Raw genomic sequence first — 69,711 nt, forward strand, 5'->3', positions numbered from 1 at the left:
CATCCCAAAGAAAGAGTGCCAAATCCAGAGGTCATACATGGCCACTGCCTCAAGCACCACACTGCAACCGCCTTTGGCGCCTTTGTACAACCCCTGCCAAGCAAATGGGCAATTCTTCCATTTCCAATGCATGAAGTCGATGCTTCCAAGCATCCCAGGAAATCCTCTTGCTGCATTCTGTGCTAGGATCCAAGCAGTGTCCTCCGCATTGGGTGTTCTCAAGTATTGCGGTCCAAACACTGCCACCACTGCCCGACAGAACTTGTAGAAACACTCTATGCTGGTGGACTCGGCCATCCGCCCATAGTCGTCGAGTGAATCACCGGGAGCTCCGTATGCAAGCATCCTCATAGCTGTCATGCACTTTTGGATGGAGGTGAATTCAAGTGTGCCGGTGCAATCCTTCTTGCACTTGAAGTAGCTGTCGAACTCCCGGATGGAATTCACAATCCGGAGGAAAAGCGTTCGGCTCATCCGATAACGGCGCCGAAATGTTTTCTCACCGTGCAATGGAGCATCGGCGAAGTAGTCCGAGTAGAGCATGCAGTAGCCTTCCAGACGATGTCGGTTCTTTGCTTTCACCCACCCAAGCGCCGAGCCACCTCGCCGCGGCTTCTCACTGCTCGCGAGCAGGCCGGCGAGGGCGGCGAGCACCATGAGATGCTCCTGCTCCTGGACGCCGGCTTCGGCTTCCTCATCCAGCAACGCCGCGAGCGCCTCCTCATCTTCGGAGTCCATCGCCGGGCAATTCACCGAACACCTTGTGGGCGAGGTGGGCGCAAACCCGCCGGTGTACAGGCCATGTGCGGCCGGAGCGCCGGAAAAGGTGCCTGGGCGGCGGCGGAGAGGCTGCCTCGGCGAAACCCCTTCTTTTTCCCGGCAGGGGATGGTCTACCTAGCTGCGGCGGACGGTGATCGGCGCCGGGATCGGCAGGGTGGCGGCAGAGCGCGGGGGGTAGGAGGCGAATCTAGGCGGGTGGCTTGACTTTTCGCCTGTCAATGTGGCCCCAGGAACGCTTTTCCCTTGCGCCGGAGCCCCCGAGCGCCCCCCAATGCGCCGGGTTCGGCCTGCAAGCGCCGGGCGCAAAAACGGGCCGGGCCGGCGGATTTCGGCGTCCCGGGGGCGCGACTGGGCCGTTTTTTCGTCGCCGGCGCAAATAAACTGCCTGGGGAGGCCGTTCTGGGGGCACGGTTGGAGATGCTCTAACCACCTGTATCGTCATGTATGGTTTGACCAATCACATGACCCAAATTGTATCTCAGTATATTTATGGTCTTTGATTATTATAAATTTTGGCCTTTTGCTAGAAAAAATGAAAGTTTGGCCGTATCCGAAAAGAAAACCAACTCGCAGCCGCGTGTGGCATAAAACTCGGATTAATTTGCCGCGTGCCATAAAATAAAATCTAGGGTTCATGCCGCAAGAACATTATAATATCCGTGTCTTCTGAATTTCACTGAGCTATTACGTGCGTCAAAAGAAAACAAATCTCATACTATTATTTTCTAATCTAAAGAAAATTTGTGATATCCACGCACAAAACGACGACGTAGAACAGTCCGAGCTTACGCAGCACCGTATGCCGGGCGAGCGCACGAGGCCTTCTCGTCGGCCGCCGACGACACCTCATGGCCTCCCTCCTCGCCTTCTCCTCCTCCGCCTCCGGCCCTCCGCCCAAACCCTCGCCGTCCCACACCGCTCCCCCTCCGCCCCCGGCTTCCTCCTCCGCACGAGCGTCGCGCTTCCGCCTCCTGCTCGCCCGCGCCGCCGCGCGCCGCGACCCCGAGCCGCCGCCGCAGGCCGAGAGCGAGAAGAAGTCGATTGCGGTGAGGACGGGGGAGCTGTTCTTGGGTCTGAGTGCGCTGTTCATCCGCGCGGGGAGGGGGACGGCGCCGGTGGATGAGGTGGAGCGGAGGGAGGGGGTGTTGTGGGAGCAGCGCCCGGAGGACGTGGAGGCGGAGCGGCAGCGGCGGGAGGTGGCGACAGCGAGCCCCGGGTTCAGCTTCTCAGCCGCCGGGCTTCTCTTCCCCTACCACCTCGGCGTCGCGCAGTGCCTCCTCGACAAAGGCTACATCACAGTACGCATCTTTATCCCCCACCTCATCGCCATATCCTCATGTGCATCCATACTTTCTGTACTGTATAGCTCGGACAAATAGTGATTTCAGCCATTGTTGTGCCTAGTGCCTACAAGCAATTGAGCGCCTTTTATGTTAAAAACATAAAATACATGTGGCTTGGCTGTGTCTTGATCTCATGCTACTTTGTACTAGGTGGTGGCAGGGCATGCGTGGTTATGCATGGGAACTAATATACCTGCGTGCTCATCACTTATATGTGAATGTGACTTAATTCCACATTTATATTCGTCTATTGTAGAAACCTTCTTATAGACTATTTCTTTTCCCTTTTTGGCATATGCATTAGGAAAGAACTCCGTTAGCTGGCTCATCAGCTGGTGCCATAATCTGTGCAGTGATTGCATCCGGGAACACAATGCAAGAGGCTCTTCAGGTGACCAAGATTCTAGCTGAAGACTGCCGGAGTAAAGGGACTGCCTTTCGCCTTGGGGTATGTCTTTTGTTTGTTTTTGTATATTACTCCCTCTGTTCCACGACACTTATTTTGGAACGGAGGGAGTATATGTTCAAGTATACTGAGTGCTGTATGGATAAATTGTGGTAAGGTAAGGGAGCAAATGACCTGGAAAAATGCTCGCAGTGAAGTATTTTCCTCTGAATTGATGAGTTGTGTTTTCTTTATGAATTAGAACCCTTGCATTGTTCTGTTTTGTGGTGTTTATCTGTTGAAGTGCAACATTATGAATTGATTATTAAAAAGATTAAGATGCTGCAAAACTGGATCAGTAGCATCAGCAGTGCATGACCATGAGACATGAATTATCATGAATTTTGGTGACTAAAATGGACTATGACAGAACCAATGTGGAGCGTCTGTTTGTTTACTATGTATGCATACACTGCTTTAATCCTTGAGCTCTTGGTTCTGTAAAATTAATCTAGTAAAAAAAATTCAAAACCTACTGAGCTATGAAAATTTAGCTCGTCAAGTTATATTTGTCATATATCATTGGGTGTCAGATGCCAACTCTTGACTCAAGTACCTGAACGTGTAAATTATAGGCAAAACTATGCGAGTCATGGTTTATTTATGACTAATTTTCCAACTGAGTTAGGAATGTGTTGTAGTATTATAGATTATCTCATTTTTCAAATTTTGGTTTGTTTGGTGTTTGCTGTACTTACTCAAGATTAAGTTCATGTTTTCATTTACAAACAAAGTAGTGGCATAAAAGGGTGATGAATAACCTGCCATCTTGTTATACGCCCTTAAATAAGCTGAAGATCAAAGATATTATGTCCAAGCACTAGTTCTTACTTGTATTAGCTGGTGAACTTTTACAGGTTTTCACCATGTAATCCTGTGCCCTTGTGCAGGCTGTACTCAAGGATGTTCTAGAAAAGTTTCTCCCAGATGATCTGCATATCAGGTGCAACGGAAGGATCCGTGGTAAGCTTTATACTATACAAGTGTTGTATCTTCATATTGTCTATGTGCATTTTCTGCTATTTTGATCTCTGGCAACTTAGCTTTTGGTCATTTTCAGAAAACTGATGTTCTTCTCATACAGTTGCTATTACTCAGTTATCCTGGAGACCTAGGGGCTTACTGGTCGACCAGTTTGACTCCAAGGAAGACGTGATTAATGCAATTATTACATCTTCATTTATTCCTGGGTGAGACTCATGCTAACCTTTCCTAACACTGCATTTGTGTATTTACTATTTAGTTATATTTTGCTTAATGAAAAGACGATTTCTCTGTGTTCTTATTTCAGATACTTGGCTCCCAGGCCTGCGACTTTATTCCGTAACAGGCTGTGCGTTGATGGGGGCCTTACATTGTTTATGCCACCCACTTCTGCTTCTGAAACAGTATATCTACAACTTCCTTTTGCTGTTCCTGCAACATTATTCTGATCATAAGCATTATTAGTGTCTTGCATGCTACTCCCTCCGTCCCATAATATAAGAGCGTTTTTGACACTACACTAGTGTAAAAAACGCTCTTATATTATGGGCGGAGAGAGTATATTTTTGGAATTTAGGGTACTTTTAGATACACAATTATCTGGAGCCTTGTCTTTCATTTATTTCTTCTGGGAGGAATTTTCTTCCTTTCTCCCAACAATGAGGACATCTCTCCTTCTGTTTGATGATCTGCCATTGCAAGGATGTTGCTACATGTGTTTGCCTCACAATATTGTTCTTTGCATATTCTTTCTCAAATACACTTGTTTATACTACTCTTTTATACTCATAACCATACTTAACTGAAATACTATCTTTATTTTGTGCCTTCCACACAAGCACTTCTCCGCCTTCATACAAGAGCACGGGCATAAGTTTGCCTGATATTCGTCCTCACTTGCGAGCTGGGGCTTCTGTTTGTACACTCTGTTACTCTGTTTTCAGCACCATTCACTGTCCACTGGTGGAACCAGTCTACTGTAGTACTCGGACCACATTTTGGTTTAACACAATGCTCATCACTGACTGGTATGGCTGTTAATGTAGGTTCGAATCTGTGCTTTCCCAGCTGGCAGACTGGGACTGCAAGGGATTGGTATTAGTCCAGACTGCAATCCGGAGAACAGAGCTACTCCACGACAGGTAGCAGAAATTCGCATGTACCAGTTCTTGCAACTATCCATGGTTTTGTTCTAAAACTTACCCTCGGTGCTCTTGAACGAATTCCAGCTGTTTAACTGGGCTCTGGAACCTGCTGAAGATGAAGTTCTAGACAAATTGTACGAGCTTGGGTACCAGGATGCAGCTGTGTGGGCTGAGCAGAACTCTCCTGAGTCAACTGTGAAGATTGAGCAGCTCGGTACAGATTGAGAAGGCCTGAAGCCCCGGACAAAGTGAGCATCTTGGTCCTTTTTAGTTTTGACGTAGACATCTAGATTTGTCCTTGTTTGGTTGAAATATGTCAATTATTTTGTTTGCTCAGAGGTTAGCAGCCTCTTGTAAATTTGTAATATAAGTGCACCTCTATTTTTGAAATCTACAGCCTCTTGGCTATAGGTTTTATAACTGCGCAATTATAACTACAACCACATGCTAGAGCTTAGTACTCCCTCCGGTTCTTTTTTTTTCTTTGGAAAAACGGTCGCAGTTCAAGTGTAGTAATAATAATACTTATTATATAGTAATAGCTAGGATATGAGCAGATTCCTTCAGAAGCATTTTCACATTATAAAATATTGAAGATTTTATAATTATGTTGTCTAATTTCACTTTGAACTAGATATTATGACATTGGGACACCTTGAACCGGGTTTTATTCATTTCATACCTTGAACCAGATTTTAGGTTCGTAACAGAAATGGTTGGTGAACTAATCTCGGTAGGTTTGAAGTTTCTACAAGAGGGGTAGCATGGCTCACAAAAAAAGGGGCAAGGAGAAGTTTTTTGACAGAATGGATACCTTTATTGACACTTTACCTTTTTCTTCTTCTTTTAAATGAGATCCATTCATGACATATTTTTATAAAAGAAGCCCACCCGAGTGAGGAACCAGAAATTAACTCCCTTTGCCACTTGGCTACAGCCTAGTTCTCATGGCTTAGATGATTTTCAAATTTTGTTATAAAATTCCAAAAGAAAGCTAGCAAGATAGGGGACGAGAAGGGTGATGCAACCAATCTGAGGCAACCTCTGCTCCTATATCAAACAATGCGTCTGGTCGACCTCAGGTTGCCTGATCTTCACAAATTGAAGGAGGGAGAGAAGCAAATGAGAGGAAGAAAAACGAGGATAAACAAATCCAGCAACAACAAACATCAAACATGCTACGACCGGTTTCCTACACATGCCTTGGCCCAAATCCGCACTCATGCAGCTGCCCGAACAATTTGGTGCCTAGCCCAAACGATTTGGGGCTAAGCTTCGATGGACCTTTAGTCTATAGTGTGTGGTCGCTCCTAGTGTCGACGGTCTGGTGGCTTGTCTGGGGTCGTTCAGTCTGTGCCCTAGATGATCCGACAATTTTCCTCAGGCTCTATGGCTACAAATATTAGCGCCTGACGGTCCGGCCAAGGGCCTGTGATGCGTCTAGGGTTGCTCTGGCCAGGCAGGGGATATTCCATTTGTCCTTTTCCTTGCTCCGAGTCCGTGTCTTGGCTATCTATCCTTGCTTGTTCATGTTCCTTGTCTTCAACCCTAAGCATACACAAGGTTCATGTGTTAGGCAGCCCACCATTACCCCTAGGCATATCAAGTGGGTAGTCATTGAGGAAAAGATTCACCTCATGTTGTATTGCGTTGGTTCACGCCCTCGGCATTGCATGGTCCAATTGGCGCTTTCTAGCTTGGCGTAGTGATGTACCTAGTTTATCATACCATCATCGAGAGTGAACAGATTTACACTGGTTGTAATTGAGCTCCTCCAAGTTGATTACTTGAGACATTGTGAGGCTTATGGTGATAGGTGAGTAAAGGGGCTTTCGTCGGATGTTTGGATCAATTAGTTTTATGCATTGGACATGGAAGAATTGTCATGCGGCATGGCACCGACAGTTCACCGACGTTGCCATGATCCAACCATCATACTTTAAGTACTCGAATAAGAGCATCTGCAGATTTGGCATTCTTACTTTGGAATGTCTGGCTCGTACAATGACCTCAATGTCCTGCAAAGATTTCCTCTATTTGCAAGACTAACTATCTGGAAAGCTCCTCCATGCAACATATTTGAAGACAATTTACATGCCTCGGAGGGCAACAATGGATCTCACTTTGCAATGTATCAAAGAAGTCGTTAAGTTTAAGGGAAGGACTAGGTGCAAGCCTCCCAAAAGGCCAATACCCTCGTTTTTGGGGAGTTAAGTTTAGCTAGGGAGAGGGCATAGAGAGTTGGCTGTCTTTGTCACGAGAAAAATTGGGGGTATAGCCTCTAATTTTTATTTCTACTACATTTAACAAGTTTAGTCTGAAGAGACCTTCATAATTACATCATACACAAAGACATATCATCCGGCCTGAAGTGAAGTCTCTATGGAAAAAAAAACTTGCCTTGGGTTCTAAATCCTAATCATGAGGCTCGAGACGGCCCTAGCTTGGAAGATCTTCTTATATGATGTTGCGGCATGTGTTGTCGCAGGGGTATGGGCAATCGATCGCCTTCACTTCGGCCCGGCCAAAGTACCAATCACCGACAGATTTAGCGATCCTCTGTATTTGCAATGACCACAAAATTTACATGAACTGTTAACGAAAGTGTAAAATGTGTAAATGCTAGCTGATGATACTTGATGTGTTCTACACTTCTACCTTGTTCTGAATGGTAGGGGTGCCATTCCAGGTGGCCGGCAGTTCGGACTGGCAGTGGGCGAAACACGAGTTTATGAAGAGCCCGTTGCTCTTGGAACCGGAGAAGCCTCTCACAGATGCCACCATCTGCTCCCTGAAATCTGCATATGTGAACAAAAATTACTTACTCCGGATTCGGGAGTTGTCCAGATCCTCACTTCACTGAAAGGAGTATTGTGTTTTGCCTATAACGCTAGCCGCGCAATGGCTTTGGTTCTAGTTATTCAATCGGTTAGGTTTCAAGTGACGAGTTGAATTGTTCTTTTACCTTGGAGGAAGTTTATCTGAGACGCATTGCAGGCGGAGCGGTTGAACTTGCAGGCTCGCCAGGCGCGGCTGGGGTCAGCTTTGCTTGGGGCCAGGCTTTCCTCGATCTGATTAAATTTCCGTCACATTTGCTAGCTCATTGCGAAAATCAATTACCCAAGATAAATCATCATTCATGTGTAGTGAAAATATCTGATTACCTGCCAGACGTCGTAGGCTGCGTTGAGCAAGAAGATGGGCGTCTTGATGTTGTCGATTATATTCTGAGGGAAGAAGCACTGCGGGCGTGCGTGCAAAGGATCAGTTGAGCGGCATCGACAAAAGAGAATTTTTAGTAACGGATGATCTTTCTTGCACGCAAATGAACAAGTAAATGAAGCACGCACGCACCGAGGTGGCGTCGAGGTGATCGGTGCAGGTCGGCGGAAGGTGCGGAGCCACTCCCTGCATGGCTACAATGTCGCCGTAGTAAGATCTCAAGCTGCGGCCCCCGGAGACATCCACGCTGCACGCAAACCATCCATCAGCTGGGTTGAGACTGTGAGAGCGACGGTGATGTATATATACTTGAGGAGGTAAATAAGTAGACGCACGCGTCGAGGAAGAGGCCTGCGTCGGCGAGGCACTTGACGGTGGTGCTTCGGCCGGCGAAGAAGGCGCCGAACTGGTCGCAGTGCAGTATCGCCGCCAGCCCACCGGCGGAGCAGCCCGTGAGAAGCGCCCGGTCGGCCGACGCCATCCCGATGGAGAGGAGGTGCCGGATGGCTTCCTCCCAGATCCGCTGCCCCCGGAAGTAGAGCCCGGTACCCTGCAAACATACAGAGAAGAAAGATCAGATCATGCGTGAAAATGTAGGATGATGATGATGATGACAGCACGGGTCGATGCATGAGGAGCTGACAAATTGTTGCGTGTAAAGAATCGACACGCACCTTGTCGAAGGCGTCGCCGGCAAAGGAGGCGCTGTCGCAGTAGCGGATCTTCACCCGGTTCCAGTTGTAGAAATCTGCATGGAAAATGCACATGTCGTACGTCGATGGTACTCCATACATTTCGTTCGCCCGAGATTAATGATGCATGAAACCATCTTTGCTTTTGGAGCTGAGAGAGACGGACCAGGATTCTCGGCGGAGCTGGCGCTCATGATGCCGGTGAAGATGATCTGTCTCTCCATGAAGTTGGACGAGCCATGGTGAGTCCTTGTCCGGAACCTGCACGTCCTCGCGTTGTTGCACCACCCGCCTCCCTGCACTTACCATGCAGCATGCATCGATCAGGGAAAATCATACATGCACCACTGTATAAGTGCGCCCGCGAGGCACCTCGAGGTTGACGATCCAGCTCTTGTTCCCTGCCCCGGAGCCCCGGTCCAGGTGGTAAGCGGCCGGCGTCCCATCCATGCACACTGCAATCGTAGATAGCAAATTAGTCTCGGTGTGTTGCACAGGATTTAAAGTAAATCAATACTGTGCTTACAGACGTGAGAAACACAGTTCAATAGCATATACCAATACTACTCAAAATTCTTAGCTAGCTAGGCTTGATTCTGACAGAGTAAATTGCTCAAAACAATCACATTTGTGGCTAGGCTAACGGATCGCCACCGCTTTTGTCAAAACCACAGGGGAAAAAAGTCAACTCCACGGCAAGTGAGTAACGAATAGAACTGACCACTACTTTCCATTTCCAGTGAGAAGGGGAAACGAAAAGATTGGGAGGGGTTTATCAGCCGCGCGGTGGAATGGAAGCAAGAACCATGCCTAGACCAACCTTCCACTTCCTCGACATTTTATTTGGGTCATTGCTACGCGTCGGTCGGGTGATAACTTTTAGTTATCCAACGCCTCCTTGACCATCAGATCAGCACGATCAAATGGCCCGCAGTGCATCCCTCATCTCGCTCATCCTTCCTTCCACAAAAAACAGCTTTGCAACATTGGCCATATTTCAAAAACATCAGCTAAGTTGCAATTCGCCTCGTGCATCCTCCCTTCACAAAAACAACATCACAAATCAACCATGTTTCAAAAACATCAATAGAGTTGCAATTCGGCAAGCTCGCGAAACCCGTGTCTCCGCAACATCAGCGATGTTTTCGAAACCAATGGTGAAGTTGCAATCGGGCGAGCCCGCAACACCCACACCTCTGCAACACCAATGATTTCAGAAACATCGACAACATAGCAATCTGGCGAGCTCACGGACACGTGTCGGCCTCTACAACACACGTGATGTTTTAGAAACACCATGGGTGATCGCTACCGCCTCTCTCTTCCCTTGAAGTAGTGTGCGGGCTAGTTGCAGCGCCATGCCCCGGCCTTGCAACATCGGTTGGCCGCCTCTTGAGCTCACCAGAGGAGCGGTGTGTGAGGACGAGGGAAAATAGAGGACTCGACGCGCTGGTTTGGTTTGCTTCGATGCTGACAATGAGGAGAGGGAAGACAATTCGTGACTTCTCTGGTGGGAAGGGGAACATGATAACGCACTGCGTGTAGGGCCCACGGGGCACTTGGCGTGCAAGGGAGGCGGCGGACACGAGGCTACAATGGGATCGTCGGGTGATTTGAAGCGTTTCTGAATATATTTTTGTCTATTTTCACAAAAGGCCCCACATATGGGAGTAGAGAAAAGTGAGCGAACATACGACCAACACAAAACCTTCAGAGATGGGAATATCCACACTCCAGACGGGCTTGACAGCATGGGCCCGCTGGTATATTCGGCGCCCCGGTCGCTGCTGTAGTGCGGGCCGGGATTCACCGGACGGCGCTCACCAGCCAGCCGCGGCGAGGGAGAGAGAGGGAGGCAGAGAAACGGCCCCGACAGCTGGATCTGAGTGCCCGCCGGAGACGCACTGGAGCGATCTCGAGGCTCGAGCGCAAGAAGCACAAGGGAAAGATGAAGAATGCATGCGTGTATTGTCGTGCCGTGCGCCACTGGATTCCAATTGCTCACAGGCATATGAAACTAACTACCGACCGGCGCCAGAATTTTTGCAGACAACTCTTGATAATCCACAAGACCAAATTGTCCACTCCCCTCTACACATCCGTAAACTTTTGCGCTCTCTAGCTAGCTATCAGCTGAATCGATCAAGCAGGTAAGATACCATTTCCCATAGCACACACCGAAAAAGGAGCAGAAGTCCCCCGCCAAAACTAAAAAAGAGGTGCAGATGAACAAGAAAAAACGAACAGTGGTTCACAGAACCATGCTTGGACTTGGAGTGGACATACCGGCGCCCTTCTCGACGGAGGCGTTGAGGAAGGTGATGGGCACCATCATGTCGGCGACCGCCGCCGCGGAACGTCGATGCGTCCTCCTCCTTCTGCCACCGCCGTTCGCCGCCTGCTCGTCCGCCGCCTGTACGCAGCTGCCGGCGATGAGGAGGACCAGAGCGAGAAGCGCCCACGGCCCGAAGGCACCGATCCTCGTCTTCACCATCGTATCAATGGACTGATGAGTAGAAGAAGCAAGATCGAGCCGATCGATAGGAAAATCCCAGAACGACGTATATTTAACGAGCGCATAGCAAGGGAGTGACGCACCTATATAGCTACACATAAATAACGAGTTAATCGAGCCAGATATATCCTAATCAATGAGGAAATAAAATGCCTCCAAATATGGGCGCGCAGTAGTGCATTGCTCCGCATATCCACATGACACAGACAAATCAACTGTGTTAATGGCATGCATGCGTTACATATTTGCCAGCGAACTATTTGGGGGGTGCAATTTGGGAGCTAACTAAGCAGTAGGAGGGAATCAAACAAGAGTTAGAGCATCTCCACTAGCGCCCCTAAGATGGTCCCCCGGGCCATTTTTTGAGCGCCGGCGGGCAAAAAACGCCTCACTCGGGTCCCAGGATCTCACTTTTCGCCGGATTAGACGAAAAATACAGCTGGCGAGCCCAGCCCACACCCAGGCCATCGGGGGGCATCTGGGAGCACCGGCGCTTTTTGTTAACCAATCTGATTGCCCCATGTCAGCCACCCACCCCCCTCTCTCCTCTCTCTCCTCTCTTTTCTTTTTCCTTCTGCCCACCCCCTCTCTCTCCTCTCATCTGCACGCCGAGCTGCACGCGGAGCTGGTCCGCGCCCGCCTCTGCGTGGCCGGGGCGGCCCGCGCCCACGTCCGCCTGTGCGTGGCGGAGCTCACCCGCGCCCGCCCGCCTGCGGGGACAACGAGTGTAATTTTTTTGACACCCAGGCTAAAATTATCGTCGGCAGCCTCCCAAGCGGCAAAAAAATGCCTTTTGAGAAGCTCAACGGCTGGAGATGCTCTTAAGTCAGGCACGCCACCCTGGCGGGCGAGAGGACATGAGAGAAGGGAACATGCGCGTGTACCGGCAGAATCCATCAGAGAGAGCGTAGAGACAGCGCGCGCATACGGCGACCGAACACGCGACAAAGCGAAAGAGGTAAACGGGCGCACGGCACGCGTGTACGCATCCATTTCTATTGATCGTCGTATATGCGTGTACGTTTTGCGTAGGTGCCGGTTGATTTCGATGGCTCACCGGCATCCGTAAATCGGGTCCGGCCGATTACAGTGTCAGTGTGCACTCGTTGTTACGGTAGTCCAATACCTTTTTCATACGATCAAACTTTGGCCGCGCTCCACTATCAGCCCACTATCATCAGATAACTAACGGAACAACAAAGATAAAGAGCATCAAGTGCAAAATGCAGCAAATTTTATAATCTCAGACGAGGAAAGTAAATCTATAAGAGCAACTTTAGCAGAGTCATCAGATTGGTCCTATCGGCATAATAACTATTAATATGATGATTTTGACCAAAATAAAAAGTCGACATATGGGAGTCGACGGTATAATTTATAGAGCTCGCCGAGAGTGACATTTCCAGGGAAACTGGTTTCTACCGGGTATCTAGCCGACGTCGGATGGTGTTGAGATTCAGATGTACTTCTACCGTAGTCAAACACACTGTTGGTCTCAAGTGTGTACGCGTACATAACGATACATATAGGTGCGACTGTGTACGAGTATAAGACGCCTGCCTGGCCCACACATTCAATTCAGTAGGAGGAAACCACGAGCAGCACAAACCGAGTTCATCATTTGCTTCTCACAGTTCATCAGCTCCAACTCCCATAGCTGTAGCTGTCGGCGTTCTGGGAACGGGGTCCCCAGACTTGCCTGCCTGCGGCCCATAGCGTGGCTAAGCAGCAGGTCGTACGGCCCATCTTCGTCAACAAGGCACCCAAGACCCTCGCGAGGGTCCAAGCCTCGCGAGGCGGACGACGCAAGACCTTCTTTGAAGCGGCCTTGCCAAGCGGGCTCACGAGGAGCGGAGATATCAAGGCGAGGCAAACCTCACGAGGCTCTCGTGACGTGAGCCATGACGAACGGTACCAGGCGGGCGCCGGTGCGCGCAGCGTCCTTATTTCCCTTTTGGTGCTAAGGAGGCCAGCGCAGGCGAAGAGTACCGAGGCATCAGGCAAAGGTTGCCATATTGGTGCGACAAGACCAAGACCAGGAGGACGGCAAGGCGGAGGTCATCGTGGAGCCCAAGACGGCGTCACCCCAGAGCTTTTCGCAGGCGAAGACCGCTTTTGTCAGGATAGCTTGTACTAGCTGTCCCCCTTCAAATTTGCCCGCCGTTGTTGGCTCCCTTCCCGCTCGATATTTGGGAAAAGGACCAGGGCCTATATAAGTAGAGCTAGCCACCACAATAGAGGCAGGTTGAACTGATCGAATCCTCACACCACAAGTTCACAAGCACAAGAACACCTCAACCTCAGGAGGCTGTTCTTCCCTTGTACTGTTCATCATCAGCCCAAGAGGCAATCCACCACCACCACACTGGAGTAGGGTATTACACCACAACGGTGGCCCGAACCAGTATAAACCCCGTGTCTTTCTGTGTTGCAAGTTTGTCGAGTTCATCCGTGAGATCTTAGCGAGTTAGAGCGTAGATCGGTAGGAGGGAGAGACTTCGCGCGCACCCCGGTGTTCGAACCTTAAGGGTTTGCCGGAACCCCACATCCGACATTTGGCGCGCCAGGTAGGGGTGCGCCGTAGTTTCCCTTCCATCAGTTCGTGGCTCCATCGCTCCGTCATTTCCATGGCGGACGCTCGCCGTGCTCGAGCTGAGCGTCGGGCTGCCCTCTCCGCCCGCGTCGCTCAGACGGCTCCCGTAGGCGGGCCACCTCGTCGTTGTCCGTCTCCCGCCGCCAACGCTGCAACCGGCCCGGCGGGGAATGAGCAGCAGGCGTCCTCGCTGCATCCTTCGGTGCGGCAAGACGGCCGCACCGCTACTCCATCGCTTACCCCTGCCGGTTCTTCGTCTCACGCGCACCGCGCTCCCATGGAGGCACGGGCCGCGCTCATCGCGGCGAACGAGCTCCTACGTTGCCACCCCGTCGACGACCTCTACGAGGAGTGGCTCGACCGCGTCGCCGAGCTCGTTCGCGCCGCAGGGGGCTCTCCGGCGCCGTCCCACTCTCTGCCTCCCCCTCAACCAGCCGCGGGCGACGGGGCTCATGGCATGCCTCCACCACCTCAACCCCGAGACGGTGCCTTGGCACCAAGGCGCGCGCCTCCGTGGCGTGATCCACCGTGCCCGGCGCCCGCGCGTGAAGAAAGAAGCTGCCAAGAAATTCCGCGGCCGCGAGAAGCTCCACCGGTGCTCCCCACGCCACCTCATCAAGACCGCGTGCCACCTGCAGTGGCGCAGCGCGGACCTCGCCAAGACCAAGCTCCACCTCAGAAGAGGGCCCCGGCGACCACGGTCGGCTGCCGCACCTTCATCCCCGAACTGCGTAGCGTCGCCTGGCCAGGCAAGTTCAAGCCAGATCTGCCTCCTCGCTACGACGGCACCGCCGACCCCGCGGAGTTCCTGCAGCTCTACGAGCTGAGCATCAAAGCGGCCAACGGCGACGAAAAAGTCATGGCGAACTGGTTTCCCATGGCTCTCAAGGATGGGGCCCGCTCCTGGCTCCTGAACCTGCAACACGGCTCGATCTCCTCCTGGGACGAGATGCGCGACCGCTTCGTCGCCAACTTCCAGGGCACTCGCGACCGCCCACCGGCCGCGGGTGATCTACGCCGCATCAAGCAACAGTCAGGAGAGACCCTCCAGAAGTACATCCAGCGCTTCAACAACACCCGCCTCAAGATCCCCAAGGTCACGGACGAAGCCATCATCTCCGTGTTCTTGGACGGTGTCCGTGACGTCAAGATGAAGGAAAAGCTCGCTATCCACGAGGAGCTTTGCACATCTCAGGAGCTGTTCAACCTGGCGACCAAGTGCGCAAGAGCTGAGGAGGGGCGCCTCTCTCTCCTTGAGCTGCCAGCTGCAGGAGTGGAGGAGAAGAAGGCCAAGGCCAATGACGTGAAGCGCAAAGAGGCAGTGGTGCTCGCAGCGGAGCCCAACACCAAGCGAGGTAGAGATCAGCCCGAGTCATCCAAGAACGGCCGACCGTTCTGCGCCTTCCACAACCTGAACACCCACAACACCAGCGACTGCCAAGAGCTCAGAGCCATACGAAAGGACGCTACGGTCGACGCCCCGAGCGCAATGACCGGGGCTACGGCCGCAGAGGAAGACGTGGAGGCGGACGCTGGGACGACCGTGGCCCGCGCCAGGAGTGGCGCGACCGGCCTCGTGAGGACCGCTGGCAGGACCAACCTCGCGAGGGCGCCTGGAGGGACCCGCCTCATGAGGATCGCCCCCAGGGCAACGCCGGTCTTCCCCCGCTGCCGCCACCAAGAAGGAACGACGACCACCACCAGGACGAGGGGGCTGGGGGCTTTCAGGAGCCGCGTGCGATCGCCTGCATCTTGGGCGGTGCCCAGGCCCCAGCCTCTCAGCGCATCTTCAAACAGTTCGCCCGCGAGGTGAACGCGGTGCTCCCCAAGCTCGAGGCCACACGCCCGCTCAGGTGGTCCCAATGTGCAATCACCTTCAACTCGGCAGACCAGCTCAAGTGCGCAGCCACCGCTGGCGCCCTCCCTATGCTGTGCTCCCCAGTCATCAGCAATGTGCAAGTCACCAAGACTCTCATTGACGGCGGCGCAGGGCTCAACGTCCTGTCCGTCGACACGTTCGACAACCTCCAAGTGCCATATGAGCAGCTCCAGCCAACCAAGCCTTTCTCATGAGTGACCGACGGCTCCACCACACCGATAGGGCAGGTCCGCCTGCCTGTCACCTTCGGGGAGCGCAAGAACTATCGCACCGAGCTCATCGACTTCGACGTCGCACACATCCGCCTGCCATACAATGCCATCCTCGGGTATCCAGCCCTGGCCAAGTTCATGGCGGTCACTCATCATGGCTACAACGTTCTCAAGATGCCAGGGAGTGGAGGAATCATCACGGTCCCGTGTGAGGAGAGGGATGCGGTGTGCTCCCTTGAGCGCGCCTTTCAAGCCGCAGCAATCGACGACCCGACCGCAGAAGTGAAGGCCCTCCGGAGACCATCCCCAAGAAGAAGCTGCCGCGCTGCACAGGACCTCAGGAGGATGGCGTCGCGGCAGGGGAGCCTCGTCCGGATCAGCGCCCGCTCCAGGGGCGCCTCCCTCCACCGCATAGGAAGGCGCGCCGGCGCCCTCCTCAGGCAGGGCTCAGGGGCTCTCTTCTGGAGAGCCTCAGACCTTGCCAACCTCACGAGGGAGGCGCTTGGGCTTGGAAGCGTGCTTCGCGGAACGTGACCCTCAGGAGAGCACATGGCAAGGAGTGCCCACCACTCAGGAGTTCATCACCAAGACCACCCAGGAACTGCAAGAAGCAAGAGCCATGCGCGGCCACAGCCACTCACAAGGCGCAGCTCCCCATCCAGGCGAGGATGCCGGGCTGCATGTCTGCGTCGACGTCCCAGGGCTCAACAGGGCCGCATCTCAGGAGCGCTTCTGGCCATCGCGTGTGGGCCGCTGCATGGGCCCACCACACAGCTACGTTCGCATGCCCTTCGGCTTGCCGAGCGTGGTGTCGGCCTATCAGCGCAACCTACGCCATATCCTGGCGGCTCAGGAGGCCAGGTACCACGCCGTCCTGGAGGAGATGGAGACGGTCTTCAGGGAACCTCCTGAACCTCCAGAGGCTCCCGAGGCTCAGGGTCCCGGTGGCTCATGAGGAGCCATTCCTTTCGCGCGCGGCTTCAGCTGCACCAACTCTACTTCGTCTACAGAACCAGGTAACATCTTCCAAGTTCGTTTAAGCTGGGAGCGCCCCTCGGGCTGCATTATTCCCAGGCCACATGGGTCCGTCCCTGTGGCATGTATCTCTTTTTCTTATGTCTTTAGCTTACTTTGCTGGGGGCGCCCCTCGGGCTGCATCATCCCCAAGCCGCTCGGGCCAGACCCAGTGGCATGTATCGTCCTGCCTTTATCCAAGTTGATCTGCTCTTCATGCTTAACCTGCCAACGGCTATCGCCTGCTCGATTGCCGCCCGCCGCGGGTCTGTTTATCCCATGCAATCCGCTTGCACGTTAAAAGGGGGGCTCCTCAGCATCGCGACTCAGGAGCTCTTACTGGCTCTCCAGCCCTCACCCCCTGGCCTTGACCACGGCATCGCGACCTGGCATACCAGCGGCGGCTGAGCTCGCTCGAGGGCCGGGACCTGAGGACGTAGAGTGCTTGCATCTAACCGCCTTGCAGGAACATACAGTCGCCAAGACTCAAGACCAGGCGCAACCCGCCTTGAGGTAGGGCCTCGTGAGTCCCGCGCTGGCTCACGAGTGCCCAGATACACCTCGCAGCCCTGCCGTGCAAGCCACGTGTCAGGGCGGGGCTGTACACGCCCCGGGGGCTCCTCCCGGAGGGGGCCCCCCATCCCACGCCCTTGGAAGCACCATGCTCCGCACTGGCTGTCGACACTGCCGAGGAGCGGCTATGCCCGTGCACAAGCGGAAGCACTATGCTCCGCGCTGGTGATAAACAACTGAGGGCGACCCCACGGTCGTGCAAACCTCAGGGAGCCTAGAGCTCAGCGCCCAGCCTTACCGCAACGACTCCCCTCGGGAAAGCCGCGCATGGGGGCTGGGCACGGGGGCTGCGCTCGGGCCACGCCCAAGCGCACGCCACCTAACCAGGTCCCCCGGACCTGGGCATCGCGCGCCCCTCCCGAGGCCTCGGCGAGGGCAGGTATGGGAATTGTTTGCACATCAAGGGGGACTCCTGAGCATCGCGACTCAGGAGCCTAATTGGTCACGTAACCCCTCACTCCTTGGTCCGTCCTGGTCTCCGGTCGGCCCAATGGCGGTTGAGGTATGCGCGGGGCCGGGCTCTGCCGACGTAGAACATTAATCTATCCCCACGAACTCTCCCTATATGTTGTTTGCGCGTCAAGGGGGACTCCTGAGCATCGCGACTCAGGAGCCTAACTGGTCACGTAGCCCCTCACTCCTTGGTCCGTCCTGGTCTCCGGCCGGCCAAATGGCGGTTGAGGTATGCGTGGGGCCGGGCTCTGCCGACACAGAACGCAAAGCAAATAGGAAGGAAATCGCGAAATCTCGAAGCAAATATTACAAGCATATTGTCCTCACAATACCAAATAAAAGTTTAAACGCCTCCACGAGGCCTGTTACATGTTGCAGGAACGGAACGGGAAGAATGGTCGCAGGAACGGAACGGGAAGAATGGTCACCTCTAGACGTCGCCTGCGGAAGGCGCTCCCTCGTGATCGGTTTTGTCTTCACCACCAGCCGCAAGGTCGACGACGCCGGACAGAGGAGCGGAGACAAAGCCACGGAACCTCCTCAGCAAGGCCCCCACCTGATCTTGCATGGCCGCGGCAGCCGCCTCGTACTGATCTTCGGCTACAGGCTCCAGCAGCTCGTCAAGGCAAGCGTTGGGGTCGCGAAGGTGCAGGTGGCTAAAGACGCGAGTCAGCGCGGCTGAAGACAGGACGCGAGCTTCTGCCTCCGCCATGGGACCGAGACCATCAACAACCTCCTCAAGAGCCTTCACCACGAGAGGAAGTAGCTGGGCGGGGCCGTCCTCGTCGGTGTCCAGAGGCTTCTCCAGGCCGTGCTCGTAGAGCATCTTCAGCGCCTTACGAGACCTCTCCTCGAGATCGGCAAAGGCCACGCGGTCTTCTTCCAGGCCTCGCGCCTTGGCATCAAGATCGGCCTCCCTCGTCCTCATCTTCCGCTCCAACTCTCCAAACCGGTTGCGCTCGGCGGCCTGCTTCTTCCCCAGCTCCGCCAACTTGGCATCGCGGTTCTTGGCGGCTTCCTCCCGGGCCTTCATCTCCTCCTCCTTCGCTTGGCGGCAGCGCACCTCTTCGGCGTGCTTGTCGCGCAGGCTCTGCAGCTCGCCCTCCAGCGCTTGGCAGTGGTCGCGGGCGGCCTTGGCGTTCTTTAGCGCCGCCTCACGATCGGCTGAAGCATTGGCGGCACCTTGCTTCTCCTTCTCGGAAGCCGCAGCAGCCTGGCCCAGCGCCGCGCGAACTGCCAGGTCAGAGTGAAGCCAGCCAGAGGCCAGCTCCAGACGCCCGGCCACCAGGCGCGGGTCCGTGCTCAGGACATCCGCCTGCAACTGGGTCATCTCCGCAAGGGCACGCTCCAAGATGGCAGCAGGAGCAGAAGGACCAAGGAGTGGAAATGCAGCAGTGGGAGGAAGCGACATCATCACCAGGGCTTGGGAGACCGCGGGTTCCGGAGCAGCTGGGACCTCGTCAGCTGCGCCAAGTACCGGCACCTCCGGAGCCAGCGGGCCCGTGGGGGCTGATTCCACGCGGTGATGCCCCTCTTGGCCTCACGAGGAAGATCGGGCTGGGGAGATGCGAGCGTTGTTGCCTCCTTTCTCCGCGGGAGGCACGGCCACTGCGTCTTATTTCCTCTTCTTCGCCGAAGATGACGACCTGATCAACCAAGGGCAAGTATCAGGAAGCGACGAGTACAAGCAAGGACAAAGCAAACTTAAGACACTTACCGATCCACTGCAACGTATTCCACTGACCGCTTGAGAGGCTTGAAGCCTGACAGCTTCGGACCTGAGGGGCAGGCGTTCGGACACCGGCGGCGCCGGGCGGAGCGGAGGCAGAACCGGATCCAGCCCCAGGAGGTATCGGGGCGGAGGCGGCACCTCGGGCTACCAGCGACGACCTACTCCTCGTCGGGACGGGAGGTTGCTCCCTCTCCCCTTGGCGTGCGTCGGCATGGGCATCATCAGGAAGGGCGCGGAGAATCTCGGCCTTGCTCAGAGGGGAAGTCTCCCCCACCTCTTCCAGGGTCTTCTCCGAGTCCTCCTCCTCTTCTCCCTCTCCGCGGGACTCACCAGAAGACACCTCCACCGGGTTCTGCGGCATAGGAGTTTCCGGAAGCCCCGGCGGCACCAGCCCGCGCGCATCAAAAGTCGGCCTGGAGGCGACGAATTCCTCCCGGTCCCTGCGTTTGAACAGGGGAAGGAAGGCGCTAGGCGGGTACTCCTGGTTGTCCCCGACTATGAGGCGCAGGACGACATCCAATTCATCGCCAGGCAGGTCCCCCGGCCTCAGGCGGGTCTTGTTTTCCTCTTCGTCAAGCTCCTAGAGGGGGCGCGCGCGCGCCTGGAGTGGGGCAACCCGCAGCATCAAGAACTCCCTCAGGAGCATCGCCCCCGTTATCTTGGCCGCCCTCGCGTTGCCCGGCTTCAAATCGGTCATCCTCTGCCCCAACACTGACGATGACCGCTCGTCGACAAGCTCCGCCTTGGGCCACCCCTTGCCCTGCCGGGGCGCCTCCGTCGGCAACGCCAGGCGTGGATCGGCACGCTAGGCATCCATCATGACCCACTTGGATCGGATGTTGTCGGCCCTCTTCCCGGTGCTCGAGATCGAGTTGGCCTTGCCGCATGCGACGAAGTTAGCGCACCCGGAGATGTGACCCTCGCCGACACGAAGGAAGAAGAAATGGCGAAGCAACGCCACGGAAGGCATCACGCCCAAGTACGCCTCACAGTAGTAGGCGAAGATGGACAGGAGGAGGACAGAATTGGGATGGAGATGCAACGCCTGCAGACCGTAGTGGTCGAGGACTTCATAAAAGAAATCAGAGAAAGGGGGGACCAACCCAACGGCGACACTGCTCGAGAAGAAAGGGAAGAAGGTGCTCCCTTCAGACTCGGGCTCGTCGGAGGTGAGCCGAAGCTCCGTCTTCCCCCACTCATTTCCCTCGCCCGCTGTCAGCAGGCGCATGGAGGCGAGGCTCTTCTCCATGATGGTGGGCGCCTCGAGGGCCGGCTCATACCAAGCCGGTGATGAGGAGGTCCTGACCTTGCGCGGCGCCATGGGTGGCAGATGCAGAGCAAGGCTGGAGCGGATCTGGAGGTAGCGGTGGCGAGGAGCAAGAAAGGGGATCTGGAGTGAGGCAAGGAAGAAGCAATGAAGGCGAGAACTGCCCGCGCCAGCCTTTTGTCAGGTCAAGCAGTTGCCGAGGCAGCGTGGGGAAGCGGAGACGCCCACGTCCAATCAACCGCCACACGTCGACGAGGCCGTAGGCTTTTGGGGCACGCGGTGCTCCGAACTTGACCCTTGGCTTCGCCGCAAAGCCAAGCCCGAGCGCACCTTGGGCTCGGGGACTACTGTCGGCGTTCTGGGAACGGGGGTCCCCAGACTTGCCTGCCTGCGGCCCATAGCGTGGCTAAGCAGCAGGCCGTACGGCCCATCTTCGTCAACAAGGCACCCAAGACCCTCGCGAGGGTCCAAGCCTCGCGAGGCGGACGACGCAAGACCTCCTCTGGAGCGGCCTAGCCAAGCGGGCTCATGAGGAGCGGAGATATCAAGGCGAGGCAAACCTCACGAGGCTCTCGTGACGTGAGCCATGACGAACGGTACCAGGCGGGTGCCAGGTGGGCGCCGGTGCGCGCAGCGTCCTTATTTCCCCTTTGGTGCTAAGGAGGCCAGCGCAGGCGAAGAGTACCGAGGCATCAGGCAAAGGTTGCCATATTGGTGCGACAAGACCAAGACCAGGAGGACGGCAAGGCGGAGGTCATCGTGGAGCCCAAGACGGCGTCACCCCAGAGCTTTTCGCAGGAGAAGACCGCTTTTGTCAGGATAGCTTGTACTAGCTGTCCCCCTTCAAATTTGCCCGCCGTTGTTGGCTCCCTTCCCGCTCGATATTTGGGAAGAGGATCAGGGCCTATATAAGTAGAGCTAGCCACCACAGTAGAGGCAGGTTGAACTGATCGAATCCTCACGCCACAAGTTCACAAGCACAAGAACACCTCAACCTCAGGAGGCTGTTCTTCCCTTGTACTGTTCATCATCAGCCCAAGAGGCAATCCACCACCACCACACTGGAGTAGGGTATTACACCACAACGGTGGCCCGAACCAGTATAAACCTCGTGTCTTTCTGTGTTGCAAGTTCGTCGAGTTCATCCGCGAGATCTTAGCGAGCTAGAGCGTAGATCAGTAGGAGGGAGAGACTTCGCGCGCACCCCATTGTTCGAACCTTAAGGGTTTGCCGGAACCCCACATCCGACAGTAGCCGCATTTCAGAGCGTATCATGGATCCTTTTCCCTAAAAAAAGAGGATGTAATAAGCTGCATTCTCTGCCCATTGGTGAACCGACATGGGGTCCTCGGCTTGACCCACCAGGCCGGGAGATGACGTGGTGAGGGACCCCCTAGCCGGGACACCTTCACCTCCCCTATCTCTCCTCTATTCCCTCTCAAAGTGGCAACAAGAATGTCGTGGACGCCCTGACAAGAATTGTTGTAAATTAGTTGTTGCAGGCGTGGCCCTAATGTCGGTGTCGAGGTAGCCAATCTTGTCAGAACTCGATGCTTCGTTGCGTGAGGAACTTGAGCCGCTCCTACACAAGAAAGATGTGATAAGGCTTGGGGAAGGAGTAGTATGAGTATGGAGCTTTCCATTCGGAGAGAATTTGATTGAGCGGGCCGAAGGAGAAGACCAACTCGTGTGTGTGTGTGTGCGCGTGCGTGCGTGCATGCGTGGGTGTGTGATAACGTGCAACTCTTATTTCACCTTCTGGAAGCCATTTAGCCATTCTAACATGCAAAGTTGTAACTAGCATGTTGTAGACTGAAATAGGGGTTATTTGACATAGTTATGAAGCTAAGGGGACTTTCTACAAAGTTGTTTATTTGCGCCTCTTCCCTAGCTCGAGAATAGATGGGGAGTTGAGCTTTTTCGGCTCTTGCGAGAGTACTAGAGAACAACAGCGAGAAGTGAGAGCACTTGACCCACAAATCCATTCAAATACGAGTTCTAAAATTGAAGATTTGGAGCCTCCCTTGTTGATTTTCACATTATACTTGATTTATCTATTATATTTGATTAATCTCTACAGTAAAAGATAGTTCACCGCCGTTCGTGGTTTTTCCATGCATGGAGTTTCTATATAAATCCTTGTGCCTCCCCTTGATTTGGTTTTCCTCTTGTCATATGGGTTATTGCTCAAGTGATTACTTGTTTTGGTACATATTATATTGCTCAAGTTTTCTACGGTGATGTTTCTAGCATCATCGGAGGGCGTGTGAAGGTTTGTCTCCGGCGGATCTTGCGGGATTCGGTCGGCGTTTGTCTTCGGTGGATCCACGTGGATCCAGTCTTTGTTTGTATGTGTTCCTGTGTCTATAGGTTGGATCATTCCGATCTAAGCTTCTCTTTAACGACAGCGGTTGTTGTTCTGGTGTGCGCAGGATGACTTCCCGACTATCTACTACAACAAGTTTTGCTTGGCTCCAATGAGGGAGGGGCGATGACGGCGACGCATTTTTGGCCTGCTTCTGTGCTTGCAATCGTCGCTAGGTGGTCTACAGATCTGGATGTAATTTTTATTATTTGTAGTATTCATTTTACTATCATGCATGATTGATGGTGAATAAAATGAAAGTTTACCGGAAAAAAATTAGCTCGCTGTTTTGGCCACTTCAGTTGCCCCTCTTGCATTCACAATGAGGCTAGCGACTGAGTGGTTGCCCTCAACCGCCACTTGTCGGCAGATCAGTTTAGCTAGTCTTTTGTGGAGGAATATCCTCAGAATTTGGTTATCCCTATTCCTCTCATGCTCTGAAACTAAACATATGACAAGCACATAAAAATTACAGTTATCCAACCGACGGAGGGGTAGCCATTTAGGGATGTCAACCGTTTAAACCCACTAATAATATAGTAGTTTAAAATTTTGTTTTTTCTTCTTCAGAGAAATGAACTATGGAGCTAGCTAAAGCTAACCAAGCGGGACTTATAGGCGCCCCTTATTTGCCATTTACATCCCTATAGCCACTTAACAAGCACAACCTTAAAGCTTACATACATTAGCTACAAAATCACCCCTATAGCCACTTAACAAGCACAACCTTAAAGCTTACATACATTAGCTACAAAATCACCCCTATAGCCACTTAACAAGCACAACCTTAAAGCTTACATACATTAGCTACAAAATCACCATACATAACAATCCATATACAATTGTGATTATAGGATGATGATGATAGAGTACAGTCCGTGTTCTTCAAACTATAGACAGGGAGGCCTTCCTTTTTTTTCCAAGGAAAGGACAACTCCCTCGTAGCTAATTAATTTCCTAGGTAGGCATCCACGTTGGCATTGACGGGTCTCGATAGAAACTTCATGCAAATTGGCGGCTTCACCTTTGCAAGAGCGAGGATCGACTGCGGCAGCGTCCAAATGCCGTCGCCGCAGATCAGCCCCGAGGCGACCGCCGGCGCAAACGCGTCGGCCTTGGCCTTGTTCATGATCCCCCACACGAAGACGATGACGGTCCCGACGAACATGTCGATGGCGAAGTAGGAGCCGATGTAGAACGGTATGGCCATGGCCATGGGCAGTGGGATGAACTTGGCGACCTTGGCGGGCACGAGGTCCCTGACGAGGTTGATGAGGATGGCGCCGGCGAAGAAGACGTAGCAGAGTGTGAGGCAGTGCTTGGGGAGCGAGGAGAAGCCGTCGACGCCGAGTATGGCCATGTTGCGGTAGACGATGGCGTAGGGCGCCGGGTACTCGCTGCCGCTGATGCCGATGTCCTCGAAGGCCTTGTAGAAGAGCCAGAAGACGCAGGGCGCGATGACGCAGCCCATGCCGGTGCCGATGATCTGGCTGATGAACATGGACCTCGGCGATGCGAGCGTGAGGTAGCCCGTCTTGAAGTCCTGCATGAGGTCGGCGGCGGTGGAGACGATGCTCATCATGACGCCGCAGGCGGCGAGGCCGACGAGCACGCCGCCGTGCGGGGCGCCGGCCCACGCGCCGAAGATGAAGATGGCGAGCTTGCCGTAGGTGGAGGCGAGGGACCAGTCGGTGAGGCCGGTCCCGTAGGCGTTGCAGAAGGCCAGCACGGGCGCGAAGACGTACGCCACCAGGATGTAGTACCACTTGAGGTCCGGGAAGATCTGTGGTAGGGTGGCGATCGACACCGCGGCGACGGCGGCGTACCCCGCGTACGCCACTGACTTGGGGATCTGGTCCTTCATGAATTGCTCGGTGCGGCGCTGCTCGTCGAACGATACGGGCTCGCCGGTGGCCTTGGCGCCGCCCACGTCCGAGACCGGGATGGTGCTGTTCTTCTTCGCCATCGCCGCGAAGGCGACGCTCGTGCGGATGAGCACCTTGACGAAGTTGTACAGGCCGTCCCCAAGGATCATGGCGATGGATATGAACACCTGCAGAGTTGGCAACAGTGGCACTGATTAGGGCATGACCAATGCATAGTCCTAAGGTGATGCCTCGCAGGTCATGTAGGATCTGATGTCAGGCAACGTAGGTTCGGATGGTGTAGCGGGATCCTCAGCAGGAGACGGGTGCTGGGGGAGAAAAAATGTGATGTGGTGTATAAAGCTGAAAAGGTTGAATTGAAAAGTAGGGATGCATTTATAGTGAGAGTCTATTTTTTTTTAATGAGGCCCACTGCAGTAGTTTGTGTCGAGGAGAAAAAAAATCAATATAGATGCTTCAAATTACTTTTTCGTATGGGGCATCTGTATCTATATTTCACCATTATACATGTTGTTAGCCACAAAAACTGGGATCAAAGATATTTACCCTGTAACCTTGGAGGCCATGGAGACTGCTGTCTTTGAGGTCAGCCGAGTACCAGCTCCCTCTGTTGTTGTGTATCAAGGGCCACATCACACCCCACGACAGGATGCCTCCCAGTAGAACAGACACGTTCACTATGTGCGGGCAGATCATCCCGACTCCAACATAGGTAGGGGAGAAATCGAAATAAAACCTGAAATTTCGAAATGTGAAGTTCAAATTGGAGAACTAGTAGTATATATTGTTGTGGTTTCATCCAAGATAACAGTTTCAGACATTCAGACCAAACATGCATTATCTAACCTGCTCTTGTAGGCCTGAAGGCCCAATGTAGGGAAGTTCTGAAACCCACAGCCATCTCCAGCAGTGTAGAACCACTGGAAAAAGCCCCAGAGGAAGCTGAACGAAAAGAACTTGCCCAATGTCCTTACTTGCTTCCTGAAATACCATAATCATGTTGTCAGTAACTACTGTATATATCACCAAGGAGAATGCTAGCACCGTGACATTCAGACGATTAGATTACTTTGCAAGCTTTGCACCCTCTGGCGTGTGGAAACCGTTGATAAGATACGCGGTCGCGGTGCCACTTGGATAGGTGAGCTTGTAGTCGACAATCATAATCTGAACAAGAAAGTGATTTGAGACGATTAGTAGATGGGTATGCAGGGATGCTGTAAGAACGTTAGTAGAAATGCGGAAACAGGCTGAAGATTTACCTTTCTCAGGGGCACAAGAGCAAACAGCCCAACGAAACTGACGAGGAAGAGGAACCCTATCATCCACCCGATGTGGGGGTCCTTGACATTCTGAGCATCGTTAGCCTCTGTTGCTTGGCTGGCGACGGTTCCACTCATGGCAAACAAGTAATTGCCAAATCCACCTAATCAGTTGGAATGAGCCAGTGCAGTGAATATCACATTTCCCCATGTACGGAACACAAATTATAGGTAGTCAGAGCCATCAAATATTTGCAGGAAAAGTTTAGGTTTAAACAAGCATGACTGTCCCCTAGATTTATCAGTTCCTAAATATTCAAAATTGAAATGTGAAAAGGCTCGGATAAGATATTTTGCCATCTGTTTTTTGGTTGTTTGAGTTGTGTCATCTGTTATTAGTAACAGTCCAACAAATGAGATTTTTTTTTTTGCAGACATCTCTATCAAACTCTCTACAAACTAACAAGTGAGGTCATACTGTCCAAAAATAAAAACAAGTGGGGTCATATTTGAAATCTAGGAATTTCACATCCAATCATCATAGTCCAAGATTCCCGCCAGGAAAAAAAAAGGAAGGGCCTAATAAGATTGAAAAAAAGGGACAGTCGTTGAAGTCAAGTCTACAACATCACATCCATGGGCCACAGCCTATTAATTCTTTTCTATATTTCAACCATGCGTATAGATATGGAGTCAAACCATCTAGATCACTATTTCAACATGAGGTCATATGCAACTTGGCTGTCCCATACTGAGACCCCAATTACTAGTACGTGATAACGATAATTTGAATACACAGTTAACCAGTCTATCAACATACTAGTGAAAAGTCTTCTTTACATGAACAAGTTAAATAAACAAAATATACATATTTTGTTAGTCCCTCGACGATTGCCAAGGCCTAAGTTTTGGTCACTTCACTCCAAACCAGAAACTTGTAGTCTCTCTGGTGTCAAAACCATCAAGATTTTCCCCGCAAAAAGAAAACAATCAAGATTTGGTCCCTTGACCAACTAAAAGCAGTTTGGGTGACGACATGGCGGATGTTCCACACACGTGGCAGCCCGGTCAGCACAGAAAATTGTCAAAAATCAAGAAAATTTGCACAGGAAATAAAACCCCCAAAAAATCAAGTGAAGTTACTAAAGTTTGTAGGATTTTTTTTTGTAGCTATCAGAAATATTATGCAAAACCATGGAATTCTATAATTATCAAGTATGTTGCTCCAGTTCTTTTGGCAAATTACTGTATTTTCTAAAAATTGTGATGGAATATTCAAGATTTTTCTAAATTTCTTGCTGTTTTTCTAATTTCATCCTACCATAGTCATAATGTTATTCACTCGGAACTACAAAACTCCTCCAACTGAATATTTGCTTTTTCTATCTTAGGCCTGCTATTTCATTTCACGTGATTTACTTTGTCTATTTTTTTGCTTTGTGCATGTAGCATGTTCGTATGCAGGTGGTTGAACTCTTATGTAGTTTTATCAGCGGACGCGACAATAAAGAATCGGTAAATCGTACTCCCTTGTAAAGAAATATAAGAGCCCTTATAAATCACTAAAAAAGTGCAGGTTTTCTATGGACAAGTTAGTAGGTTTCATCATCTTTCTATATCACCTTGGTGTAGCAACTTCGGCGTTTAAATAAACTTCGAGTGATTGCGAAAGAATTGATAGAAGCCTATGAATAAAGTATCCCTAATAACTACCACTGGACAGTAGCAAGAACAGCACTTGATACAGCTCTGCTTCCCCTTAGGCGAAAAGGCAGAGCCATGCTTCCCCTTCGTCAATCAAAAAGGGAAGGGAAAAAAAAGAGTCGCGGGAGTTTGGACTTGAAGAGCTTACCGCTGAAGGCGATGTCGTAGGCGGCGACGACGCAGGTCTGGATGACGGTGTTCTCCTGCCTGGTGAAGGGCTGGCGGAGGAAGCCCATCCTCTCGATGGCGGAGGTCCAGAGGCGGACGAAGAAGAAGCCGAGGAGGCCCGCGGAGACGTTGAGCGACGGGATGATGCCGGTAGTGAGGTTGAGCTTCATCACGATGACGCTGAACATGATGGCCAGGAAGAAGCTGACCACGAAGGCGCGGAGCGTCAGCTGCTCCCGCCACGTCGGCACCGGCTTGCCCTCGAACGCGCGCTCCACGGACGCCTCCCCGGCCGGCGCGACCCCTTTGATCTCGCCGTCGTCGGCCCCGTCTGCCTTGGCGGCGTTGTGGCGGTGGCGCAGCGTGCCGGCCTCCACCGCCGACTCCTCGTCGCCGGCGCCGACGGCGGAGGCGTCCGCTTCCGTGGTGTGCGGCGCCATTGCCTTTTGGAATGGACGTACGCACCGCGTGCCCCTCCTCCTTGTTTCAGCTCTGCGTGTGAGCGTAGCTGTAGCTGTGCCGCTACGGTGGCGAGGGTTTGTATTTATCGAGGCTTGGAGGTTATGGAACTTTGATACTGACGCACACCGTGCGGATTGGATGGTATTAACGCATTGATTTTTCTGCTCTATATACTATTCCAGCTATACATACTACTACCAGTACACTGACTGGTACATGTTGTTTTCGATTGTTATTTCGAGTTAGATGTGAATATTGATTATTCATTGAGTTGGCGCCGGCTGAGCGTCACGCTGATGTTCAAGTGGCCGTTGTTTAGCCGTACGTACTACGTAGCTCGCGTGTTCTCATTGATGGGAGGGCGAGCCTGTCCGCCTAAACTAATCGGGCGTCATGATACAGCTTACTACTACAGCGACGTTGTCATGAGATGAAAATCTCTGTCCGAGCTTGGATACATTTTAGTCGCATGACTAAAAATAATGGGACTAAAACTTGTTAGCCTCATTCATGCTTGAATCCAAATATTAAAGAGACTAAAATCAAGTTAATAAGCATTTATTATCCTTCAAACCCTCTAATCCAGAACTCGCTTGTATTAAAGGAGAGGAATTAAATGAGGAGAGAGAGGACTAATCCATATTTTAGTAGGGGTACCCCTGACTAAAAAATTTAGTCTCAAGACTAGTTTTAGTCTCTCTTTAGTCAGGGGTGCTGGAAACTTTAGCCTCTTAAAGAGACTATTTTTAGTCAGACTAAAATAAGTCCCTTAGATCCAAGCACACTCTTAATACAGCGCTCTTATCATGCGAATGCAGACAGCTTTCGGGGAGTAGTGTGTGACCAGCGTATCTGCCTAGTACACTATGTCTATGTGAATCGGGAATGCACAGCTAAGACCGACAATCACCGATGCCGGCTAAGCCCCCTCTATAAATCGGCACAAAATTTGGCCTGGTTTTCTTCAGGACTCCCGAGTGAAGCAAAGTCAAACTGAAGCTCCAACGCTTATCCGATTCCAGCTGTATAACATACTAGTCTGCTTGCTACGGCACAGGAACAGGGGCCTCGTGTACATACATATACATAGATAAATGCATGTTCTCTAGATAGATAAGATAATCCAACGGTCAGTTCAAGGCCGCTTTCGCTGGCTGGCCCGAGCAGAGCAGCATAAACAGGAGCGGAAAACGCAAACGCCGACTGTGCAGCGCCGCAGGCGCCATCTCCTACCACCATAGTTGACCCCCGACCCCGATCGATCACACGTCCAGCTCCACTTGGATGCTGCTCATATCCAGAATCAACCACGGTGCGTACTAGCTTGGATTGGAGCGAGGTTTGTAGACTTCCTTTCTTTTTGGCTCTTTCCATGTGTGAACTGCGCAGCACGCGGGCAGCATGTGAAAGCAGCGGATATGGAAACTTAGGCACGGCTATACTGATAGCGAGTGATCCCCTAATAATCGATGCGTATAAATGTTCATCTCTTGTGGCTGCACGCCAAGATTCCTCCAAGTCCCACGACTTTGACCAGCTGACACGATCGGGATCTTCCTAACGGATTAGCATGACGGGATCTCCCCCAAGATACCTGTTCTGCAGATAATACGACGGTGAGCGAGTTCATGCCGTTTTCGCTGGTCCGAGCAGCTAGCATAAACAGGAGCAGAATCCGCAGGCCATGCTTGACTGACTGGACGATCAAATGCTCGCCTCCTCGAGTATTTTTCGGCTCTCTTTCCATGTGAACTGCGGAGCAACGGGGTAGCGCATGCGCATGTGTATGCGGCCAGCGTGTGAAAGCACGTAAGCTACGCAGCTAAACTGATAGCGAGTGGTCGCTTGATGGTTGATGCGTATTAACCAGTGCTACTACTAGTACGTAATCTCTTGAAAGATTCCTTTGATTCTTGTGGCGAGAAGGCTTTGACCACATTGCTTTGCATTGCAGGCTGATACGAATACGATGGGGGATCTTAACGGATTAGCCCCTACGGTATCTCGGGGACAAGGAGAAGGCGCGGATATAAAATTTGGCTGGCTGGTTGCCGGAAACGGGACGGCTCGGCCGGCCGGCTGGAGCCGCGTCAACAGCATCTCTAGCAATTTCCTCTTAATTTAACTCCTTATATAAACTTAACTCGCAAGTTTTTTTTTGGAGACAATCCACGCGAAGCTTTATTTAGTTCGACCCAATGTTCAGAGGTACAAACGAGAGATTATCAGGGTGTCCTAACCAAACATGGCGGCCCACCCCTAAACTTAAAACATGCTTCGCTAGATTGTAAGCCTTGAAATTTGAGCTCCTAAACTCACGAACAAAACTACTACTACATGAAATAACTTAACTCGCAAGTGATTTTTAGGTGTTAGAGAGGCTTGCACCTAGCCCATGGCCTAAACTTAACTTCCCAAAGTTTTTTCTATAATCTTATATAAGGACGACTTACATGATGAGAGATGTGATCTCGTCCCAAATAACAAGGTTTTTTGGCAGCATAATCTAGGCAGCTTGAATGTCGTCTCAAACATTACCGCTGGCCTAAGGGCATCTCCACCCGATCTCTTGAAAACTATTCGAGGAGTAAATTTCGGTTTTGAGGGGTTAAATTGGACCTAGCCGATCCCTTATCTGCTTTAGAGGAGGAATTTTTTTACGCATCGCGGTGGCCACCCCTTATATTTGCTCGAGCGGCGTCGCTTCTCCGACCCCTCTCTCTCACTCGCAGCTCGCTCGCACCGTGATGACGCCCAAATCGCCCTTCCTCCCGCCTGCACCAGAGCCGCCCCACACCTCCTCCACGCTTCCAATCAGTCGACGCCGCCCCGAAATGGCCGTATCTAGCCGCCGGAGGTTGCCACCGCCGATATGAAGCATGGACCCATGCCATAGCGCGCGTCCGACCCAAGGTCACGGCAGACATGGGTCTCGGCTGCCGCCACCTAAGAAGAAGAAGTACACAACGTGTGGCAGTGGCCATGGGGGACGTGGGTGTCCGAAATAAAGGGCATGGACACCAGCGTCTGGTACTAGCTGCCGTCGACATCGACCCCCGATTGGTCTCCCGCCGCAAGTTGCTGGAGAACCGGGAGGCCTTTGAGCGACCGGAGGTGGCGCGTGCCGATGAAGAGTGCATGACCGAGCTCCACCGGATATATCTGGAGCTCGTCGCTGAGGAACGCCAGCAGCTCGATCTATACAAGATGGGCCTCGAGGCCAGGCCGTCCTGTGTGTGTGTGGGGGGGGGGGGGGGGGGGGGGCAGAGCGAAAGTGATCGAGCTTTTGTGTAACGACTCTGACTCTGGCTCCGGCTCCGGCGGCGTGAATTGGAAGAAGATCGTGGCTGAAATAGGGGAGGAAGAAAACGAATAGGTTTGATTGTTTTTATTATTTCGCTCAAACCAACTAGTTTAGATTCATGTTATGTAATGTAGTTTGAACCTAATTTGTGCTATCCATTGTTATATGTGTGTTATGCAATGTAGTTTGAATCAAATTTGACTATCGATATTTAAATTTGTGTGAATGAGTTTTAGGGAGTAAAAATAAAGAGTTTGGCGGCTAGGAACCACATTTTTAATACTCCTCAAATATACGGAGTTGATATGCATTGCTGGAGCACGGCTTACATAGCTGTGGGCAGGCCATGTGATTGGACGGTCAATCCACTTCAATGCGGCACAACGGCCGGAGTTACTTTCTCAGGACGCGACTCCACATTGAAGCTGCGAGACCCGAGAGGTCGCGCCGGTCAGCGCCGCCCTCTAGTTTGGTTACATCGCGCGGCCAGTGCCAGCCGCTACGTGCTCTGGGCCAAGATGAATGCGACACGCCAAGCGACGAGGCCCGAGATGTCGTGTCGGTCAGCGCCGCGCGCCTGTCCGGTCACGTTGCGTGGCTTCAATGCCGGCCGCTACATGCTCTAGGCCGGCATGAACGCGGCGCGGGAAGCAGCACGTGCCTTGGATGTAAAGCGCGGGAGAGATGGGAGGGCTTTTTTGGGTGGGCCAGGGTTGTCAGACGCTTTCGCGTGGCAGTGGTTCGGACAGCCGCAAAGCCCCCTGGTTTATTTTCGGTTTGTGAAAAAAATGACATCCGAACCACAGAATGGATCGATACAGTACCTCGTTGGATGACAAAACATGTTCTGGACGCATGATCCGGAGGTTTGAGCCCTTAACCACTTTAAGATAGAGTATATAATATCATTTGGGCATGGCCACAATATCTAAAAAATTTCTTTGATAAATTCAGCACTAGCAATAAAACTAGTTAACCACTTCAAGATAAAGAGTATAACCTACGCAATGCCTATGGAGAACCCGAGTCTGGGAGCTTCAAGATTGGTAAATTCACCATATGTATCTTGCTATATATCGACGAGAAGGTTGCTTAGGCAGAAAGAATAACCCGTCTTAAGCAGACACATCAATAATAGCAGATGCCGACTATGTCAAATGTGAGAAAGCTGTACACCAGATGCAGATGCTTACAAACTACGCCCTCTATTCAAAAATGTACATTTAGGAACAGAGGTACGTGGTATAAGTCAAAACCAGAAGGCGTCGAGCCTACGATCACGCGGGCCATCGTTGTCGTGGCCTGGCCGGCCGTTCTCGTCATCTCAGTGGAGCTGTGGAAGCACCCCTGCTGCCCTGCATATAAACCAACCAAAGGCTCCGGCCTCCGGCGTGCACCTCCGCCCGGCTACCTCGACGTAGAAAGCTAGCGTCCGTGGTGCGCCGTTCTCTTGCTAGGTTGGCAGGCACATGGCCACCGCCATGCAGCACGCCACCGGCTCGAACGCGGCCGCGGCTGACGACGTGGAGATGGTGGAGGCGAGCGAGCTCCGGCGGCGAAACAGGCCGCGCGGCGACGGGGGCGCCGTCGCCGCTGCGGAGGAGGACGAAGACGAGGCGGCGTCCGTGGAGCGCGCGTTCGCGGACCAGCGCGTGCCGTCGTGGCGGGAGCAGCTCACGGTGCGCGCCTTCGTGGCGAGCTTCTTCCTGGCCACCATGTTCAGCGTCATCGTGATGAAGCTCAACCTCACCGTCGGCATCATCCCCTCCCTCAACGTCTCCGCCGGCCTCCTCAGCTTCTTCTTCGTCCGCCTCTGGACGGCCGCCATGGAGAAGGTCGGCCTCCTCAGGCAGCCCTTCACCCGGCAGGAGAACACCGTCATCCAGACCTGCGTCGTCGCCGCCTACGGCATCTCCTTCAGCGGTAATTCTTGTGGCAGCACATCGATCGGTTTCGCGATTCTCAAACATTGATTTTTGATACTGGCATGCGCATACATACTAAGTTTTTTTTTTTAGGCTCATACATACTAAGTCACCTTTTTTTTTGCAATAAGGCCAAAGGCCAGATTGAATTACAGACTCTACAGCCCACAATAGGGAAATTGTAAAGCCTGTTAGATATTTCTACATGAGTACATATGTCAAGCTTGTTGGTTATTTCTACATGAATATGTCAAGCTTGTTAGATATTTCTACGATAGTTTACAAAAAAAAAAGATATTTCTACGATAGGTACCTTAACTATTTGCGAAATTCTCTTTGGAACCAACTTTTTTGTGTGGATTTCTCTAGTAAAAATTTATGAAAGCACTTGTCCAGGATCCCTATTTCACGATTAACTCATCCACGTCTTTCAGGTGGCTTTGGTAACTACCTACTGGCCATGAGTGATAGAATCGCTTCCCAGGCAGATGAGGCAAATAACCCTCAAAATATCAAGAATCCACATCTTGGATGGATAATTGGTTTCCTGCTTCTTGTCAGCTTCATTGGGCTCTTTGGTCTTGTACCTCTGAGGAAGGTAAAATCATTCTATGTTCTGATATTTATTTTCTCAAGCAACCATGTGCATACCATTTTAACCAAATTAGCACTGTCCAGATCATGATCATCGACTACAAGCTGACCTATCCAAGCGGCACTGCAACTGCCTATCTCATAAACGGCTTTCACACGCCCCATGGTGCCAAGATTGCAGTGTAAATACTGCAACAATTTCTATTTTTGAGCTAGTCAGATCTGTACACGACGAGCTTACGAGTCTTGCTTTGGTTTGCGTCGTTTCACAGGAAGCAAGTAAAGAAACTGGGCTTGTTCTTCGTGCTCAGCTTCTTCTGGGGTTTCTTTCAGTGGTTCTACACAGCCACCGATACTTGTGGATTCAACCAATTCCCATCATTAGGGCTGCAAGCTTACCAGAACAGGTAAAGATTGTAGACCATGCAAAGGATGTCTTCAGTAAAATTTCTCCAAAGAGTGATGCGTCATTAGTCCATTAACTTAAACTCGTTGCACACTTTAATCCAACAACTCGGGAAGTGGTCGATTTAGGAAGTAAATAAACACGTTTATTTGTTCAGTTAAGGCTAAAACTGATTCGGAAGAGGAAAAAACTGTCCACGTGGCTGCCGCGTCCGCGTACCTTGCATATTGGGTGAATTATTTACATGGAGTTTTTTCCCTAAAGCAGACGAAACTGGGATCCGGCTTGCCTGCTCCCTCTCCATGCTCCCATCCGTGCTCCCACTTCATCCTACGGCTGTTCTTTTCCCTTTTTCTTTTCTAATCTAATCATCTCCCCCCCTGATTTTCAAGGGGTGGGGCCGGGCCTTATTTTCTTCCAATCAAATCAAGCCACGTATGCGGGAGCACGGATGGGAGCATGGGAAGGGAGCAGGCAAGTCTCGTCCACGAAACTGAACCTGGGCCTTACGGAAAATGAGGGACACCTCTGACCACTAGAATGCACATTGTTTTGTTTATAAAGCAGGTCAACTAATTATTTGTATACGCAATGATATGGTTAATTGTTTTCTACAAAATCAGCCAATTGTTCATAAGGTGATAGTATTATTTATGTCTTCTGGAGCCTGGACCCTACGGAAAGTAATATGACTTGCCGACCTAGAACGACAAATTAGTTTGCATAACAGTTAGGTTACATAATTTGTATAGAATCACGGCTCGTGCTAGCTAATTGTGTGCACGCTGTTTTGACAATTTGACGTGTTGGAGTCCTTAAGCCTCAGCCTTCTCCAGCTCTGGAGGAGACTTAATTAGGCGAGGCGAACCGTCATTACATCATGTTCTTACTCTGATTTCTGAATTTGAAGTTTCGTTCAAATCTGCAGAGCACAACTCTTTCAACATCTCCTTAATCGAACTTCTTTTTTGCAAGGTTTTACTTTGACTTCTCTCCGACCTATGTCGGAGTTGGAATGATTTGCCCACATATTGTGAACGTATCTGTTCTCCTTGGAGGCATCCTGTCATGGGGAATAATGTGGTCTCTCATAGCCAAGAAAAGGGGTATTTGGTTCTCGGCTGATCTTGCTGATACTAGTCTTCACGGAATGCAAGGTTACCGGGTAAGAAAACGCTCTTTCTTGAAGCCCGAGTTATCCTTTCTTCTACTAAATTCCAATTGATATTACAGGTGTTTATAGCCATTGCCTTGATTCTCGGTGATGGCCTCTACAACTTTCTCAAGATGCTCATTCTCACAGCCTGGTCATTAAGATCTCAACACAAGAAGAGTAGCGCTAGCACACTTCCAATCTCTGATGATGAACAAAGCAATGGTACTGCAGCTATATCATACGATGAGGAGCGACGCAATGAACTCTTTCTAAAGGATCAAATCCCCTGGTACATTGCATATGGAGGCTATGCTGCTGTTGCCGCCGTATCTATTGGCACTGTCCCGCAGATATTCCCTCAGCTGAAGTGGTACCAAATATTGGTAGCCTACATCGTAGCACCGATACTTGCCTTCTGCAATGCCTATGGAACTGGCCTCACTGATTGGTCTCTCGTTACAACTTATGGAAAGCTCGCAATCTTTGCTTTCGGTGCGTGGACAGGTGCTTCACATGGAGGTGTTCTTGCAGGTCTGGCTGCCTGTGGTGTGATGATGAGCATTGTTTCTACTGCTGCTGATCTGATGCAGGACTTCAAAACAGGATACCTGACACTGGCCTCACCAAGGTCAATGTTCATCAGCCAAGTCATAGGCACTGCAATGGGTTGCGTCATTGCTCCCTGTGTTTTCTGGCTTTTTTACAAGGCCTTTGATAATATTGGGATCAGTGGAAGTGAGTACCCTGCACCAAATGCTGCCATCTTCCGCAGCATGGCAATATTAGGTGTCGATGGCTTCTCATCGCTACCAAAGAACTGCCTTACTCTCTGCTACATATTCTTTGTTGGAGCAATCGTTGTCAACTTGATAAGAGATCTTGTTCCCAAGAAGGTATCAAACTTCATACCAATCCCAATGGCGATGGCAATCCCATTCTACATAGGATCGTATTTCGCCATCGACATGTTCATCGGGACAGTGATCCTTTTTGTCTGGCAAAAGCTGGACAGAGCCAAATCGGAAACATTTGCACCGGCAGTTGCTTCCGGCTTGATTTGCGGCGATGGATTGTGGGTTCTGCCTCAGTCGGTGCTTGCTCTTGCCAAGGTGAAACCTCCAATCTGCATGAAGTTTCTGTCAAGAGGGATGAATGACAAGGTGGATGCTTTCATCACAACATTATCGTAGAATCTTCAGGGAAATGGAGGAGTCACAGTTATGAATCAAAGATTCAGATTGATGCCAACCGTCTGTGAAATTTACATTTGTCCTGTTATTAAGAACATCCATATGGGCGCAATAAGCCGGTGTAGTCGATATAAGTAGATATGAAACTATGTACAAAGCGATGAATTTACTCGTTTGCAAATTAATTTGCTCCCCAAGTGTGTGTGTGTGTGTGTGTGTGTAAATAGTGTGGCAGGAGTTGCAGCAATGTATATATTTATCTAATTCGCTTGCAATGCTGCATACAAGAACAGAAAATAGCAGGCTAATAGTTTGTAAATTCATCACCAAGAATTTACTGAGAAGATTGCCAGTAGTACTAAACATACTCGTGTTTTGCAATTACAAGTACGAAATATATTCTTCTTTTGCAATTAGTACGAAATATACTCAGACGTGCGTACCTCAGGAACAGGAGTTCGTTCCATTGCAGCTCGGATCAGATAGCGCGCCTCGCGGGCCGCTCGGGCGACCCACGAGGTCACGGCCTCTCCTTCTGCCTCTGCCGCGACCCCCTCTCCTGGAGCCCCACGACGGAGCCCAGCGGCACGACGCTGCGGCGCGCTTGCCCTGGACGGCGAGCTGCGCCTCCCTCTCGCGCCCCCTCTCCTGTATTCCGGGCGGAGCGACGCTGCAGCGCGCCTGCGCGCTTGCTGGCCGGCGGCGCGCGGCGGGTAGTCGGCGATGTCAGGCAGGGTCCTGCTGATCTGACGAAGTGTCAAGCTAGACATTCGAGGAGCTATCGGCCAAAAAAAAGTCTTTTTGTGAAACTTTGAAAAAAAAAATGCACGATCTGATCACCACCAAAAGTTGCACGAATCATGCGCACCCAAGCATCTTGCATGCCAATTTTTATTCACATTTTTTGTATTTTTTCCTCAATTTGTATTCACATTTTTTGTATTTTTTCCTATCTTTTTTGGATTTATTGTCCTTCAAGAGGAGACAAGTCTGGGCTCACATGGCAATTATCGTGTTAAGAACCACTCCTTTCGTCCGAAAATACTTTCGAAGAAATTGATAAAAATGAATGTATCTAAAACTAAAATACGTCTAGATACATCCATTTCTTCGATAAGTATTTTCGAACAGAAAGTAGACACAACTTTGATGCAACCAACGCGCTTGACCAAGATAGGACGAGGCGAAATCAGGAACATAAAAACACCACTAGCTATATGGACCAATCATGTGAGACATGCCAGCAAAGCAGTGGCGGAGGTAGAGGGTGGCCAGGATGGGCCATGGCCCACCCTGAGATTTGAAAACAACATTTATACTATAGGAGAAAAACTAAAAAATAAAAGGAAAAAATAAGTGTATATATACAGTACACTACTGGCCCACCCTGGCCCAGTGGGCTAGGTCCGCCACTGCAGCAAAGCATCTCAACAGAAGTACAAATCATCTCAACACATAAGAAAAATTACGTCAAGATTTTGAGAACACCGAACAATCACTATTGCCGCTAGAATGAACCGTCGACGCGCTGCTATCGCCACTCCCCTACCGAAGCCAGCTTGGCCTTGTCAATGATAGGCGGCAAGTCTTCGTGCGTGTGCCCATAAGAACCAATGCCGTGGAGCAGCATGGTCGTTGTTGAACCCTTGCATAGATCTGAAGCACCAGACACCAAATCTTAACACACGACGAGAAATCTTAACCTCACCACCCCAAGAAGGCGGCAAGAATCTACGCCGGAGCTCCGTCGACTTCAATCAGACGGATGAACTCGAAGAGGATCAGAGTCTGGAAGACAAATTCAAAGAAGAAGCGTCGCCGTCCGCTCGAACACCGCACCAACAAGGAATAAAAAACCCTAACGTAAATTACTAACCAGAACGGAGTCACCGGGATTCCTCACCCCGCCACCGACCGTCGGAGCGGCAGGTAGAGGGGGGCAAATCCATGGGTTCACCAGTGAAAGCTGGAGGAAAGAGTTTTCCCTAACTGCCTAGGGTGGTTAGCGGAGAAAAAGAGAAAAAAATTCACATTAAATTTGAAACACCGTTGTATCGAGCTGACATGTAAACCGAACATAAGAGGAAGGTTAATATTGATTTTTATTTCCTTTTTTTCTAAATAACTATATAAACCTATCTCCGAGCCAGAGTTTTGATACACTAAGTTTTTTTATGGATCTTGATAAGTGAAATGTGAGCATATATTCCCGATATCTTTAAAAAATATATGTGAGCAATTCAAATGAGCGTAGATTCTCCCAGCAACTTGGCCCACTCAAGCGAGAAGTGCTACCACGCATCACGATCCGTCTCCCCTTCTCCCATTCCCGACGCCCGATCGAATGGCTCAGCCGACCTCGCGCGCTCCTCGATCCATGGCGTCATGATTCGTGCAACAACAAACAAGTTGAGATAGGTTAGAGGGGAAATCCATAAAATCTTGCGACCAACTCATTGTTCGGGCACAAGGATAGCAAGTTTCCACACAACCCTGTCCATAGCTAGTTCTTTGGTGATACTCCAATCCTTCAGATCTTTCTTTACGGACTCCTTCCATGTCAAATTCGATCTACCCGACATTTCTTGACATTCTCTGCACGCTTTAGCCTTCCGCTATGCACTGAAGCTTCTGGAGGCCTGCGATGAATATGCCCAAAAATCATGTCAGGCGATGTTGAACAAACTTCTCTTCAATTGGTGCAACCCCAACTCTATCTCGTATATCGTCATTCCGGACTCGATCCTTTCTCGTGTGGCCACACATCCATCTCAACATGTGCATCTCTACCACACCTAACTGCTGAAGATGTCACCTTTTAGTCGGCCAGCACTCGGCGTCATACAACATTGCGGGTTGAACCGTCGTCCTGTAGAACTTGTCTTTTAGCTTTTGTGGCACTCTCTTGTCGTAGAGAATGCCAGAAGCTTGGCGCCACTTCATCCATCTGGTTTTGATTCGATGGTTCACATCTTCATCAATACCTGCATCCTTCTGCAGCATTGACCCAAAATATCTAAAGGTGCCCTTGTGAGGCACCACATGCCCATCAAGGCTAACCTCCTCCTCCTTGTGCCTAGTAGTACTGAAATCGCACATCATGTACTCGGTTTTAGTTCTACTAAGTCTAAAGCCTTTCGATTCCAATGTTTGTCTCCAGAAGTCTAACTTAGCACTACATCATCCGTAAAGAGCATACATCATAGGATATCTCTTTGTATATCCCTTGTGACCTCATCCATCACCAAGGCAAAAGGATAAGGGCTTAAAGTTGACCCCTGATGCAGTCCTATCTTAATCGGGAAGTCATCAGTGTCGGCATCACTTCTTCGAACACTTGTCACAACATTATCGTACATCTCCTTGATGAGGGTAATGTACTTTGCTGGGACTTTGTGTTTCTCCAAGGCCCACCACATGACATTCCGTGGTATCTTATCATAGGCCTTCTCCAAGTCAATGAACATCATATGCAAGTCCTTCTTTTGCTCACCGCATCTCTCCATAAGTTGTCGTACCATGAAAATGGCTTCCATGGTCGACCTCCCAGGCATGAAACCAAACTGATTTTTGGTGACGCTCGTCATTCTTCTTAAGCAGTGCTTAATGACTCTCTCCCATAGCTTCATTGTATGGCTCATCAACTTAATTCCATGGTAATTAGTACAACTCTGTACACCCCTTCTTAAAGATTGGTACTAATATACTCCGTCTCCATTCTTCTGGCATCTTGTTTGCCCAAAAAATGAGGTTGAAAAGCTTGGTTAGCCGCTATTTCCCTGAGGCCTTTTCACACCTCAATGGGGATACAATCAGGGCCCATCGCCTTGCCTCCTTTCATCATTTTTAAAGCCTCCTTGACCTCATACTCCTGGATTCGTTGCACAAAACGCATGTTGGTCTCATCAAAGGAGTTGTCCAGTTCAATGGTAGAATTCTCATTCCCCCCATTAAACAACTTGTTGAAGTACTCCTGCCATCTATGCTTAATCTCCTCGTCCTTCACCAGGAGTTGGTCTGCTCCGTCCTTGATGCATTTGACTTGGCTAACATCCCTCGTCTTCCTCTCACGGATCTTGGCCATCATATAGATGTCCCTTTTGCCTTCCTTTGTGACTAACCGTTGGTAGAGGTCCTCATACACCCGACCCCTTGCTTCACTGACAGCTCGCTTTGCGGCCTTCTTCACCATCTTGTACTTCTCTATGTTGTCTGCACTCCTATCTAGGTATAGGCGTTTGAACAATCTTCCTTCTCCTTAATCGCCTTCTGGACATCATCACACTGGTACGCATTGGTGCTATACAAACGGTTTTTAACCCCTTTCCGCGACGGCATTTGGAACCGTCGCCAAGTGAGTGTGGGCGATAGAGGGGTCCTTCCCACGCGACCCAGAAATCGTCGGGGATAGGCCCTCCTGGCACACCAAATGAGCTCGTGTGCGATCGGGCGAGGCATCGAAACCCAATCATTTCCGTAGGTATGTACATCCCACACGGTGAATCCCAGAAAAACATTTCTGTAGGTATGTATATCACACACAGTCAATCCAAGGAATACGTTTCCGTTCTTATGTACATCCCACATAGTCAAACCAGGGAAAACATTTCCGTTCTTATGTACATCCACACACAATCAATCCAGGGAAAACGTTTTCGTTCATATGTACATCCCACACAGTTTTATGTGTAGGCTCGTGTGTGAAAGGTGTAACTATCACACACGCTCTGCCTTGGTTAACTTTTTGCTTTTATCAACTACATCACACACGATTTGATGAAGAAAACTATGTGGCATTGGGCTATCCATCACAAGCGCTTTTACTGCTAGAACCGTTTGCAAAGTTCCATGACACATTTAGCAGGTTTATTAGTTTACAATTAATAATTCTAGCATTACGCAAATTCACATTTCATATCGAACAGCTGTTTGCCAATTTCATATCAGGCACATAAATATATTATAACATCACAGTACGATAGCTACATGAAAACAGCAGAGTACAACATATAGCTAGTTCAACTTCATAAGAACAATATATTCATTTCCCTAATCGAGATCATCCAGGCTCGTCTTATCCACCTCTGCTTTCAGTTCAGTAAGAACATGTTTTACACTGGCCAACTGGGAAAGTGTCTCCTCCTTTGCCAACACCATCTTAGCAAAGTCTCATTTAAAAAAATCTAAGCTCATTCTCCACCTTCCTCTTTTTATCCCGCATCTTCAAATATTGTTCAGCGTTGACAACACTTTCTCTGTTCTCTTCCTCATACATGCTCCAGAGCTTCGCTAGGCACATCTTCAAAGACTGTGGCCACTCTTGATCAACCCACTCCAAGTAAGAACACTTCCGTTCATCCTATAATATTTAAAACTAGATCAGTAACAATTGTAGGGGAAATGGATTTATAGCAACATAAAAAATCACCAATGCTTATTTTGAAAAACTGAAGAAACATGTTAATTATGACATATGTTTTCAAAAAGATCAATGTGCAAATGAATTAATTGCTACTGAGACAACAACCAAATTCTGGAACATCAGAAGCTATAATTAACTACAACAACGCTATAAGTTCTTACTCATGTACAATAAATAACAAATTGAAAATTTTATGAGGAAGGTAAATATAACTGCAACAGCATAGCGACAGTGTTTGGATGACAGCAAATTGATACTAACAGGTGTGTACATGCACAAATTTAGTAACATAGAACTAATAGCACTAAGGTCGTCCACTATGTATGCCAAAACTGGTGTAAAGACAACTGTTGCTACATCTCGCACCGGTGCCCTGCACTGGCGAGCCGATGCAGCGGGAAAAAATCAGGGATCCGGACTCTAGAGCACCTAGTTGCTCCGATGCCCAGTTCCTTCGTGCCATAAAGATTTAGTATTTTATTGCTTGGCTGCTCGGATGTGTGGACCAAAGTTCGCTACACAAACTACTGAAGCGGTGCCAAATAATTGTCTAATGGCACCGCTGATGAGATGGCAACAATTTTAGATACTAGGTTCAAACTGTGACACTGTCTTAGGATGCGTTTGGTTGAAGGTGTGGTATGAATGGGTTGGGACCGTGATAGTGTATGAGTCACATCCAACAAATGATTTGTAACAACGAAAGAGGGTCTAACCTTCTCTGCACATGCCAGAAACTTCCTCCCACTGTCCATAGATTCAAACGCAACTAGCTTCACGCATGGAGATTGATAGTGACAAAACGAGCAAATAGATCTTCAGCCACCTCGCTCCATTCGTTGCCACTGATGGTCCTAGGGATCTACAAGAGGAAGAGATGACTCAAATCGACCGCCGGGTAAAAATCCTTCATTCCAAGTCATAGCCCGAGAGAGAGAGAAGAGAGGCATACCCGGGTGGTGAAGGAGTCATCGCCGGTGGAGGAACCGCTGGAGAGGTCTTTGAAGAAGACCATGGCGACCCCGGCGGTAGGATGCGAGACGACGAGAGCGAGGAAGCGGCTATAGGTTAGGAATGAAGGAAGGAAGGAGGAAACAGGGGAAATGTGACTTGTGGCCGGGGAGAAAAGGGGGTGAGGAAGGGGGAGGGGGCGAGGGTAGATATTATGGCGGTAGGCCAAACTTTTGGAAATGTGGAGCAAAACTTTGCGCGCAGTGCCGCCGGACCACTCACTTTGAACGATTGTGTGCATCGCAAACGATTCTTCGGCTTTACGCACATGGGATGAGTTTGATAATTCAAATTTTGGTGGAAATTTGCCCTCGTACGTCATTGCATAATTTAATATCGCTTGCTAATTTGGGCACACAAAAGAGCATACAGAAGACAGACCACACTTACCGAATCATGAAATTTTAGTAATTAAACAGAGCCAGTTGACTTAAACATTACTCTAACAAAAGACCAACATTAAAAACAAAGCCTAAGTACACATAATTTTAACAAATCCGTCGCCGCGCCGGCCTATGCATCGCCGGTGTGAGATGAGACGTCAATGACTTGTCTTGGCGACATGCCGCCATTGGTGGACTCTGTGTCCCCCCTGCTGAAGTCGACCGCGTCCTTGTCCTCGTCCTCGGTGCCGTCCTCAAGGTTGTAGTACTCGTAGTAGTGGCTACGCCAGAGCTCGCGTTGGTACTCCACCGCCGATTCATCGATGGACAGACTCTTCTCTACCTCGACCTCGGCCACGCGCAACTTCTCCTCCCGGCGCTCCTCGATCTTCGTCGCCTCCTGCATCTCCAGCTCCCACTCGGCGGCCTCATGAGGAAGAAGGTGCTCCATGGCACCGCTGCCTTTTCGGACGTGGGTTGCATGCTGGAGTCCAAGGTGGCTTGGAATATCTTGGTTTGTGCATCCTCGATCTTGGCGTGGATGGCCTCGACCCGGGCTAGGGCGACATTGGCGGCACAGACGGCAGCTCGAGCGCTCTCGACGTTTGCAGCCGCCTTCGCAGCAGCTGCTGCAGCCGTCTCTGCTGCTGCAGCTGCCCTGTCGGCTGCCGTAGACGCCCTCTCGGCGGAAGCGGCCGCGCTCAATTCGGATGCGGCAACACTCTCGGTGTAGGCGGCGGCGCTCTCGGCGCAGGCGGCGGCGCTCGGGGGGGGAGGGGGGACGCGGCCATCGTACAGGCCTTCATGAAGCGTTTTCACAAGTCATCTTTGCAAGAAGGGGGTGCGGGAATGGGGACCGGGATTCGTGGATTCGGGGGTTTCCGGCATTGGAGCAGACGATTCGGCGAAGCTTAAGGAGAGAGACTTAAATAGACCCAGATATTTTCATCACAAACGGTTCCTAGAAAACAACTGTGTGTGATGTTGTAGATATTTTTTATTAGATGTGAAAGACGAATTTGGAATAAAGTGGCAGCCGATGGTGTTTTAAATGAACAAGAAATTTTATAGTACTAATACAATTGTCATGTCAAATTTTGGAAAATTTCAGGGGTCATTTTAACTTTTAAGACATTTAAGTGATTTTCTAGCCATTTAATGACCATAATTGAAATTTGAACTACATGTACATGCAACAACTAACCATAACGGTTTGAAAAGTCATATTTTGTGTACTTGTGTGCGATTTAATTTCATGTGCAATAAATTGGAAGGATTTTTCAAACATATTGGTCTAACGGCTATGACACAATTAAGCATGGAGTGCCATGGCATTTAAATTCCAGAAAAAATAAATAATATCAGAAACACATGAAACCTTGGTTGATGTAATGTCATACCACCAAGATGATGTGGTAAAAAGTTTGGCATGTGTGACGAAAGTTTGGACACACGCCCCTCACAAACCGGAGCAACTAACTAGAAGGCTGGTGGTTTTGAGAGGTAACAATACATGTTTGATGATGAATGGAAGAAAGCTTCCTCTTACAGCCTTCAAATTTTTTGTACGTGTAACGTGCACTAATACAACTGTCATGTGAAAATTTGGAAAATTTCAGGGGTCATTTGACCTTTTGAAGACATTTAAGTGATTTTCTAGCCATTTAATGACCGTAATTCAAATTTGAACTATATCTACATGTAACGGCTAACAATAACGGTTTGAAAAATCATATTTGTGTACTTGTGTGCGAGTTAATTTCATGTGCAGTAAATTAGAAGGAATTTTCTAACATATTGGTCTCACGACATGGACACATGCATACGTATGCATGGAGTGCCATGGCAATTTAATTTCAAAAAATTTAAAAATAATTAGAAAAACATGAAACCTTGCTTGATTAATGTCATGCCACCAAGATGGTGTGGTAAAAAATGGCATGTCTGACGAAAGTTTGGACACACACCCCTCACAAACCGGAGCAACTCACTAGAAGGCTCGTTGTTCCGAAAGGAAACAATGCATGTCATGACCATAATTGAAATTTGAACTACATGTACATGCAACAACTAACCATAACGGTTTGAAAAGTCATATTTTGTGTACTTGTGTGCGATTTAATTTCATGTGCAATAAATTGAAAGGATTTTTCAAACATATTGGTCTAACGGCTATGACACAATTAAGCATGGAGTGCCATGGCATTTAAATTCCAGAAAAAATAAAAAATATCAGAAACACATGAAACCTTGGTTGATGTAATGTCATACCACCAAGATGATGTGGTAAAAAGTTTGGCATGTGTGACGAAAGTTTGGACACACGCCCCTCACAAACCGGAGCAACTAACTAGAAGGCTGGTGGTTTTGAGAGGTAACAATACATGTTTGATGACGAATGGAAGAAATCTTCCTCTTACAGCCTTCAAATTTTTTGTACGTGTAACGTGCACTAATACAACTGTCATGTGAAAATTTGGAAAATTTCAGGGGTCATTTGACCTTTTGAAGACATTTAAGTGATTTTCTAGCCATTTAATGACCGTAATTCAAATTTGAACTATATCTACATGTAACGGCTAACAATAACGGTTTGAAAAATCATATTTGTGTACTTGTGTGCGAGTTAATTCCATGTGCAGTAAATTAGAAGGAATTTTCTAACATATTGGTCTCACGACATGGACACATGCATACGTATGCATGGAGTGCCATGGCATTTTAATTTCAAAAAATTTAAAAATAATTAGAAAAACATGAAACCTTGCTTGATTAATGTCATGCCACCAAGATGGTGTGGTAAAAAAATTGGCATGTCTGACGAAAGTTTGGACACACACCCCTCACAAACCGGAGCAACTCACTAGAAGGCTCGTTGTTCCGAAAGGAAACAATGCATGTTTAATGACGAACAGGAGATAACTTCCTCTTACGGCCTTCACATTTTTTCTATGTTTAACCTGCACTACTACAAATGTAATGTGAAAATTTGGAAAATTCTAGGGGTCATTTGACCTTTTAAAGACATTTAAGTGATTTTCTAGCCATTTAATGATCGTAATTCAAATTTGAACTACATCTACATGCAACGCCTAACCATGACGGTTTGTAAAATCATATTTGTGTATTTTTGTGCGAGTTAATTCCATGTGCATTAAATTAGAAGGAATTTTCAAACATATTTATCTCACGACATGGACACATGCATATGTATGCATGGAGTGACATGGCATTTTAATTCCAAAAAATTAAAAAAATCAGAAACACATGAAACCTTGCTTGATGTAATGTCATGCCAGCAAGATGATGGGGTAAATAAATTGGCATGTTTGACGAAAGTTTGGACACACACCACTCACAAACCGAAGCAACTCACTAGAAGGCTCGTGGTTTCGAGAGGGAACAATGCATGTTTGATGACGAACAGGAGATAGTTTCCTCTTACGGCCTTCAATTTTTTTTCTATGTTTAACGGGCACTACCACAACTGTACTGTGAAAATTTGGAAAATTCTAGCGGTCATTTGACCTTTTAAAGACATTTAAGTGATTTTTTAGCCATTTAATGACCGTAATTCAAATTTGAACTACATCTACATGCAACGACTAACCATAACGGTTTGAAAAATAATATTTGTGTACTTGTGTGTGAGTTAATTCCATGTGCAGTAAAATAGAAGGAATTTTCAAACATATTGGTCTCACGACATGGGCACATGCATGTAGTGCGATGTCATTTTAATTCCAAAAAAATGATCAGAAAAACATGAAACCTTGCTTGATGTAATGTCATGCCACCAAGATGATGTGGTAAAAAAATTGGCCTGTTTGACGAAAGTTTGGACACACCCCCCTCACAAACCGGAGCAACTCACTAGAAGGTTCGTGGTTCCGAGAGGGAATAATGCATGTTTGATGACGAACAGGAGATAGCTTTCTCTTACGGCCTTCAATTTTTTTTCTATGATTAACGTGCACTAATACAACTGTCATGTGAAAATTTGAAAAATTTCAGGGGGTCATTTGACCTTTTAAAGACATTTAAGTGATTTTCTAGCCATTTAATGACCGTAATTCAAATTTGAATTACATCTACATGCAACGGCTAACCATAATGGTTTGAAAAATCATATTTTTGTGTACTTGTGTGGGAGTTAAAAAATCATCAGATGATGTAAATATCTGGTGTTCAAAAAAGATAATGTAAAGATCTGGCAAGACAACCGGCCCCCACATGATTGGCACTCTATCACGTGGCTCGAGGTTTGGTAGGTGAGTGGCGGGGATCATTAATCAGACACGGTTCTATATTGGAAACCGTCAGCTATTATGTTCACACACGGATTTTGCTGCAGGAATCGTGCGTAATTCAAACTACAGTACTCGTAAATTCCGGCGACCGGCGTGTGTACTGTTCCCGTCGATCTAGATTTCGGCCGCCAATAAATACTTCCTTGCTCACGTCGTCCCGCCTGCATTCTCATCTACATCCTCCCCTCGCTCGCCCTCGCTCGCCCTCTCTCTCTCTCTCTCAAATCTCTGCCATGGCGCCGCCGGTCTGCCCACGTGCCCACGAGGAGTCGCCGCCCCGCGAGGACGCTCACTCGAATAGCTGCGACGAGGACCCCTACGCGCCGCCGGACGAGGTTGCGCCGGACCCCCCAACACTGGATTGGTTTTGGGGCCGGTACAATCTTTGTATGTGAAAGTCGCTGCCGCCGGCTAAGAAAGCCAGGCAAGTGGCGTTCAAGAAGGAGATGGCGGAGGAGGAAGCCAGGTACCAGGCGGCCTGTGAAGCCCGTGATGCTGCCTGGAAAAAGGAGGCGGCGGAGCTTTGGGGGCAGGCGCGTCGTCGTGCGGAGGAGGTGTACGAAGACGTGTACTTCGTGAGGAAGATCAAAGGCGTTGGGCGCCTCGTCGCTGCGTGGAGGTGGGCCGATAAGCTCCAGCGTGCCACCGACGAGGAGCTCCGGTGGGCGCCCAACGAAATGGCAAAATCGTTTGTGCTCGTCCGCCAACAAGAGGCAGATCGGTACGTCAAGCGCTGCGAGGCGGAGGAGGCGCGGAGTACTGCCTCCGCACTGGGAAGACGCCGCGCACCAGGGAGCTGCTAGCGAGGGGCTGCCGGAATACTGGCCCCAAGAGGGATTATTAATTTTAGTATTGTGCGTTTTCAATTTTATGCATTGTACCTAGTAGTTAAGTATCATCACGCATATGTGATGATATGTGATGATATTATGAAGCGATCATAAAATTACCTCGGGTGAAAAATAACTTATTCTGCATCCTGGGTGACGAATAATATTACTATATATATATATATATATATATATATATATATATATATATATATATATATATATATATATTACAAACGTAAAAACATAGTGTAAAACATACATAAAATGCGATATTTCTGGTCTACTAACCTTATTTTTTGTTTTCTTATACCAAATTTTACGTGGTGAATCAATATGAATGTAAGTATTTATATTCCAAATGTAATTTATTTATGAAGCGATCATAAGATTACCTCACCTGCCATCTTCACAGTTTCTATTTATACAAAAAGTTCTATTGTAAGTCTCCCACGCACACACTTCAATACGCGCAAGTATACAAGCTGCCTTGATTGATTTGTTTGAAGCAACACGCACGTAGCAAGCTAGCTACTGGAGCTACCAAGCTAGCTGCTGGATCGATCTTCAGGAGGTAATTAACCTACACACACGTGAAGCTAGCTTTTGCACGGCCTTGACGCTGATCTGTTCAAGTGAAATTATGACCTGTTCACTTGTATAAACATTCGGGTAAACGTTGTAATGTCACTTACTTGCTTAGCACAGCACCAAACATTTGGGAAAGGAATTAGAGACAATTGTGTTGCACTGCCTGATGCCTTCTTTGATAGCCTGTTCACAGTACAGCAAGAAAATCGGCAGTCTCGCTTATTCACAGTACGCTCCATCTAAGCTGATGGTTTACTCTATTCTTCTCTCTACTCACATGCACTATGGGATGCTCACGTCCGCTGCGCTTGGTTTCCTGCACATACGATACTGTCATTGCTAGACAGAGGCTGTCTACATTTCTGCAAACTGGAAAGTTGGAGCAGATGCAGCCACTGCACGCACCGAGAAAATAAGACTTTGACTTGCACTCATGGTGGGTATCCGATGTACTTGGTCAACTGCACATTTGGGCACTTTGGCAGGGTAGTAGGAGTATCTGTTAGTGTAATCTTGTGCATAGTCTTCGTAGGTGAGAGTCCTGCTCGTACAAGAGTGGTCTTGGATTAAACACCAATCAAGGTGGCCGCCTAATTAATAAATTAGGAAAAATCACAATAGTAGTCCGGCTAGGATGCATACGTGGTAGTATTAGTAGGAGTCGCAAGGATTAAACAGTGGCGTAATACTAGGTTAGGACACATGATAAGGCTAGGTAGTGCAAGAAAAAACTGTTGTCTGGCTTAGGAATTTCCCTCTGGAACTTGCCGACGCTATGAACTATGACTGTGACTCTATATCTAACTAATTTATATTCTCTTATCCCGCAAAGAAAGAGGGACAAAACGAGAAATTAAAGAAAACGAAAGGGCACGATACGAGCCCTTGGCTATATCTTTTTGTGTGCATCGCTTTGGCCACACGCTATCGCTTTGAGGCCGCGCCAGCTGCGCGCTAGAGAGGGAGGGGTGCCGCGCCATTTTCTTCACCACCCTGTTGGCCACACCATGCATTCATCCCCTGCAAATAGAACCTGCATTCATCGTGATTGAGTTAATTTACAGTCATTTAGTTAGTGGTTCAGCAGCGCATGATCCATCCGTGATAACATCGTGGAAGTCCAGAAAAACGAAGGCACGCCAAGACGAGCAGTCTGAACAGCGTCCGGGTTTTCATGCAATGCCAGGGTTTCTACCAGCGGCCACACGCTAGCTGCTGGAGTTAATGGGCCCTTCGCGTGATAGGACGATGCAGCAGTTAGAATGCATATTTCCTTATTCAGCTAACATGCATGCCTGGATTCGAAGATGATGATACAGATTCGACTATCAGCTCTCCCGAGTCAAAGGCTCATACATGTAAATGCATGCACTGATGATTCTGACGCTGCCCTGGCTCACCAATTTCACGCAGACTTTCACATGCTAAGGATTCACGTGTCCACCTAGACTACAGTACATGCCATTCCCGCTTTTGCATGTCACGAGCAAACCAAGCCCTTGTATGCATTCTTTTGAGAGTTAATTTGTACGTAGTCATTAGTTAGTGCTCAACTAGCCAAGAGTAGCTCAAGCACAAATTCCCCGCATTATGCTGGATTTTGTAATTGCCATGGTGCCCTCCCGCTGCATTGCATCTAGCATAAGCGCGCCCACAGAAATGATGGACGCGACTATATAGATCTAGAGAACAATATAAGAGAAACTCTAACAGACCGCGCAAAAGTCGCAAACCCGTAAATTCCGGCGAGTATATGAGCTTCTGGTCAGAACAGAGCCCGTATACTCGTCCGGACCCTAATTTTTTTTACCGCGGCCCACAAACCGCCCCCTCCCCCAAGCAGTATATCTACGGGTTCGTGGTGCATTTGCGGGTCGAAACCCTATCCCCCCCCCCCCCCCCCCCGCCGCGTCTCTCCGCAATTCCCCACTTCCCTCCTCATATTTCTCGCCATCGGTGAGCCCCTTCCGCCTCCAGCCGCCATGTGGGGCCACATGTGGAGCTCCGGCCGCGGCTCCGGGAGCAGCTCCGGCGGGGGCGGCGACCCCGAGCGCGAGCGGCCACTACTAGGAAAAGGGCTATAGACAATATGCACACTAATGGCGCACCAGACATCTGGTGCGCCACTACTATATAGCAGTGGCGCACCGTGTGCTGGTGCGCCATTAGTGTGATAGACACTAAGAAACATGGTGCGCCACTACTAACAAAATTTATTTTTTATTTTTTTTCCAAAAATACTAATGGCGCACCGTGGCACAGTGCGCCATTACTAGTGTTAACTAGTATTGGCGCACCAGTCACCCCGTGCGCCACTAGCTCTCCACCCCACATCCATCCACCCATCCATCCATCCATCTAGAGAAAAGGCACCCTGCAGCACGGCCTCTCCCTCTCCCTCTCTCGCTCGTCTCTCCTTGCTCCCTCCCCCCACCCACGAAACCCTCGCCGCCGCTGCCTACGCCGCTCGATTCCGGCGTGTTCCGGCGGCCCTCGCCGGCGCGCAGCACAGATCCGTGCTCCGCTGCCGCCGCTCTTCCCTTCCCTCCGGCCGGATCCGCCTCTCGCGGCCCCGAGAGCTCACCCACGACCCCTCCCCATGGCTAGGGTTTCGAGGGTGGTGTCCCCTCCAACTCCGGCGTGTCGCTGGCGACTCTGCTCCGCCCTCTCCGACGCCCACCGCAAGTCCCACGGGCGGCTCCGCCTCGTGGTCGGTGCTCCTGCACCCGGCGGCTGCGGGGCGGACGCACGCGGCGGGTAAACTCCGGCGAGACGGCGGTGCATTGCATCGGCTAAAGCACCCCCATGGTGAGCCCCTCTGCACTCCTCTGTTCACCCCTTTTCCTTGTATAATGATGCTTCACATTGCTTGATATGAATGTGATTTTGGTCAATCTTCACTTCCGCCTAGCTAGCTAAAAGAAACGTGTGTTTGTTTATGTATGCTATAACAAATCTTGTACGTGTATGCTAGCTAAAAGAAGCAACCAAGCTAGTAGCTTAATTGATATACAGGAAACTAGCTAGATGTGCGTCCCTAACAATGTGTTCATCAGGCCGCTCTCAGGTATCGTTTGAGTGCGCCAATTAGTTCGGCCAGCCTCTATGATTTATTCTCATAGTTGCTGGAGTGCTTCTATTTGTGAAAAATTCGACGCAACAAAAAAATGTTAATCAGTCCGTCTCTCAAAGTCAAGTTTGGGTTGCTGCATATGAATGGATTTCTTTTCTCAGTTTGGGAGCTAGGTACTGGTGGAGGTGGTGTATCCATAGATAGCATACACTTGCGCATTTTTTTGAGTTCTTCTATTGCGAATGAAAACAACCATCATGGATCTCCTCTGTTTTCAAGCAGCTTGCTTCTCCATGTATGTCTTATGCAGCATATTCATCTTGCTCCTCTTTTATTCAGTAGCAACGGAAGTTGATGAAATTTAAGTGTCGTGTTGTTCTAGAGATGCAGGGAGGGAGGGACGTCCATGGATTGGACTGCAAGGATTGGATGCAAACCAATGCACATGCGGAGGAGAGATGCAAGCCATACCATGACCTGAAGGTCCCTGCCGTGAACCCCTTCCCCTTGACGTGTATAATCATGCTCAACATATGATTTTTTTTAATCTTCAATTCAGCCTAGCTAGCTGTTGTAGTACTTGCTTGTCTCCTTCCAAATGTTACCCCAGTCTGTTGAGTTTCTTATTGCTCCAGGTAGTACTGCTATTTTTCTGCTCTGCGATTTGACGTGCATGGTTCCAGGCTCCCAGTCTACCACTTTTGTTGCTGTGATGTCGAGCTCTGCTTTCTTTATTATCACGAGTTGCAAAATTAGTAGGAAGTAAACTTTTGTTAACTTGTGGGCTGAACCAATGGAACTACTGTTATATTTGATTTGTCGCTCAACTAGTTCTGCAATGATTGGATCGAATGATGGCATGACCCTACTGTTATCATTGCAATTATCTTGGTCTTATAGATGTTATTGTTCCTGTCATATAGCACATGCTACTTTCTTTATTAGTTGGCTGCTGGTTCTATTTGTTCATATGTATAAGTGCTAATGTTTCTTTGTTATCTTATAAAGGATATAGTCTTTCATTTGTATATAGCTTTAACTCTCTTATTGATCAACATATATTGATTCATCTCTTCACTGCAATTACTCTGTAGTTCATGACTTGCTCCCGTAGTGGTATAAAATTATAGTTTCTCTTTCAAGCTGGTATTGTGTTTGATATATACTAGTCTTTATCTAAATACCATGTATTGGTATTTCTTGTATGGTTTAGTACATCATCTACTGGTGGTTTAGTTGTATATTGTACAGGACATAGTCCTGATGGTTGCATGTAGTGATAATTCTTTCTTTGCATTAGCTATTTCATATGTTTCACATGATTTAGATGCATGCTTATACTCCTATCTATACCAGGTGCATGTGTTGTGCTTGTGTACCTATATACAGAATAGTACCCATGTGTAAGTGGGTGTATGTGTTCTGCTTACAGCAGATGTTTAGTAAATGTGCTATCAATGGCCTATTTCTTCTTGCAGGTTATGGACTATATCTTTCCTTGCCAATTCCCTCTCTCTTAAATCTGATTTGGACAGATGCTACACTGGTCTCTTCACTTTCTTTCTTTCTCTCCTACTCTCACTGATAAGAACATGTGCTCCTTAATCTTGCCATGCCAATGATGGTGTCCTGAGGTTCTCATCATTACTTACCAACAGATGCTGCACTACTTACCATGTAATTGGAAATATATGCTCATATCTAGTTCTGCATAAAAAATGACAGTATTGACATGTTATAAATAGTTTGTTTGTCTTTCTGTTTATTTTGTTACATTTTGCAGGGATAAAGTGAAGAAAAAGAAGAAAAGATTACTAGAAGATTAGTTTTAGGATTTTCTTTTATTTCCTTGCAATTTTCCTTTTATTGGAAACTTGTAAAGACATTGTAATATTCTTACTATAATAAAAATTATGATTCTATTTCATTTTTTGTTTTTAAATTATTTTTCCTTATACGTTGTTTTCTGTAAATTTAGATTTTTTTTATTTCTAAATACATTACTAGTGGCGCATTTAAGCCCTTATTAGTGGCGCACCTTCCTTTATTACTAGTGGCGCACCTATAAGGTTATTAGTGGCGCACCTGGAGGGAATACCAGTGGAGCACCGAATGATATACTAATGGCGCACCACATGGTGCGACATTAGTATCTGGTATACTAATGGCGCACCTGTGGTGCGCCATTCGTATTTAATACTAGTGACGTGGTACTAGTGGCGCACCAATAGTGCGCCATTAGTAGGCAAAACTGGTGCGCCACTAGTAGGCCTTTTCCTAGTAGTGGGCGTGTCCGCTCGGACGACGCGAGGAAGCGCGAGGCGAGGAGGTGGACGAACAAGGGCCTCTTGCCGCCGCCGAGCTTCCTTGTCTGCGAGACGGAGGAATACGACCGTCGGCACGGGCGTACGCCCTCCTCGGCCGCGGGCTCGTCCTCCGCCGCGAGATCTTCCCACGCCGCGAGCTCTTCCTCTTCAGGCGGGAGGCTTCTCCCCGTGAAGAGGGATTTGTCGGAGGAGCCGGAGGAGATCGAGGTCGTCGCCGTCAAGCAGGAGCCGGAGGAGATCGAGCGCCGAGGTGTCGTCAGGCCTGAAGATTTCGTGGCCGATTTCGACGCGGTCGCGGCCGCCATTGCCGAGCGGAGCTTGCGCGAAGAGGCGGAGCGCCGGCGCCACGACGACGAGGTCGACGACCTCATCCTCCAGCAGGCGGTCGCGGCCAACCTTGCTGCGAAGGAGAAGGACAATAAGTGGCGGCGCATCCGCGAGGAGCAGAGGTCGAAGTTCATCGATCTCGCCAGCTCCAACGAGGACTGAGCTCCTCCACCGCGTCGTCCTCGGCCGCGAGCTCGTCCATTTCGGTATATCGACCTCGGCCTCGCCGCCGCGAGATCCCCCCCTCCCTCTAGTAGTAGTGGTAGTAGTAGAATGTAGTATGTATGATAATGTAGTATGTGATGATGAACTATGAATGATCATGTAGTATGTGATGAACTACTATGGTTGCAATTTCTCCCGCGAAACTTTTTTTCAAATTATGCAGTTTCATATACGGTTTCTGTTCGGCCACACACGTTTTCGACCCGCAAACAAGATATTTGTCGAACTGCAAACGCGTTTTGCGGGTCGGAATTTTGTGGGATCTGCTAAAGATGCTCTAACATGTGTACGTACATGAAGCTTTTTCCATTAACACTTTAGCAAGCTCACCTCTAAGCAAGCTATTAGGACCCCATTGTCATATACACCACTTATCGACAAACCAATAATATTTCTCTGTTCACTAACATTTTTGCACTGAGAAATTACTTGACCTACATTGCTTTTTATATGCACATAAAAGCTATATATGCAGAATTTGACATTGTTCCACGCCCCCCTCCCCCCAAACGAGTGATATGATTTTAGAAGTGTTTCAACATAGTTACTCGATAATGATGGTGCCCTGAGGGGTATAATGGTCATGGTATAAAAGGTGCTCAGTCCAATAAAAAGAGTGCAGGCATACGGTTGTGCCATGTTTGGGCAATGCAAAATAAAGGTTCCCTTGTCGAGTAGGACGTTTCGGTGCCCAGACTCATCTGCACCCAATTAGAAAAAATTCGTAAAAAAATAAAAAAAATAAAAATTCCAATTTTTTTGTGCGGTAGAAAATTTGATGCGTGAGGCCCGCTCAAAATTTGAAGTCATTTGGACATCTGAGCAGCTCTCGGCAAAAAAGACAAATCGGGCCAAAACAGTCTTTTTTCTCTTTTTGCAAGTGCCCTTTCTCTGCTTATTGACTTTGAATCTCTGAGCTCTGAGGTTATATGGACTGACAACTGAGCCTCTGTTCTTTGTCACTCCTGTGCGACAGTGGCTGATGGACTTTGCAAGGGGGCGTATGAAGCACTACCGTACTGCCTGCAAGAAAGTAGAAACTACAGCCTACAGGGTAGCGCCGCTGCCGTCTGAGAGGGAAGAAAACAAGCATGCAACATGGAGACGGTGGTTTTGTGCTGCGAACAAGATACAAGTTTTCTGCTCTTCCGTTCTCCTTTTATTCATTGTAATTCTCGCATTTACATCACAAATTATTCAACCGTCTCCATGAATAGATTTACCTTACAAGATACACATGCAAGCTAGTGATACTGCTATGGTCCACTGACATGCACAACCGGGGGTGCTAAAAAGAAAACAAGATAACCTGCCACAGATGTATAACGGTGTCATGTGCTACGCAACATTGCCAAGACAAGGACATCTACATACGAACAAGACGCAGAATAACGTAGCCCAACTCCAGCGCACAGACACATATTTTGTCTTTTTTGTCCATTTGAGTCAACCGAGTGAATGGATGTGTTCGCTTTTTTGTTTGGGGCAACCGATGCGTCCAACGGGCATTTTTCGCATGGACTTAAAAAAATTAAGTTCAAAACATGCGCACAAATTAAATATAATTTAACATTAAAACAACGGGTCAACCGCGGGCCAAGGTCCACTTAAACATAAACTTAAAAACTAAAAAAACATGCGCCTCCCAGCCGCCCAGCATGCTGCACTAGGCGTCGACATCGTCCTCAGAGCCGGTGAGGTCGACGAAGTTCGGGGGCGGCGCCGCCCACGGGAAGGCCTGCTGCCCGTCGCCCGTGCCGCCTCCTTTGTCGCCTGCTGCGCGGCGCGCGTGCTCCTCTGCCTCCTGCTGTCGGCACTCCTTTTATTCCTCCCGTACCCAGCGGGCATGGCGCTCCTCCTCTTGGCACTCGGCCTGCATTTGGCATTCCCGTTGGCCTGCTTAAAAACCCATTCGTTCCGCTCATTTCAGACTGTCCAAGAGACAAGCATGGTGATAGAGGCCTTGGCTTGTCGATTTGGCATGCCATCGACGCAAGTGCTTGCCCACCAATCACTGCGTGCTCATTTTCACCATGGCGGTATGCAATAGTCTCAGCCGGCTCGGCTTCGCTATGAAAGAAACGAAAGCGGGCATTGAAATCATTGAACTCTTAGCGACTTCGAGAGATATTTGTCGGTCCAAACGCCCCCACTGTCCTCCGCAGTTTTGCAGCTGCCAGCCATGTCAGCAGTACCTCCAGCTCGTCTTGATTCGCGAGCGGCAGGAGACCTCTCCGGCTCTCCCGCGCGCCGGGAACCCCCTGGACTACGAAGCCTGCTGTTTTTTGTAGCTGCGGCGCCAAGCAGCCAGCCTGACTTCGTGGACAGACGCCAACCCCGGCCGGAGATACCTGTCTTGCTCACGGGCGACGGTAATCCACCGTCCATCTTTTTCCTAACGCAAGACTCGGTTAATGGGCGACGACGCACGTGAAAAGCCGAGCTTTGTAATGGATGAAGGTTTGCCACCGTGCGCGTACTGGCTTGATCCAAGCCGAGTACAGTACATGCCTGAGCTTTTGGTGGATCTGCGTCAGAGGATCCGTGTGCTGGAGGAGGAGAACGACCCGCTCCGCAGTTGACCTTTCCATGCACACATCGCTGTTTTCTTGGTGGTGCTCTTCGCTGTAGCTGCCTTTTCCTCGCGCATGTCGGTCGGTTGATCTACCGATTCTAATTGTTTGCGTGTTTGCTCCAAGTTTTTATCGGGTCATAGCTGCTTGTGAGTGGGAACGAACAGGGACCGCTTCAAGATTTCGCTACAGATAAATGTGGAAAGGAGCGCGGACAGAATACGTCAGCCAAACTCTGATCCCAGGATTCCAGTAATATGTCCACGGGTCGTTCGTTTTGGGAGGCCAGCGTTGACTGTTTCCATTCATCGCACGAGGCAATTTCAATTTAGTTTAGACGCCTCTTAAGTTTATATCAGCACCGTGCGGTAAAAGTATATGGATTCGATGAAAGTTTGTGGGTTTGCTTGCAGCTCTAAACGCTATAATGTCACTTTACTTGCTTAGCACAAAACCAAACATTTGGGGAAAAAAATTACATACAAGTGTATTGCATTGGCAGATGCCCTCTCTGACAGCATGTACAGATGTACTACATCACAAATGGTGACCGTCTGGCTTGCCTAGGAGCTACCCTTCTTTTCGGTAGTGGCCCGGACAAAGAGCTTTCCTCAGCCGTCTTGATCAGATTAACGCAAGCACTTATGTCGTCTTTTATGAATCCAAGGATGGTTGAACCTTTTTCCTTCGACCTGTTGCAAGGAGGTGTGTATATTCCTAAGTCAAATGAAAGTGTCTTTTCCCACAAGGATTACCAAGTGGGTAGTTCCACTGCCTGTTGTGTGATAATTTGGGTCATCTTTGAGCTGGGGCTGCTTCTTTGTTCATCTTTGAGAGATATTGAGCTTCAGATGTATGAAGAATTATTCATGTAAAACAATATCTTTTTGCCATACTCTACATGTTACAAACTTGGTATTATGCAGTGTTTCTTTCAGAATTACCAGCGCTCGAAATGTCATTCAAATCAATGCAAAGGCGGGTACAGACCTATGTTAGTAAAGACCAAACCCCAGATTTCCATTTTAGACCATAACCTGTTGCATGTCAGATGAGCATATTTGGTTTGACTTTCTTCATCTGTACGATGACATGCATCTCATGGGCTACTGTAGCTCAGACTGCGGGAGACCCTTTTGTCCAATTGTGGCGTTGTGTGCATGACTTTGGGCAGCAAGAAAATAAAGAATATGGGCTAGCTCTGAATACATCTAGTGTTGCTTTTTATTTTCTTAGAGGAAATTTAAGGCATGTGGGTGTGCGACCAATTTGTGCTAAGATATTATCACACCTCTAGTCCCTTTCGCCCACCACCATTTGACGCTCTCCAATACTGTAATGGATTACAGAATTTTAGCCTACTTTCCATAGAATTTTACTGTTGAATTACAACTATTTAATGGCATGCATTTCATATTTTTTAAAATGTAATGACAAACGTGACGATCTGTTGTGTGAGTATTTTTAGAGTCCAAAAATGTTAGTTTCAGAAACTCTTGATGGTTGGCGATCATATCACAGCAGCATGGATTTTAGACAATAAGAGAGCAGTTTGTTAATCACATTTTCACCATAGAAAAAGCAACAAGCGGCTAACTTCGATAATTTCGAATCCGCCAGGTTAGAAAAATATTATTGACGTTTCACCACTCTATTTGTTATTTTCCACATTAGAGATGAATGCTAGAAGAAAATCTGCGCTGGTGCATGCATGCTCATCACACTCGTGAGTCGTGACTTGGTTAGTGGTTACACATCTTTCCACCGAAAGCAAGCCCTGTGCACATCTTCTATCTAGCTATCCTTAACTGGTACTTCCTCCGTCCGGAAATACTTGTCCTAAAAATATATGTCAGTATCTGCCTAGCCCTGCTGTTCTAAAGTAGCATGCATCTTGATTACTGGAGAGAGACGAGAGACCCATGTGTGACCTCCCTAGCACAGTACCATTAGGTTGACAATAATTAAAAAACTGTCTCTGAAGCCCATATATTCGGCATGGGTCAAGCTTGGAGCTGAAAGTGCCATTTTAGAAACCTCGTAGCTGCAGAACGCTGCGAAAGCTGTTGTGTAGAAAGTTGAATCACAGTGCGAGATATTTTGCTATTCAACATGTTGCTGAGTGCACTCTCCAGCGATTCTGCAGCCATTCGTCTTTATTCATTGTGTTGTAAGCAAAAAACACATATTTGACCTAAGGACGAAAAGAATTCATAATCTGAACTGCTTTCGAAAAAAATTCACTGAGCTAACCGTTTCGAGTGGCGCCCGACAGATAGGTGCCACACTATACTGTGCAGCGCCTGACTCTTAGGTGCCACACGCCGGTCCAGCGTGGCAGCCCGGGCCCCATTCCTGGTTGTGCAGCGCCTAACTGAAAGGAGTTGCACAGTGTAGTGCAGCGCCTAACAGAAAGGAGCTGCACAGTGTAGTGCAGCGCCTAACTGAAGGAGCTGCACTACCTTATATTAAAACTGTTGTAACTTTTAATCCGTGCATCCGATGAAAACGTGCCTTGTATGAATGTTGTATATTTTTTTCGTGTTCTACGCAATGATGGCATTTTCATCTATGTTAGTGCTTGATGAAAACCCTGTTGCAAAAGTGCATCATAATATAACTGACAGAATCTGTTAAAATTTACAAACTTGGCATGATGATAGCCATTGACTATAGCTCTTACGCTTTTGCAACCTACATGAGTTTTGCACTGCATAATGTGTACTTTCACGCCATGCCTATGCTTGCCATGTTAATCATCTTTAACATGTTCATTTCTTGCATCTAAGTGACTAACATGATATAAGTGAACTTCTGTTACAGAAAGTTGTATTTTGTAAGATCCATAGTAATTAATCATGGCATCATATGAATATGATCTAATTATGAAACTTAGAAAATATTATGTCTGCTTTAAGTCCATGTCATTTTCACACCCACTAAATATGTGCATCACTATGTTTTGAAACAGTAAAGTTCCTAAGGCAATGTTCTGCCAGATTGACACATTAATTTCATCGAGTTCATGGATATCATCAGAACTTTGCATTTTATAAGATGTATACTTATACAGCCTTAAAATTTAGCACCTATAATGTTTTCTGTCAGTAGCAAGAACACATGTTCTCTGATTTGGACTCTGTCTTTAGGCTACTGGAAAAAGCTGAGGTCGGTATGGAGTGAGTCGGTTTGATCTTGATAACCCAGGATGGCCTCATGCTAACCAGGATGACAAAACAGAGTTGACGGGAAAACTAGCTGTCAGCGCTACTAGCTGGATGTTAGAAGGCTTATTCTTACTAGCATAATGAATAACAGAGTTTAGCCAGCAGAAAAACTAAATTGATCTAAACAAACTCTAAATGAAAAACATATCAAGTTCATGCCAAGGGGTTTTGTTGAAATCAAGATATGATTATGTCAAGATATGCAACAAATTTGTCAACAACATTATCATGCCTACTTTAGTGCGACATAACATCAGGTTAAATGTTTTTAACATGGCAACACGCTGGATATACTGAAAGTAGACATGGAGATGCTCAAATTCATATATAAAGTTATTCCATATGAAGCATGGTTGATTTACTATGCATTTTACAAAATGCAAGTTCTGTTGACAGACTTGGTGAAATTAACATGTCAATCTGGCAGAACATTGCCTTAGGTACTTTAGTGTTTCAAAACATAGCGATGCAAATATTTAGTGGGTATGAAAATGACATGGACTTAAGGTAGACATAAAATTTTCCAACTTTCATAGTTAGATCATATTCATATGATGTTAAGATTAATTACTATGGATCTTACAAAATGTAACTTTCTGTAACAGAAGTTCACTTATATCATGTTAGTCACTTAGATGCAAGAAATGAACATGTTAAAGATGATTAACATGGCAAGCATAGGCATGGCGTGAAAGTACACATTATGCAGTGCAAAACTCATGTAGGTTGCAAACGCGTAAGAGCTATAGGTCAATGGCTATCATCATGTCAAGTTTGTAAATTTTAACAGATTCTGCCAGTTATATTATGACACACTTTTGCAACAGGGTTTTCATCAAGCAAATTGATCCTAACATAGATGAAAATGCCACCATTGCATAGAACACGGAAAAATGTGCAACATTCATATAAGGCACGTTTTCGTTGGATTCACGGATTAAAAGTTACAACAGTTTTAATATAAGATAGTGCAACTCCTTTCAGTTAGGCGCTGCACTACACTGTGCAGCTCCTTTCAGTTAGGCGCTGCACTACACTGTGTAGCTCCTTTCTGTTAGGCGCTGCACTACACTGTGTAACTCCTTTCAGTTAGGCGCTGCACAACCAGGAGTGGGGCCCGAGCTGCCACGCTGGACCGACGTGTGGCACCTAAGAGCCAGGCGCTGCACAGTACAGTGTGGCGCCTATCTGTCGGGCGCCACTCGGAACGGTCAGCTCAGTGAAATTTTTTCGAAAGCAGTTCAGATTGTGAATTCTTTTCGTCCTCAAGTCAAATATGTGTTTTTTGCCTACTAGCTCTATATAGCGATTAATCAAACTGAAGACAACTACACAGCGCCGAACCTCTGCCTGTTCTAATGAGCATTAAACATAGCAATGTCCTGGTGCTTCTCTTCATCCGTCTCTGCAGTGTTGTCTGTGTAGTTCTGCCCGGTGAATCCACGTCCACGGCCTCGTCCTGCCCGACCTCTACCACGGCCACCTCGTGTACCACCAGCATCGGCATCTCCTCTTCCTTCACCTGGTCCTCTGCCTGGTCCTCTGAACCAAGTAGCCCTGAGATCTTTGAACACTAGAGCCTTTGGTGCGTGAACTCCATCACCACATTCTTTAAACAAATGGCCGAGGTATCCACATACTGCACACCAGTCAGGGAGACGCTCATATTTCACCCTGAAAATCACCCTTTCAAGTGCATCCTTTTTCCTGATTACCAGCGACACAACATTCTTGAGAGGCTTTGTGACATCGATTCTCAGACGGACCCGAGCAAAGTTCCCTTCAAAATCATGTGATTTTGGTTCAGCATAAACAAACTCCCCTACCGTACAGGATAGGGCTTTGATCTTGGAGAAGAAACCGTCCGGCAGATCGTGTATCTGCAACCATATGTCGGTCGTTTTCAACTCTATTGTAGATGGCTTCGTGAAGCCGTCATAGGGCGCAAGAACCACTGCCTTCCCTTTGAACTGCCATGGCCCCTCCTCCATCACGCGCTCCCAGTCGCCTAGACAACCAAATTGCATCGTGTATAGGTTCTCTTCCAGGGGTCGTATCTTAACCTCTTTGGCCAAGTCCCATGCTATCTTCATGTTTCTGAAAAACCAGTATTGACTGTAGGGTTTTTCAGTGAACCCTAGGGATTGCCATCCAGCGTGTTACCTCCGCCGGAAGTTCCTCATCCTCAATCACAACATCTTGCAGGTTATCCTCAGTCAGCCCAAGTTCTTCCATCATCGCTTCCAGATCGGAGACGTCATGCTTCGTTCCAGACGCCGTATCTGCCATTGTCCCTTGCCCGAGAAGTTTGAGATCCACGAGCGGTATGGTCCCTAGAGATCCTCGTCCCGCACCCTGCTGGCGAGGCCACACGGGCCCCGGCAGTCACCGGCGGGAGGAAAGAGGGGAGGGGAGATCATGTCTCTACGGTGGTGTCACCGACGCCGCCGAGAGGAGAGAGAAACCCTAACTAGAGGGGAAAGTTTAAAACAAACCCTCGCGGAGGTTGATGCGCACGTGCTAATTTGAACGCCTGTAGCGGTTGTTTACCTAGGGAGGTCGTGTACCACGCGTGCACGAAACAAAGTTTGACTTGATGCGTTGCTGCGTTGTTTTTAAATAAAGTTATAGCGCTCAATGGCACGTACACAGAATATAAAACGATTTTTATGGAGAAAAAGGTAGTCCGCTCACTATATACAATTGAGCCTGCCGGCCTGGTTTGTCGCTCTTCAGAGTATCTCACACAAGGCTGCGGTGGCCTCTCTCTCTCTCACCGTTGGTCACTGATCCGGCCGCATCCCGTCTGCCGGGGGAAAGGGAGTGCGGTGGCCTCTCTCTCTCTCACCGTTGGTCACTGATCCGGCCGCATCCCGTCCGCCGCGGGAAAGGGAGGAAGTGCATCGTTTCTCCGTTTGACGGCGCCGAGGCAGCACGTCCCGATATGCGGCACACGCCGTTCTCTCTAACCAAGCTCCGGCGCGGCAGGGCCTACGCCACCTGCTCGCAGATTCCGCCCGCCGCCGCTCACCTAGTTACATCCCGACGACCTCCAGGTATCCCCTCCGGCCTTGCTCCATTGCCCGTCTTCCCACGTCGCTGCATGTGGATCTTCCATAGTTCTTTGCCCAAAACGTAGCTCGTCCGGCGTACTTTCCATATTGCATTCTCGTCCTCACACCGTTTTAGACAAACACAACCGTGTTGTTATCTTCCCTTAGGACAAGGAATATGCTTCTTTTTTGTCGTCGCATGTGTCATCAACTGTTATTGGCCAGTAATTGTTTCCTTCCTACTCGTTGCTATTGCGACCTTTTGGTGAACTGCACAAATCACTTTTTTCTTAAGAGTGTTTTGTGCAGTTGTACTAAAATGTCACACGGGCAACGTCTCTACATTTCAGTGCGACTGCACAAAGGGAGATTGGTTTTGCTCTATCCTCCTCATCCAACTCCGAGCCTAATCTTCTCCAACTAGTTAGTCTTAAGAGAGACTGCAAAGGTGACCGGCTTCTATTTGTGTGTTTATTGTTTCATCAGCAGTCCTCTATTATCGTAATCACACTTAATATCTTTGGAACAGGGACGCTCAGCTCTATTTTAGTGGAACTGCACAAAATGATCGGAATGTTGCATGCTCTAGACAGCTACTTTTTTTCCCAACATGCCTTGTTGATTTAGACAGAGCTGGGGGGACGTTGCTGCCAATGAAAGCATGGATCAATTTTAATTTAACACCTTCTCACAACTCTGTCTTCAGTTGTGATGTAATTATTAGCTCTGATCTGCTAATAATTGACATGCATTAGCAAGGAAGTTAGTTTTTTATTGTTTCCAAAAGAGCATCGATGGCAAGACACGCGAAACAAAAGCTGAAAGCTCACACCATTGTACAATTTCATGTCGCTGGAAAATTATTTGTATAGTACGTCAATTATGTAAACAAATGATGGAAGCTTGATAGCATTGCCAGAAGCCTCTTCATCATCCGGGTCCATGTGCCATGCACAAAATTATACTCATTCGTTCCTAAATATTTGTCTTTTTACAAATTTCAAACGGGCATATTTTAGAGTGTAGATTCACTCATTTTGCTTCGTATGTGTACTCCCTCCATTCCTAAATATTCTATTCGTCTTTCTAGAGATTTCAACAAGTGACTACATCGGAGCAAAATGAGTGAATCTACACTCTAAAATATGTCTATATACATCCGTATGTGCCAGTCCATTTGAAATCTCTAAAAAGACAAATATTTGAGTAGTCACTCGTTGAAATCTCTAGAAAGACAAATACTCCGGAGTATATTTAAGAACCGAGGGGGTAGTGCACAACCGCATGGGAGGCTCAGCCCGGTCGTTGCACCGCATTAATAGTGAGTAATGAGCAGTCAAATCATAAGCCCCACCTTTCCCACTGTAAGTTGCTCTGAAGAAGCAACCATCAATACGCTCTTCTTTGAATCCGTTCATACTACTCCATCCGTCACTGTTTATACAGCGCGCTTCAGAAAAAAGAAAAAAAATCTGTGGGACCAAGGCGACTAGCGATCGGCCTGAAAAATAGCATTGGTAGTTATAGCACGGCGTCTATTACTAGAGGGAATAATGCGTACACACATGCATGTAGTGCTTCCACCCCGGGTACACACATGCATGCACTTACTCCACTCCGTAGTAGTACAGTACATGGAGAGAAAATTGTGGACTTGATTGCGGTTACCACGCCCTAATTAATTGAGCATTAAACCAAACGCGTCTAAAGTCTCTCTGGTGTTGGAAATGCATTGAGAGAAATGCATCATAATGAAGCGCGCCTTGTAAACTATGACGGAGGGAGGAGTAGTATAAAGGTGCAAAATCAAGTACGCGTATGGCCAGTCGGTCAACGCACCTCCTCTTGGCATATCACTGACATGTGGGACAGGAGTGTGAGCAAACCGATCTCAATTGATGGCAAAGAGCCAACCCGCCGTTCCTTGAGAGAGACGAGGAGCGAGAACACACAGACGGGCTCGCACGGAGGCCAAGATATATTCGAAGATGGTTGGTTGATCGATATCATTCATTACATGTTGGGCTGCCGTTTTCCGCCCTTCTCCGGAATAAACGTGTACTTTATCAGAGATAAAAAAATAAGAGTACAGACGCTCCACCATGCGGTTCTAGTAGTAGTACTACTCGTACTACTGCGCTTGGCTCTTCGCCTCTTCGTGAAGTCGAACAATGATGGTACTCCGCATGTTGGGTACTACAGTGTATGCCTCTGACAATCTGACACCGAATGGACTGATGCATGTCCACCGAGGGTAGGTTGCATTAGTCAAAAGGCGTAAGCAAGCTTCACCTTGTCCTGCAAGCTTCTCCTCGTTCTGCGAGTTGACGGGACACACCAAAAAGTAGTGCTAGTCCATACTCCCTCCTTTCCGGTTAATATGGCTTAATCTTTTTTGCGGGTAAATGAGAGAGCTTTATTCATATATAAGCATTCTTAGGACGATCAGCCAAGACACTGGTCACTAGGAAGCGAGGTACCCCGCAAAAAAAAGAAGTAGGAAGCGAGGTGTTCCATCAAGCCAGTTCTCGGCCACATTCAAAGTGCAGCAAGCACGGTTCGCACGAAGATGCGCCGCAAGGTTTGCTGACCTGTTTACATGCTGAATAACAAAAAAAGAGGAAATATTACCGAGCGCTACTATTTGTAACAGGATATGAGCCAGAATTAAGCGAGAATTGTGGCGAGTGTTCCATGCAATCAACTTCCATTATCACATGCGAGAACCCTCGAAGAGAACCAAAGGTGTTGGAGATTGCTTTATCACATTTTAAAATTATAATAAGAGTGCAGACCCTCCTCCATCCGGTTCCTAGTACTAGTATAGTACGTACCTTTATAGACTATAGTAGTAGTACTAGTAAACTTTGCGCTTGGCTGTTCGCCTATTCGGGAAGTCGAACAATAATAGCACTAGTAGTATAGTGTATGCTTCTGGCAATCTGACACCGAATTAACTGTTGCACGTCCACCGCCTGAGCGAGGGAGAGCTTGCATTAGTCAAAAGTTTCTCCTTGTCCTGCGAGCCACCGCGCGCAAGCTTCTCCCGTCCTGCAACCTTCTCCTCGTTCGGCAAGTTGACGGGACACAGCAAAGTAATGCTAGTCCATACTGCCTCCCCTCCGGTTAATATGGCTTAATTTCAAACGAGATAAATACACTGTCTGTCACTGTATATTTGTAAAAATACGGTCAGTGGACTTCATAATACGCTCATTGCGCTCAATATATATATTTTCCGGTGTTTATACGGTCACTAGCTCACCCTGACTGAGTATGTGTGTGCATGCACGTGTAGGTTGAGCACTTGAGCGTGACCGTGTGTGTTCCGTCGTGTGCTCGGACATGCATGCATTAGGGCGTCGCGCGCGTTTTTGCGTCCATGTGTACGTGTGACTGTTGCATACACGTAGGGGGAGTATGTGTAGGGGCCACTAAGGAGCAGTCAAATCAGACAGTAAGTTAGTCGGAAGAAGCAACCATCATTTCACTCTTGAATGACACGTACGCAATATAAAATGGTTGATATGGAGAGAAAAAGAAAACCACTATATATACACTAGCAGGAGCCTAAGCTACAAGCCTGCTTGCTTAGGTTGCTCTCTTCACAAGCATAGAACGACAGGCCTGATCCCGCAGCTGGGGGAAGGGAACAATGTTATGCGTAGACGCGGTCGACATCGGCGAGGGAGAAAACCCACAGTCGGTGCGTCCCAATCGGGGGTCACCGCGGTATGGGCCGATGCCGCGTCCCAACCGCCCTTCTAACTACAGCCCGACGTCCCAGGTAGTCCATCTTCCTTTTGGAGCCGGCTTGCTCCACTGCCGTAGCTCCATCTCCATATCGATCTTTCTCAACTTCTACCGGCTTCTACTTGTGATGAGTTTATGTCTCATGAACTAGTGCCAGTACTATTATTCTAATCACACTTCTTCAATATCTTTGCCATCAGGGATGCTCAGGTCGATTTTAGTGGAACTGCACAAAAGCATCGTCTGATCCGAGGGTGCCAGCCGTCTTTCCTTCGACAGGTTCTACCCGGCCAGGAAATTAAATCATGTTTAGGGTTTAGGGTTTAAGTCGTAGTGACCCCATCAGTAGTTTTTCTTTCGTACACGCTCTCACAACTTTTTTCTTTAGTTGTGAAGTAAATATTGGCTATGATCTGTGAATCATTGAGATGCATCAGCATGCGTGTTAGTTTTCCTTTGTATTTGATGGAATGTTGTAACGGGGCAACCTTGGAATAGGAATGAAAATGGAGTGGAAAGTTTCCGTTTTTCCAGAGAAAAAATGGAAACGGCGAGAAACCAACGTTTCGTTTCGTTGGATCGCGCCATCGAGCAAAACCAACGTTTAAATCACATCTGTCGTGTTCGTGTCTCACCCTCCTCCACGGCTCGACCCCACACGGTCGCTCGGCATGCCACTCACCGCAAACCGAGTATACGATAACTTTCCCGCCTGCTTGTCGATGGATCGCGCCATGGAGTACTAGCACTACTGGAAGAGATTGACGAGTTGGGGGAGGACAGCTAGCTGTAGCACGGACTCCCAAGAACTTTTTACATGCATGTTGTAGCCGGCTATTGCGACCTTTGAACGCGGAGCAGCCGCGTGCACCCGGAAGCGGCGCGGGCGACGCTCTTTCGGCCGGCGCGCCGCTTCAATGCCGGCGCCAGTGAGAGGTCGCGTCCGCTTTGGCCGGGCATGAATGCGGCACTGACCATTTCGGGCGGGAAGCACGCGCGGGTGATGAAGAGGGTTCGGGTTGGTCGGGACCGGCCGTGGCAGTGGTCCGGACGTGCGCAAACAAGAGATGTTGTACGTTAATATTGCTGCGTATATAATTAACAACGTAAATAATGTGCCATTTGGACAAATATGATTGGAGATGGAGATGGAAATGGAATTTTACGTAAACACGGATATGCATGTCTATGTCTATGTCTGTGTGCGCGACGACTCTCGCGACCTGGAAGCGGGGGCGTGTTTTTGATCGAGTTTTCTTTCTTGGTACGTTAGAAAATCAGTTTGTCTAATTCACATCTAGATGTTATTTAAGGATATCACATCTAAGCTCCCA

General features: G+C 48.7%; 4 protein-coding genes across 11 annotated transcripts; 2 read left to right on the forward strand and 2 right to left on the reverse strand.

The window, feature by feature from the left end:
• Window positions 1-1,533: 1,533 nt before the first annotated feature.
• On the forward strand, window positions 1,534-5,155 carry LOC109764338 (uncharacterized). Of its 2 annotated transcripts, XM_040399466.3 has the most exons (8): window positions 1,534-2,079; window positions 2,275-2,338; window positions 2,478-2,572; window positions 3,460-3,532; window positions 3,654-3,759; window positions 3,861-3,957; window positions 4,600-4,695; window positions 4,783-5,155. In XM_040399466.3, exons 1-8 carry the CDS (start codon window positions 1,630-1,632, stop codon window positions 4,921-4,923), a joined length of 1,122 nt encoding a protein of 373 aa, XP_040255400.1. In that variant the 5' UTR covers window positions 1,534-1,629; the 3' UTR covers window positions 4,924-5,155. The 2 variants fall into 2 exon arrangements, with proteins under 2 accessions (XP_040255400.1, XP_020178766.1); XM_020323177.4 differs by lacking the exon at window positions 2,275-2,338 and having other exon boundaries at window positions 1,538-2,079; window positions 2,429-2,572.
• Window positions 5,156-6,948: 1,793 nt separating this feature from the next.
• LOC109764337 (pectin acetylesterase 3-like) lies at window positions 6,949-11,596 on the reverse strand. Its single transcript, XM_040399464.3, has 10 exons — window positions 10,899-11,596; window positions 8,985-9,067; window positions 8,779-8,908; window positions 8,595-8,668; window positions 8,256-8,470; window positions 8,053-8,167; window positions 7,863-7,940; window positions 7,664-7,769; window positions 7,357-7,496; window positions 6,949-7,257 (listed from the first exon to the last, which is right to left on the reverse strand). The coding sequence occupies exons 1-10, from the start codon at window positions 11,224-11,226 to the stop codon at window positions 7,156-7,158; spliced, it is 1,371 nt and encodes a 456-aa protein (XP_040255398.1). The 5' UTR covers window positions 11,227-11,596; the 3' UTR covers window positions 6,949-7,155.
• A 12,137-nt stretch (window positions 11,597-23,733) lies between these two features.
• Window positions 23,734-28,831, reverse strand: LOC109764336 (probable metal-nicotianamine transporter YSL12). 6 transcript variants are annotated; one of them, XR_012203115.1, is made up of 7 exons: window positions 28,216-28,831; window positions 26,364-26,527; window positions 26,171-26,268; window positions 25,948-26,082; window positions 25,648-25,837; window positions 23,929-25,268; window positions 23,734-23,868 (listed from the first exon to the last, which is right to left on the reverse strand). XR_012203115.1 is itself a non-coding variant. In XM_020323175.4 (6 exons), the coding sequence occupies exons 1-6, from the start codon at window positions 28,673-28,675 to the stop codon at window positions 24,165-24,167; spliced, it is 2,151 nt and encodes a 716-aa protein (XP_020178764.1). In that variant the 5' UTR covers window positions 28,676-28,831; the 3' UTR covers window positions 23,814-24,164. The 6 variants fall into 6 exon arrangements, 1 of the variants encoding a protein (XP_020178764.1); XR_012203114.1 differs by having other exon boundaries at window positions 23,734-23,859; window positions 23,917-25,268; XR_012203118.1 differs by having other exon boundaries at window positions 23,734-23,927; window positions 23,988-25,268; window positions 28,216-28,762.
• A 4,483-nt stretch (window positions 28,832-33,314) lies between these two features.
• Window positions 33,315-37,635, forward strand: LOC109764335 (probable metal-nicotianamine transporter YSL13). Of its 2 annotated transcripts, none has more exons than XM_020323174.4 (6): window positions 33,315-33,924; window positions 34,361-34,524; window positions 34,793-34,927; window positions 35,550-35,602; window positions 35,899-36,091; window positions 36,160-37,635. In XM_020323174.4, exons 1-6 carry the CDS (start codon window positions 33,471-33,473, stop codon window positions 37,270-37,272), a joined length of 2,112 nt encoding a protein of 703 aa, XP_020178763.1. In that variant the 5' UTR covers window positions 33,315-33,470; the 3' UTR covers window positions 37,273-37,635. The 2 variants fall into 2 exon arrangements, with proteins under 2 accessions (XP_020178763.1, XP_020178762.1); XM_020323173.4 differs by lacking the exon at window positions 35,550-35,602 and adding an exon at window positions 34,605-34,702 and having other exon boundaries at window positions 33,318-33,924; window positions 35,902-36,091.
• The last annotated feature ends 32,076 nt before the right edge of the window (window positions 37,636-69,711 follow it).

Source organism: Aegilops tauschii, chromosome 2, assembly GCF_002575655.3.
Source record: "Aegilops tauschii subsp. strangulata cultivar AL8/78 chromosome 2, Aet v6.0, whole genome shotgun sequence".
NCBI lineage: Eukaryota > Viridiplantae > Streptophyta > Magnoliopsida > Poales > Poaceae > Aegilops > Aegilops tauschii.

What these genes read in the sequence shown, in the direction of transcription:
- LOC109764336 (XM_020323175.4), bottom strand. Translation starts at nt 28,675, where the DNA reads ATGGCGCCGCACACCACGGAAGCGGACGCCTCCGCCGTCGGCGCCGGC. An exon ending in GAGGGTGCAAAGCTTGCAAA is followed by an intron (nt 26,083 to 26,170) that starts GTAATCTAATCG and finishes ATGGTATTTCAG; the next exon opens with GAAGCAAGTAAGGACATTGG. An exon ending in ATGGCCTCCAAGGTTACAGG is followed by an intron (nt 25,269 to 25,647) that starts GTAAATATCTTT and finishes CCAACTCTGCAG; the next exon opens with GTGTTCATATCCATCGCCAT.
- LOC109764335 (XM_020323173.4), top strand. Translation starts at nt 33,471, where the DNA reads ATGGCCACCGCCATGCAGCACGCCACCGGCTCGAACGCGGCCGCGGCT. An exon ending in CTACGGCATCTCCTTCAGCG is followed by an intron (nt 33,925 to 34,360) that starts GTAATTCTTGTG and finishes CACGTCTTTCAG; the next exon opens with GTGGCTTTGGTAACTACCTA. An exon ending in GTCTTGTACCTCTGAGGAAG is followed by an intron (nt 34,525 to 34,604) that starts GTAAAATCATTC and finishes AGCACTGTCCAG; the next exon opens with ATCATGATCATCGACTACAA.
- LOC109764337 (XM_040399464.3), bottom strand. Translation starts at nt 11,226, where the DNA reads ATGTGTAGCTATATAGGTGCGTCACTCCCTTGCTATGCGCTCGTTAAA. An exon ending in CAGCTCCGCCGAGAATCCTG is followed by an intron (nt 8,669 to 8,778) that starts GTCCGTCTCTCT and finishes TTTTCCATGCAG; the next exon opens with ATTTCTACAACTGGAACCGG. An exon ending in GCAGGCCTCTTCCTCGACGC is followed by an intron (nt 8,168 to 8,255) that starts GTGCGTCTACTT and finishes GTTTGCGTGCAG; the next exon opens with CGTGGATGTCTCCGGGGGCC.
- LOC109764338 (XM_040399466.3), top strand. Translation starts at nt 1,630, where the DNA reads ATGGCCTCCCTCCTCGCCTTCTCCTCCTCCGCCTCCGGCCCTCCGCCC. An exon ending in TCGACAAAGGCTACATCACA is followed by an intron (nt 2,080 to 2,274) that starts GTACGCATCTTT and finishes ACTTTGTACTAG; the next exon opens with GTGGTGGCAGGGCATGCGTG. An exon ending in GGACTGCCTTTCGCCTTGGG is followed by an intron (nt 2,573 to 3,459) that starts GTATGTCTTTTG and finishes GCCCTTGTGCAG; the next exon opens with GCTGTACTCAAGGATGTTCT.